Genomic DNA, 60,948 nt, shown 5'->3' with positions numbered 1-60,948 from the left:
TGTAATTTCAATGACACTCCCCTTAAATTTAATATAATATCAGAGTTTGAACTATGTAATTGAATATATATTAGGTTACTAGTAACTAATTATCGAGGGATAACCATATGATTATATTTTAAAAAGAGTACTTTAGGAAGAGTGTTAATAACTTAAATTTCACATCAAGAATAAATAAAAATTAAAAAATAAAAATAAGTGATTATTTTACGGTATTGATTTTATTAATTATTTTAATATATAAAAAAATTAATTATTTATTTAAATTTAAATTAAAACAAATTAATATATAATTTAACTAACACTCTTCTAAATTTAACAGCGTTAATCTTTTAGTTAATTGAAAACACATCAATTATATGACTAAGATTAGACCACCTCATCATCATCTGTTTATCTTCGGCAACTTCTTATATAGAGCTTTAGGCTTTTGACTGGGCAGACCTAGTAAGGCAAGTAGCTAGAAAACGCCCCTATAAAGTTAAAAGAGATGATGATCATTGATTGTCTACTTCTGCTTAATTCGAAAACTTCAAGGATCCAAAAAATAGACTTGTTTGTGTGTTACCAAGAATGTTTCGGAGAGATGTATATGGTTAACTTCGAAACCTTGAGTGAAAAGCTTGCTGAAACAAGCTTCAGGATAAAGAAGTGGTGGAAGGAGAAAGAAGAAAGAAGTCTTTGTTTCAGGCTTTCAGCTGCGAGCAATGAACCAAGGACAAAATGATCTTACGCCGCAGGCCTTTTAAGATAAGAGATGGGAGAGAGAAAGAACATGGGGTGTTTGGGTCCCATAGAGTGTGAGGGACAAAAGAAAGAGAAATGTGGGCCCCACACACCGCCCATGCGCACGCTGTCTTACCAAAACTGAACCCATCATCGACCCGATACCTTGACCTAACCCTAAACCAACAACACTACAAGCAAAAAGCTAAAAAAGGGAGACTACCCAAATTTCATTCTCTCTCTCTCTCTCTCACCTTTGCCTTCTCTTCTCAATTATCTTCATCGGAAGAGATTAATTCAAACAGCCTGTCAAAGATCAAACTCTCCACTCACATCAAGGCTAAAGACAAGAAGCATGGGCTTGATTCAACTCTTTCAGCTCAAATTTTGGTGGCTGCTGCTTAAAAGTCACTCTTTTTCCGTTGTCTGCTGAAGGTCAGTAGCTTTCGATCTATCGACACCCCCCACCCACAAAAAAAAAAAAAAGCAAGCAAACAGACAGAATCCAAGGATCTCTCTCTCAATTTAGTTGGTCTTCTGTATAATAGAGCTAATTAGGGTAAATTACAAGAAACAAAGAAATGGATCCTGTTGCAGCACATGGTCGTCCTCTTCCACCTCCTTTCCACACCAGAGATCTTCATTTACATCCTTACCATCAATTTCAACACCACCAACAGCAGAATTCTGACGAAGAACAAAGTGGTAACGGGAGCTTAAGCCGTGGTCAAAAGCGAGAGCACGACGAGATCACTACCACCACCGCCCCAGCCACTAACACTAACACTGCTGAAGGAAAAGAACTAGTTCGTGCAGCAGCTGGTGGAGATGAAGAGATCACAAGAAGACCCCGAGGAAGACCTTCCGGGTCCAAGAACAAGCCAAAACCACCGATCATAATCACCAGAGATAGCGCCAATGCCCTTCGATCCCATGTCATGGAAATCGCCAACGGCTGCGATATTATGGAGAGTTTATCAACTTTTGCTAGGCGGAGGCTAAGAGGGGTTTGCATTTTGAGTGGAACTGGAACGGTAACTAACGTCACACTTAGGCAGCCGGCGTCACCTGGAGCAGTGGTAACTTTACATGGAAGATTCGAGATTTTATCGCTTTCAGGGTCGTTCTTGCCACCTCCAGCGCCACCAGCTGCGTCGGGCTTGACCATATATTTAGCCGGTGGTCAAGGGCAAGTGATTGGAGGTGGTGTGGTGGGTCCTCTTCTTGCATCTGGGCCGGTGGTGATTATGGCTGCTTCTTTTGCTAATGCGGCATATGAGAGGCTGCCGTTGGAGGAGGATGACGGGCAGGAGCCAGTGCCCGGAAGTGGGCCTCTAGGCTCACCTGGAATTGTAGGCCAACCGCAGCAACAAACACAGCAGCAGCACGAGCAACAACTAATGCAAGATCCAAACCCATCCCTTTTTCAAGGGTTGCCACCCAATCTACTAAATTCAGTGCAACTGCCAGCTGAGGCCTACTGGGGCACTGCACGCCCTCCTTATTAGTAACGGAAAAGAAAATGCGTTTTTCTTCTTCTTTTTTCACGTTTTTTTTCGTCTTTTGTTTCTTCGTTTCTAAATTATCAATCCTGATTATTCTTCTTCTTCCTTAGTTAGGGTATGTTCAAGATGTTGATGATCGTGGTATTAATCTGCCTTTGATTGAAGAAGGGTGTACAAATTTATGATTTCTTTTTTTCTTTTTTTGTGGGTTTGGTTTTTTTTATTAGAGTTCCTTTGATTTTTTTTTTTTTTTTTTGATAAGCAAGAGTTCCTTTAATTTAGCTTAAAGATGAAGCATTAGCAGCAGAAGATGGCCCTTCAATTCTTTCGCTACTCATTCTCAGTTTCACTTCTGATAACTTGCCTGATAATTAATCATTCTTTCTTTTCTGAAAAAACGAAAACAAAAGATTTGCCAAAGTCTGAGTTTCAGATTCCATTACGCGATCCAAACCCCTACATATTCTTTTAAGAATAAATTCAAGGAGGAAAAATTGAAGTTTTGGATTCATAGTTTTCGAGGATTTTATATTTTTTGAGTCGGGAAATCTAATTATTTTATGTACATGTATGCTTCTTATATTTTTTTCCCCTTTCCAGTGCATATGATTAACCAGCTACTGTGTTTCCTCCACAAGATTCATCTTTCATTACATTCAAATCTCACCTTCCCTCCAAACACTGCTGTACATAAATTGGTCCGTATTACGATGGTAAAATTCTTACATTATCAAGGCTATAATGACTGCGGAAAGAAGGATGGATGGTTTGGATTGAAGTTAGCGAGTATTTGAGGGTTGGTGGGGAGGAAGTGGCAAATCATATCATCACTTGAAGAAAGTAAGAATAGTAATGTGAAGATAAGGGCTTAGGGTTCTCTGTCTGTTTGTTTGCTTGCTTGCTTTTATTTTTGAATTCTGACTGGTTAGGGTTTTATTAAACATTATGGAAGCCGCTGCAGAGATGAACATTGGGTACTGGATTACACGTGCGCTGCTCTGTAAAAGCTCCTTTTCGAGGCAAACTTACGCTTCCATATGTATATGTAGGCTACAACAACCAGGACAAACAGACCTCAGACTTTGTCACAGTCACATACACCATAGAATACAAGTAAAAGGATGGGACTGAATCATCAACTAAGGTAAGCAAAATTTTTTTCTTTTTAATATACCTAAATTAAAAAAGAAAAAACCAATGTCTTGAGCATCCCCTTGAAACCCTAGCCGTTTTGTTTGCACCGAAACTTTACCAGTATCAACTTGTCCTCCCTTCATTGAAATTCTATTTTCGGATTCTCGTAGGTTGGTTATGCCCTTTTCTTTTCTTTCTTCATATTTTCCAGAGTTGTTTCTCTGCAACAGTAGCAGCAGCAGCACAGCGCTTCATTACTAGTAAATTTTCTTGGAGACACTAATTTATTTATATTTTTTCTTGTCTGTTGTATCTTCTTGGTCACTGTTGAGATTAGATTCGATTTGATTTACATCTTCATGTCGTCTTCTTTCTTAGTATATTTTCCACTTCTTGATACTTTGAGATATTGATTATTAACATTAAACTTTTTTATGATGTGGGGAAAGTTTTTTTTTTTTTCATTTTATAATAATTATTAAATCCATTCTCAATACTTTCCTTTCCCACCAAACGGTCAAGTTCTAATTTTTGGTGTGCGTTTTTTCTTCCATTTCTTAACTAATTTTAATAAGAGATTAATAACATTTTTTTGGAAAAAAAAAACTATAAATTCTTTATTTCTTTGTCTTGGTGTAGAAATGAAAATGCTGTAAATATTAATTATATTTTTAAAGTTATTAGCTTGATTATTATTTTTCTCTTATTACACCTGAAATTAAGCTTCTTTTTTTTTACCCTATATATATAGTGTGTCCAAAGTTTAAATGAAGGAATATAATAGTAATATGTCACCTAGATTTTATACAAGTTAGAGGGTGATAATTAGGTGGACCATAGATGTTGTACTTTGAGAAAATGCTATTCTGGCTTTTCAAGATTAACGCATCTTGATTCTTTGAACTTCTCTTCAATGATTAAATGGAAGTATAAAATATTAGGACTCCACTCTTATTATGTCTGCCTTTGTCTTTCTTTTCTGATTGCTATCTAATGAGAATGAGCTACCAAAATGATGTCTTTGTGCCATGGTAATCCCCACCTCGAAGTTGTTCTCTGCATCATATCAAACTTTGAAAAAAGAAAAAAGGGAAAACTGTGTTTCCTTCATCATTGTTGTTGGTTGCTCCGTGCTGAGAAGGAGGATGTCCCCCTTTTCTTCCTAGGATTTTATTATGGACCTTTTTCTCATCACTTCTTTGGATAACCCATGAATTAATTAATAATGTCACGTTGTGCAATTCATCAGCTTCTAAGTCATCCATTTTTGCTCCACATATCACCGCCTACTTTATTATTATTGCTGATGTAAATTTCCTCCGAACAATGTCCAATGTCCGGTACTTGTATTTGATTTGTGCCCATCTCAATTTCTGCAATTGAACTCTGCCCTATTATTGACACCCAGTAGTTGTAGATTTAATTTTATTTTTGGGGAGGACAGAAATGTATGTTTTTCATTTTGATATGGGGATGAAGAGATTTGTAATTGAGAAAGATATCTCTTTAATGAATTATCTCAATATATATGAGATGATAAGTCCACAATGGCAACATTCTGGTTTTTATTTTATTTTTTTTTTCTTTTGGAATATTCATATATGAAGTTTAATTTCTTCCACCTCTCGCCTTGCAGGAAGAAACATCTGACGGGAGTTTTCTTTTTGGGCCGAAACTGATCAAATATTTCATAGACTAGGTTTTGCCATGTTGAATTGATAACTATGTTTTGAAAATTTTTTAAAATAGAGGAAATTAAAGAAAAAAAGAAATAAAAATTAATATGTTGTAAGTCAGGTGGGAGGAAGCTTTCACAACGTGTGCAAACAAGTATCATTTTCCTGGTTTCGTGTTGAGCCATTCGACAATACTTTCGATGAAAATCAAAATGAAATACATAAATATTAAATGATGCAAACAAGTATCATTTTCATGGTTTCGTGTTGAGCTATTCGACAATACTTTCGATGTAAATTAAAATGAAATATATAATATTAAATGATATTATAGGATTTTGTTTTATGCATTGATCACTTTCTATTTGAGACTTATTATTATTATTATTATTATTATTATTATTATTATTATTATTATTATTATTATTATTATTATTATCACAAAACTCTGAAAGCACAATAGGCAATCAATACTTTTAAATCAAGAATATTAGAGTGAGTTGCCATCTTGTCTCGTCACAACATTCTTAGAAGTCCGTTGGTTTTGAAGCAAGTATAGCCGAGGTGGCTGATATGCATAACACAGTAAAGCATTCTGGATTGGGTTGGAGTTTTAAAAATGATAACGCATTTGTTTTGAGTTCCCAAATATCGAGCCTTGTCTCACCGTATTAAGAGCCCATGGACTCCCGTAAAAGTGTGAATTCATCTTCCCAAGAGCCGACCAAGAACATCCACTAAATGTTCGGCTTGGCTAGATTAATTTTGATGAATAGATTTGAAGATATTACTATTACCTTCTTTTTGGGAGAGGGAGGGAAATGAGCCTTGTGTTCCCCATCCATTTTCCTCACGGATCAATGTACAAAGCTGCTGAAGTTCAGCTTAATTCCCACCTAAGCCAAGACGTAATTTTGAATTCAACTAGTTCCTCCAGCTACAAAACCAGCTCCCAGAATTTCCTTCACTACCTCTCTCTTTTTCTTCTTGTTATCAAGAAAAAAAAATATTGATATGCTAGCTCAACATAGAAACTAAAATAACAGATTACATAACAGGACCTCGCCTCTTTGCACAAAACTTGCCAGCAGGATTATGACTTGAACATCATGCCTCTCATTCAGCATGATGAATCAAGTATGGCTCTTGATGAATCCAAACAGAATCGTAAAGCAAGATTCCTTGGCATGAGCACTATTACGATTGACTGACGCAGGAATTACTACTACAGTCAGCACTCTATCCGTAACCTCCGCATTTCAGCTCTGAAGGAAGGGCTTGAATTTAAAGTTCGGCGAGCAAGACTTCTTATGTCCTCTCGAGAACAGTCCCGTGAGATACGAACTAGCTCCCACAGTGCACCTCCACCAATCAGGTCCTTTGCATTTACTTCTGAAATTATGAAATCCGGTGTTTCAAGAGACAAGTTCAAAGGAATTTTTCTCAACAGAAAAGAGGATGTTGCACTTACCATGCTGTGCCAAGTGGCACAGGGCAAGCTCAATGTGGCGTCTGATTGGTGAAGCTTCACTATTAGCATTTTGTACAATCCACGGAAGTGCACCATCTTCTATGAGGAGGGATCTACCACCCTTCGTTCCTGTGGAGGGTAACCCTGAAGTCGATGTCTTAAGAGATTTATTCTAATGACTTTCAAATAACAACTGCAAACTAAACCTACCACCCTCAAATCAACCAAGCCTTTACCTATGTGCCAACTATATACAACTGCATGCTCTGGAGTATGGACCATGCTACATATTAAAGCAACCCAATCCGAAAAACCAGCAGCAGGAGAGATAGAGAGGGAAAGAGTGCAGAGAACCAATAGAAGGGAAATAACAGTGAAGTGCTACTTCATTTTCATAATCACGTAAAAAGCATTTCCATCATTGATTACTGCACACAACTTCATTGGCATACTAATTTCCACTATAGTGCTGTTATGCTATGTGGGAAAGCAGAACGGACAAAAGTTGATTCAGCCAAGATGCGAGACACACGGATTGAAAAAAATCAGACAGAGCACTAACCTTGCATGGATGCTCGTGACTCGCATTTTGCAAAGTTTGCAATCCCACGTGCAACTTGGGAGAGAACATCAGGATGTCCACATCTCACCATTCCTAGTAAGGCCTTTATCCCACCTTCAGACCTCAACTTCATTTGTAGCTTATCTGCAGGGCACAGAAGATACATGGGATATCAAAATAAAAAATAAATAAATAAATAAAAAAGAGCATGAAAATCAATGGAAACATAGCATGGATCAAGTTTAAGACCTAGAATTAGACCTGGCCAACAAGCCAAACTTGACTGGAACCTGCAGTTTTGGTTCAAGGTTCAGGGGAATCAGAACCACAGGGCCCTCCAGTTTGATCAAATCCAACATTTTTTTTTTAATTTTTTAAGAAACAAAAATTTTGGTTTTGGCCTGAAACTGAACTGTAAACATTGTTTTCCCTGTTGATGACAATTTTAATATGTACATGGTTAGAAACTAGCATATGGCACCATAAATAATAACAATGAACCAATAGCTGGACAATGGTTCAGAAATACAAAGTTTATAGCACTTTCATTTCCACATTCCTGTTTGATGAAGTCACAATAATTCTTTCCACTCTACATCACATCAAAGTGAGGCTCCTTGTATGGTTAGAAAAACCAACAGGAATGATCAAAAGGAATAAAATAACATTAAACGAAGACGATGAAGAAAAGGATGCACAGTACCATTTCCACACAGATTTGCAATAGCTCCAGCTACCATGCGAAGAGTTTGAGGATCCTCAGCATCAGCTGCTGTCATAGATAATAAACTGATCCCCCCTTGAGTCATAATAAGCTCTTGATTAGCTTCTGCCAAAACATTTTAGAAATATCAATAGAGTTAGAAAAGAAGCAATGATGCAACTCTTGAGAAACCTCCACAAACTAAAGAACACACCCCCAGCACTCTTTAAGAAGAGAGAAAAATAAAAATAATAATTACCATTCATCGCAAGATTGGCAATTGCACCTGCCGCAACTCTGCGAACAGTATCATCCTCATAGCTTCTAAGAAGCATCAGCAAGGAAGTAAGACCACCAGCTTCAACAATCTTTTCCTGATTTGCTTCTGGTTCACACAGAGAATATTAAGTAATAAATTACATCACATTTGAGCTATTGTACAAACAAGAAAAACAAACCAATATAACCAATAATTACAATGACCATATTAAATTTTATGTAAAATGGTTATAATCAAGGAATGACATCAGCATTCTAAAGCAAGGCCTTTGTCAGAAGAATGATAATATGGTCTAAAATTTGCAAGCATGGAAGAAGGAAAGGAATGTAAATTGAACAGAAATCACAAAACAATTTTTTAAGTGGAGTTTGGAAAAGGGATTACTAACCTTCGGCTGCTAGGTTAGCTACCACTTTTACTGCATGAATTTGTGTATTGGCATCTTCAGACTCGAGCAATGACAAAATCTTTTGCAATCCAACTGTCATATTTGTTGATCATAAAAACTACAAGAAACATGGGGAGTAAAATTTTGATATTATTTGGGGCAAAAAAATTTTTTTACCTTGTTCAAAAAGTGTGGCCATTGGTGCCTTTTGCCCATTTGCAGAGTCTTTAAACTGAGAATGCCTCATTTGAGATACAAAAGAATCTAAACCAGCAAAAGCATTTCCAGATCCACCTCTGTCAAGATGTCGTCTTGTCTACCGACAACAACCAAAGCGCACAGTTAATATTTGAAATTTTGATACTTTTGCTTGCATTCAAGGACTAAAAAGAGATAAATATTCTAAGTCTCATAACAAAACACGCATACCAAAAATTTAAACTAAATGCACATTCAAAAGTTCAAACACTCCATTTTGAAGTAAAAATAAATAATGAATATAAAATCAACCGTAAGCGAAAAGAGCTGCTCAACATATTCTAAACCAATACCTGATCAGCTTCAACAGTTAATTGCAATAACTGACTTTGTAGAATCAAAATATCTTCTTCCAGTTTCTTATTTTTATGAGTCTCATCTTCCAGCATTCTGTGAACCTTTACAATCTCCGCATCTCCACCTGCCTGATGCATGAAATAACCCATTGTATGTCACAAATCCAAAGCTGAACTTTTCTTTTATTTCTAGTTGGTTTGAGAAATGGGTGGAGAAAGGTGGTGTTAGAAGAAAACAGAATACAAAACTTGGAAATTGGCAGAAGGCCAGACAGGAGATCATACTAATACAGCACCCTCCATAATCTACAAAAATCCATACCATAGATTGCATAAAATTCTCTAACTGACTCTTAAGCTTCTTGACCTCTTCTTCGGCTGTGTTTCTTAGCTGAGTTTCATTTTGAAGCAACTTTTTTATCTCAGAAACTTCTTCAGAAGTAGAAGTACCCAGCACCTGGAAAATAGTTAGGAAATGGAAAAAAAGTTGTGGCCATATTGAAAACATTTAATCAGTCAATGATCAGAAGGCCAAACAAAATATGTCAATAAGTGCAGATACATAATGGAGAGATGTTAACTGTAACACTAGGAAACCAGAACTTCACTGTGGTGAGACGGCTTAATTTTAGGCAAAATCACTTCTATTCTAAAATAAAAGTTATGCACAAGCAAAATGCACTAGAAAGTTTAGGAAATGTATGAGATCACATCTCTCATATCATAAAAGTGTCCTGAATCCAGATAGTCATCAACCACCCAAAAAAAAGGGGGGGCTTCCCAAATGTAAGGGATATAACACGATAAACGAGCTACAAAATAGTACCTCTCCATTGCATTTTTCATTGAGGAAGCTATCACGATCATGCTTTTTCTGATTGGCCACCATCTTTTCCTCCAGCTTCTTTACTGATTCCATATATTCCATCTGGCACTTTAGCCTCTCCTTCTGCAAATAGTAATACCAATCATAAAGTTTGGAAAGAAAAGGACTATGCTAGAATCACAAAGGTTCCAACTGGATCTCAGATAAGGTAATAAAAAGGAAGCTTTTGATTAAATAGCCTCCTTGCTAATGCATTTCTTTTTAGTTATCGCTTTCATTTCTAATATTCTTTTTTAAATATCTGAATTTAATATAAACCCCAGAGCAAAAGGTATAGAATCATTTTGGTACTACATAAACAAAAGAGTACCAGCAACAACCAATTATGGCTAGCTATTACCATTTTGATGACAAATTAATAAGCACACATGCGGATAAACAATTCGAATTTTCACAATATAAACTGTGCTCTTGTTTACAGTAAATATGGATAGAGCATAACTAACCTGTAAGGCTTCTGCAAAGCTCCTTTCAACCTCAGTAATACGATTTTCTGCTTCTTGATTTATTCTTTCAACTTCATCATCAAAAGCTTTTTGCTGCCTTTCATTCTCCACAATAAGCTTGTCCACTTGTATTTCAAGCTTTCTAGATAAACTTTTGTAATCAAACTCTTCCTTTATTTTCAACATGTTCTCCACCTTCATAGCCTAACGACAGATGAAGTAAACAATCACAACTTAGTCTTTGATACAAAATGTGATGCCTAACAAATATTTCCACGTACATTCATCATTAGAATACAAGGTCATCAATTAAAAAACTATAAAGTAACAGGGCGCACCCTTTGTCCAAACAATACAGTGCTTGTAGTCTCTCCTCGGTGGCGTGGTGAAGGGCCAATGGTTACAATTAATGAAGTTCTTGCTGTGCCTGCAATATGATGAAATGTGAAACACGATATATACTACAAAATAGGTCTTGTCTCCAGTGACAGACAAAGGGAATCATATGTGATAAAGCAAAATATTATGAAGACCAGGAATAAGAAATTGCTAGCTCAATCTGTTTTCAGCATTAGCACATATTTTGATATTTGAACTGACATGCTCTGATTCAGTTTCAGTCTGATCATGTTGAAGCCTAAGAATATATTGACTTGCAAGAACATGAGAGGCATCTCACCTCCAAATGAATCTTTGAGCAACCGAGTAAGTTTTGAATCACGAACTGGCACATGAGCACTATTCTCTGCAAGTGCATTTATGCACTTCCCTAATGCACTAAGTGAGAGATTGATAGACTTAGCTTCTTCTAACATATGCCCCTCACTTCCTGCCAAAAGAAAAAAGGAACGAAGAGAAGTCCACAGAACTTGTAAATAGGAAAACTTTGATCAACAAAACCACATCATGCCATCATAAATGTCTAAGCTTGGAGAGAGAAATGTATAAGAAAATTCATATTCTAAAGAGATGCATATTTGGGCCCCATAAGAGATCCATTTTAAAGTGTCATAAATTCTGATATACACCTGACTTGTGAACACGTTCTGACCCTGCCAAATCTATCAGAACCAGCTTGCTCTTCCGAACAAGTGGCTTCACAGGTTTGACCAAGTGAGAGGAATTATCAACTTCACTAGAGAAAGCATCTTCTCCTCCTCCAACCGACCTTTTAACATGAACCTGCACTATCAGATTTAAGCATACATCAAACAGGCTACCACAGAAAGTTGACACGTAAGCATTTGAAAAAAGAGAGAACGAACTCCTCACCATTAGAATAGCATGACTACGAGAAGATTCGGCATTCAATTTTGTATTCGCAGCAATTCTATGAGCGTCTCCTAATCTCAGCAGCTCGACAAAACTTTGCTGGTCCCTGATTTCTACAATAGTTGCCCCAGGCAGCGAAACATCACCAGTTTTTGAATCCTCCACTATGGTAATATTATCATTACCTGGATCAAGGAGGTCCTGGATCGTCTCCATATAAAGCTACAGTATACATATTTGTTGAGAACACATTAGGCTTTCTGGTACTAAAAGGGAAGGAGAAAGAAGGAAAGGGGGTGTGGGGTGTTTTGGTTTGTTATTAACAAGGTTAAACCAAACACCTATAACATGATCATCTTTTATATTTTAAGGAGGGAATAAAATACATACAACAAAACAATCATGTTTTACATAATTATAGGGTAACAACCTGCAAATATGAGACTGAGACAGAATCCTATATGGTAAATGGAGATAAAAACTAGCTAATAGATGTATCGGTTTTACTTGACAATGTCATGCAAGAAAGAATAATTAATTTCCCCATGTCACCAATTGTTGCACTACCCATAAATCATGGAATAAGATATTCAGCATTAAAAATTATTTTAAAAAAGGAGTATTCAAGAGACAGCAGAAGTAAAGAACCCAGCAAAAGAAGTAGAAGTACAATTTAATATTATAAGAAATATTAAGATCCAAACAGAACGTTCATGTTCATGTAAGCTACCTTTTGGACTGCAGGGCGGTGGATTCGTGTTCAATACATGTCATCTAATAACATTTTAGATTGCTGGATTCATTAAACAGAATAATAAATATCCTTGTCAACTTCTAGACATAAGTGGAACTTGTCCAAGCTCAAATATATGAAACTGGCTTCTATGTTAATTAAACAATGTTACGAAGGGCAGAAAAAGATTATAATGGCAATTAATATTAGACTTCCTCATCAAAGATCAAAGAAACTATTCTTTCTTTTCCCCCTATTCCTCATCATCTTTTCTGCAGATAAACTAATTAATATTATCATTAGCTGGATCAAGGAGGTCCTGGATGGTCTCCAGATAAAGCTACAGTACACATATATGTTAAGAAGAACATTAGGTTATTCCAGAACTAACGACTAACAAGTTCTTTTTTTGTTTATTTTTGAAAGGGAAGAGGGAGGAGGCGTTGTTATTAACAAGGTTAAACCAAACACTTATAACATAATCATCTTTTATATGTTGAGTGGGGGGAAGAGTACGCATGATAAAATAAATCTTTTACATAATTATAGGGTAACAACCTGCAAATATGAGACTGAGAGAGAATCCGTATCCAGAGAAACATCTGCTAAAATGTCCTCCATTGCACGAACCATGATCCCACGAGCTGATGTATCATCACCGCCCAGGTGTCCAACAGTAAAAGTTTTGCCAGTACCAGTCTGACCATATGCCATCACAGTCCCATTGTAACCCTCCAGAACACTCTAAAAAGTATTAAAAAAAAAAGAGAGTAAATTCTTGCACAGAAACTTTTAAGAACAACATGGGGCATGACATTAATATTAGTTAGCAACAAGTAATAAAGGATACTAAAATTTTAACTAATATATAATGCTTAGGGACAACATAATTGCTAATCGAACACTAAAAAAAAGGCTAAAAATAAAGATGCTCTTACTAAGAAAATAAGAACTATACCCAAAAAACGAACCTCCACAACAGGCTTAGCAACAACTTCATAGACACGCTTCTGCGATGCAAATTCAGTAAGCACCTCATCAAACTCGTAAGTGTCAGAGTCCCAATTGTTTTTTCGTATTTTCAATCTTTTAAGCTGAAACAGAGGGAAAACATAAAACGATTAAAGGCACCGCAACTAGAACCAAGCTATATAGCCTAGGACGGGGCTCAAAGGAAAATGCAAAATAGAACTATCAAAAATTAGAAGTTGCAAGTACAGACTACAAAATGGCAATTAGTGAGATTGACATCACCTCTGGCTGCAATTCCACACAATCAGCAAAATCAGCATCTGCCACCAACTCTTCCGCATTTCGGGGCCGCAACCTTACTGCCACTCGAACTCTTCCAGGTACTATCCCAAACCATTGAATCAGTATAAGAACCAGAATAAATTAAAATAATACAAGCCTCTAGGTAATCACATTATCGAAATAAACAAGAATGATAATACAGGTACTGAACAAGCTTCTAGATCGCATAGTTCACCGTATCGAATTAGGCATGAACTGATTCATCATTACAAGAACAGCACATTGTGTTTGAGAAAAAAAAAATTGAGACAAATATTAGAGGGGAAGTGAACCTCCATCATCTCCGGCAGCAGCGGCAGCGTTTTGACCGTACGAACTGCGGCGAAGGACGGCACCTGAGGACTGCGACGGATGGAGCCTGGATTTAAAAGACGATGATTTTGTATATGAAGCAAGAGGCTTTGGTGCTCCCTTTGAAGTGCCATTTCTATAAGCACTCGAGGCCATTACTCTCTCTTCTTCTTCTTCTTCTTCTTCTTCTCTAAGAGGGTAAAAAAACAAAACAAGTTACAGAGAGAATGAGGAAGAGTGCTATAGATTAGGAAGCGTGTCTGCGTTTCGGTGAATTCGAAGTTCAAACAAAAGTGATGATGGAGACGGGGCCCCACAGATGTTGAGGGTCTTACCAGAGACAAAGACCGTCGCAGCTGGTTTATGGGCCCAGGCTTTCCTGTCTTTTTCCTTTTTTTTTTTTACTTTGTATTTTTTATGCAACGGAGGCTTAATAAATTATGTAAAAATTAATAAATTACGCAATGAGAGAAATTTTCTACCATAAAAATAATTAACATTAAATTTACTCTTTTCATCCCATTCTAAATTTAAGGTTTTTTATAAATATTAAAAAATAATTAAATAATCTTATTTTTTATAAAAAAAAATTAATAATTGATTAAAATATTTTTATAAAAAAAATATTTCTTTAATTTTTTTAAATAATAAATAAAATAAGACAAAAAAAATATTTTCTAAGACAATATATTTGAAAATGGGCGCATCCTATCTTAAAACTGACAAAAAAAAAAAAAAAGACCGATCAGGCTCTCAGGTAACAACCCAAGTATTGGGTATATTTGCTGCTAACACAAACGACAAGGTCATTGAATATGAACGACATACCATTCAAAGCATATTATTGGCTAGAAAATGACGCGGCGGTTTACAATTTATGAATTTAACATGTCATTTGTCGCTTAGGAACCTTGGCAATTCTCTTGACAAGCTAAAGTTCACCATTTGTAGGAGGAAAGAATCAAGAATCTTACTGAGTTTTCAGTATTGAAAAGGGCAAGAAAACACAAGCTTCTCCATGCAAGAATGAAAGCTGTATAAAAAGTGATATACAACACATGCTTTGTGTGTTGAGCTTGAGCATGCCTATCCCATCGCAAACATATGAGCTTTCGGCATGGGGTGCATTTAATTCAGCTCAATGGGTCGAACACATTGCGAAGAAGGAGGAGCTTCGGTTCTGAAGTTTCAGGCTTTCTACAAACCCTGATATCGATATGGCCCAGTTAAGACTGGGCTGCCCACCTTACAAGTTCGAATCCTTACCCATCATGTTCTATATTCTATAATCTATTTTTTGAAAATTGGTTGAGCCGTCTGTTTGCATTTCTATTGGGCCTCAACTCCCACTCCAACTGCTCCATTTCAAACAGATGGGCAGCCCATCTCTCTGGGTAGCCGATTCTTATCTTGAAAGTAGCCTTGGCGAAAGTCTGGTTTAAAATCAAAATCAGATTGATTTAGTTCAAAATTATTTTTTTTAAATAATTCAAATTTATTAGTTAAAATTAAATTAATTTTAAATTAAATCAAAATTGACTAGTTTGATTTTTAGTTAAAATTAATTTAAAAAATAAAAAATTTTATTTATTAAATTTCAACAAAATCAAATCAAAATTACAGATGATGCGATTCAATTTAACTGAAGTCGCTATTCCAATGCTGAGCTCTCTTCCAAGTTGCAATTTAGATTGAACCATTTTGCGTAATCGATTGTTGTGTTGTATGCCCCAATTTTGGAGTTTATTTATTCAATAGATAAATTATATACACAGCACTTTAATTTAGGGTTATGTAATAATAAAATATTTAAATTTTAATTTATAATATAAAATTTTTTGATATTTAATTTAACTAACATAAGACTCTTTAATCTTTAATTTGAGTTACATAAAACTCCCTTATTATATTTTCTTTCTATTTATCTGACCCTTATCAAGGAAAATTTTAATTATTTTTTCTCCGCTCACAGTTTTAGCTATCTAAATTATACAAATTGGCATTTAATAACTTAGAACTTTTAAATCCGAAACTAACATTTAATGAAAATAAATAAATATATATTAATTTGATAAATGGTACGCCAACATAAATATCTTAGAAATTAGCTACTGAAGATTAATTATAGTAATTTTATGTTAGTTAAACTAAAGATCAAGAGGTTTTATATTATAAATTAAAATCTAAATACCCTATTATTATATACTTCTAAATTGAGGTACCATTTATAAAATTTACCCTTTAATTTATTCATTGCATCTGATAATAATTTCACCTAACTTTTTCTTTTTTTGACCTTAAGTGGTGAATTACATATATAACATCATTTAAATATGCCACTTTTATTCTTGAAGATTTAAATATGCAAATTAAATCAACCTATATAGTAGATGGAGATTAAAACTAGCAATTAGATAGATTGGTTTTACCAAACAATTTCATGCAAGGAAGAATAAGTAATTTTCCCTTGTGACTGGTTGTTACACTACCCATAAATATTCGAATGTATTTAGCATTAAAAAAAGAAAGAGTACTCAAAAGAAAGCAAAGTAAAGTTTCCCAAAGAAAGAATGTAGAAGTACAATTTAATATTATAAGAAATTGTAAGATCCAAACTGAACGTTCATGTTCTTGTACGCTACTGCAGAGACAGTGGATTCGTGTTCAATACATGTCATCTTTGAGGATAATAACATTTTAGATTGCTGGATTTATTAAACAGATCATAATAATCAACTTATGGACAAACAAGTGGATCTTGTCCAAGCTCAAATTTATGAAACTACCTTCTAGAGGTTAATAAAACAACGGTATGAAAGGCAGAAAAAGATTATAATCGCAATTAATAGAAGACTTCCTCATCAAAGATCAAAGAAACTCGTCTCTCTTTTCTTCCTATTCCTCATCATCTTCTCTGCAGGTAAAGTAATTAATTAACCTTTATATAGAGAGAGGTAAAAATGGTCATATTATAGTACGTGGTTGTTGTTGATGAGAGCCGCCAGCAGATGGTCATGGGATTTAGAGGACCTTTTTTGAAGCTGAAATAACAAAGCTTGGTTCTCTTGGTGGAGAAGAAAAGCCTTCTTTCTTAGCTTCTCATTCTCTTCTATGATGCTTTTGTTCTTCATGTAAAGTTTCAAGTTCCTGATTTCCATCTTTTTCTTTGCTTCTTTTAATGATCTTCTCCTCCTGCTACATCACAGTGTCAGACAACGTTTAACTTTGAGATAATTAATATTAAGGATATGTATATATATATATATATATATAGATAGAGGTGTAGTACTGAAGAAACTAACTAACCTAACCTGCTTATTATTAACCGGCGACGTGGAAGGTTGCTTCCCCTTGATGACTTTCGATTGCTAAAAGCAATATATAAGGGATTGCATGAGCTTAGTTTTGAAGAGTTGGTGCACATTTGTGTTTCCCCTAAAGTTTACGCTTCTTATCGAGAGAGAGAGAGAAAGAGAGAGAGAGAAGGCAAAGAAAAGGGGGTTGATCTTTAGCGGTAAAAAAAGGAACCTATTGGGTTTTGCTATGGCCTTTTGGATTGGGGCTGCAGAGTTGAAGCAATTTGCATAGAATCCATGAGAAAAAAATGCGAGTTATATATAGATGGGACAATGTGTTTGTATCTGCATATGAAAAGAAAAGAAAAGAAAAGAAAAAATAGAGGAGAGGAAGAGGTTTTTCATGCGGTGGCAAAAGGACTCATCATTACAATGACCAGCAATAGATGAAAGAACGCTGGAAGATGAAGGAAGAAAAGGGCTTCTCTCTTATTTTTCTTTGGCGTTCTTGATTACTGTTTCAGAAAGTCTAAAAGACTAAACAATAGGCAGCTGGCTGGAGGTAGCTAAGCTAGGAGGCTTATTGGTTTGGCACACAGAATAGGACCTTACAAACAAAAACCTTACAACATTTTAAGTCGCTTTTTTGAATTTTAGAAGTTTCCTTTCCCTTTCAGTTGTCCAAGTCATTAGCATCTTCTAGTCACCTTAAAGATCCTAATTTGCAAATACAAAGAAAACGTTTAGTCGTATCTCACATGTGCTATAATCATGCATATTTGATCCATAAGTGTGTAGGCATTATCAATTAACTTTATAAGGTTTCAAACTGCGGTTGGTGCATTCACTTCCGAGTTCACATAAAGGTGGAGAATTAAAATTCAGTATTCACACCTGCATTTTATAAAATAAAAAATAAAAAAAAATAATAATCTTGACATCCCATTTAAAACATCATATTACACACCTTAATTCTTATAAAATGAAATTAAAATATTTTTAATATTCCTAAATTAAAGAGTGTAAACTCTAATCACACTGATATGAAAATTTATTGATTAAAATCTGAAAACTATCTTAATTCTATTTTATATGAGTTAAAATTTATCATGAGACATTTACAGGAGTTAAGGTGTATTATCTAATATTTAAAAAGTTTAGGGTACCACAAAATTTTTTTTAATAAGATTTAGGAGTGAACATATAAGTTTTGCCTTAATATAATTTTAATTTTTTTTTATTATAGTAAGATGGCATCACAAATTAATTTATATATATTATATTGATTATTTATTTTATTTTAAGTAAAAATAAAATATTTACATCATGTACTTCAATTTAACTTGTAATTTTTGACCATATAAAAGGAATGGCTTAAACAATAAAATAACGTGTGTGTGTCTGTATATAATATTCATTATTCTTGAAAGTTACTTATTAAATTAAGCTTATATTAAATAAAAGAAAAATTGAAAACACGTATCCCCTATGGGGTAATAAATTAAGAATTAGTTTTGTATGAAAATGGGCAAGCTCACCATATTTGACAAGAAAGCCACTGCAAGAATCAACATAGCATCATCCATAATTAATTAGATTTAGTGGACCTAGCAAGTCAATACATATATGCGTATAGGGCTACAAGTACCATGATAGTGTGCTTCAATAAATCAAAAATTTCAAACTTAATATGGGATTTGTTCAACTTAATTATATATTAACTAACTAACAATTTGGTGTTAATTAACAAATAGTTAATTAGAGATTTAATTACAATTAATATGTATACAACTGGTCAAAAAAGCTAATATTATGAACCCCCACATAGGAGGTAAACACATTCTTTCCAATAGTCTTGCTTTTTGACGAGAAAAAGTTGTTGCGTCTAAATCTTTCCATTTTGAATTTTTGTTAATTAAATTGTTGAATTCTTCCATTATATTAGGCGTAATCATTTGCATTAGCATGAAAATATGTACAAACAAAGTGGTTTTTTTTCTTAATTATTATGTTGCAGACTAGATTACCTTGTTAATCTGTAATTTTGTTAAACAAGATGGTGCTACTTGCTTAGCACTTCCATATGTAGTGGATTAACTACTAATTTTGTTAATCAAGGATTAATTTTAGATCAAACTGGAGGAATTTTTTTTACGCTAGACATTAATTATAAAATTTGTCCATGCTAACATCCTAATTAATTAGTAACCCTAAACCTAGCAAAGCATATCACGTAAAAATCACGTGTAGGATAATGTGGGGCGCTAGCTAGGAAAAGGGAAAAAGAGAGGAGATTCAAGGGAAGAAGCAAGTGAAGGGAAAATGAGTAGAAAGGAGAGGAGTCAACGTGGTTAGGTTAGGTTCATGTTATGTCCCTTTTCTTGGTGTAATTGAGTACCAATGCAATGGCCTCATCTTCCTCATCACCATTATCGCTCTTTCTGTCTCCCTCTTAAGATAGTATTTTATCAATATCATCATGATGATGGTATAGACTATAGCGGTTTTCTTTGGTCCAACCCTGTCTGAGCCACTTCACAAACTCCTCAATTGCTAGTTGGATTATGGGCTACTTAAGCCTGCCTGCCAACCCACAATCAATTTGCCCTTTTTTAACAAATGGAGAAATTTTATTTAATTTTTCTTTTTTTTTAAAAAAGAATAAAGAAAGAAAATAGCAGTCTGCATTTATAATTAGATTACCACTCTCGCACCAGAAATAAGAAATAATTAATTTTGTTTTCACATAATCGGGGATTTGCTTTGACCTCTTGAATTCCATCATTTTATATATTGATAAGCTATTATGCTCTAAAATCCAAGACACTTTTTTTAATATTAAAGAGAATCAAGAATCAACAAAATATTAATTATTTTATATTTTATTTTTATTACTTTTTATATAAGTTAAACTTCCTGCCTTTCAAATTTTTTAATAAAAATTTATTTAAAAATTAATAAAAAAATTTAAAATTAATTAAATTATATAATCATTTTTATTATTTTAAAATATCACTTTTTATATATTTAATAGATTCAAATGTTATCTTTATTTAGTAATATTAATATTATTCTCTAAAATAATATTAATAATAAAAAAAATAAGTGGTAAAAAAAATAAAAATAAATTATATGTGTATGCTATATAAAATAAATATATATTAATATATTATAAGTTAAAGTAATTAAATAATTAATTTAATAAAATTAAATTGATTATGAAAATCACCTAACAAGCTCTCTTTTAAAATTCCCCATCCAACACCATAAGAATGACTACCTGCCTCATATTAGATTATCATATTTTTATCGACAAAACCTTTAGTGGTAAAATTAAATGCAATTGAGATTTTAAGACTAAAAAATCGTGAACTCGAGTTCCACCGTTTTTTTTTTTTTTTTAAATTATAATTTTCTTTTCAAATGCGAACAGCTCATACAATATTATATACGAATAATACATAGGAGTACATTATGAATGTTGAGGCTTAATATCTGACCATTCCGTCTTTGATTATTTGATGGGGCGTTGGACCAATAGCCTTCACCCATCTCCTCTGTAGGTAAGTAGCCGGTCATCAACGAAGTAAGACTCGAAACAAAATTTTCGATATTGATCTAATTTTATTTAGAATTTAATTACTCATCATACAACTTTGGTTTATTTTGTTCAACTATGGTACTGAAATTTGGAATTCAGGGGCAAAATAATGATATGCTCTATCAATCTGTTATCCAATATAACCAAATTACGCTTTTCTGACATCAAGGACTACTGCCTACTCTCGTAAAAGCAAAGTGGCTCAACAACAGCGTAGACACCAATGCCTTCCTAGAAGAATCACGTCCTTTTTTCACCAACGGTAGTTAAAAAAGAGCACTAGCCAGTCGGAGCAATCTTGTTAGTTTTTGGGAAAAAGGGAAAGAAATTCATGGGATACGGTAGGACAATAATAAGTACTAAAAAAACAGTGGTACACAGAAAATGAACGGGTGGAAAATAACAGAGCAGGGACCCTTGAATGAGTGGAGGGTTAGTGTTGGAGGCACGTACCTAAGGATTGGATGCCAGTTCAAACACTTCCACAGTTACACTATGCACTATTCATCCACCGTGCAGGTTAATTACATCCCGAATTCACGACACCAGTAATAGACGTACAATAATGTGTATGAAACTCTCAGCAGGGTGGGAGACAGCAATGGTTTAGGTTCCATTGAGAGCTTACCCGCCCATTGTATCTACAATACCAATGCCCTAGTTGCAAGGGAAACAAATACTTGCCAATTTAATTCCCCTAGCTCCCCGCTCAGCAGAACACTGGTGTGACTTGATTGGTTGACCTTTGAACTGAAAATAGAAGGCTCCAAATGAGGCAAAATCAAATGAAAAACTACATTCAATCTCTGGACCGTTTCAGGACAAAAGGTTTCTAATTACCCAAAGAAAACTATCTTACATTCCTAAATAATCATCCGCTACAGCATGTACATCCTTAGATCTATCCCCCTCCTAACATAAGGCTGCTTGCTTTGCTGACTTCCAAATTTTGCTGCAACTGTTTCCCAAAAAGAAGGCAGTTGTATATACACTAGAAGTAAATAGTACAAGGAAGAGAACATAACAGTTTTCCCCCAATCTTTTGAGGTGGTGATTGTGGTGGAGAAGATGCGAAAAGAGGATACCTAACGTTATTTTTACATCTTGTATTAACAGACCTGTTATTGAAGAGAATCTTCCTGTGTATCTTCATCTTCATCCATGGCATAGTGTTTTTGATCCTCATCAGGTTGGTCACTACCCTCGGTTTCATCATCTGAAATTGATTTACCTTTGGCACATTCTCGGTCATGATCATCACTGTCGGTGCAACCCTCACTATCAGAGTTTGAGGTAGAACCCTGTTTTTCCCTCCCTCCATCACAATCATTATCCATGGCACCAAACTGCTCCTTCATTTCAGGAGCAACAATTCCAATCATCTCACTTAATGCAATAATTCCACTCATCTTAGTTGTTGCCAAATGTTGATGACTGTGTCTGCCAGCTGCAGCTGCAGAAGTTGGTGTACTTTGACTCTCGGCCACCAGACCATTAGAGTCATGAAGCCCTGCACCAACTCTCTCATCATCGTCTCCACTTGTAGGAGATTCATTCTCACCATGGACAGAAGGAGCAGTGCTGTGAGCCCAGCTCCCAGCAACTTCAGAAGCTAAAAGATCAGCTGTTCTGATTGTGCCTCCTGGTTCTGTATCATCCATGGCTTTCTGATTCTCAAGGGGATTATCTGATTGTGAGGTATGTAAAGCAACCTGAGAAGTTGTTGGAACACGCTCATCACTATCATGTACATGGATTTCATCATCAAGTTGCATAGTGTCCCCAGCTAATGAGCCACACTTGTTCATATCAACATCCCGATCACCATCTATTCCAGGGCTTTCTGTTTCCAGAACTCGCTCCGTTCCAATTGCATTTCCTTCCAGGACAGGTGCCGTACCAACACCATCAATCTCAGAACCAAAGCCACCATTAGCATGACGATTGGCACTTGTGAATTCTTCCTCCTGCATATTTTCACCTTCTCCTTGACTTCTGATATCACACTCATGCTTTTCAGTGACACTTGCTTCACCTGAAGAAACAGCCTGATTTCTATCAAATCTCTGAGCTGAACTAGCAGAGCCAGCCTTTGCACCACTGTTGCTTTGATACCCATTCATTTCTTTTTCTCTGACAAAGGAGCCGTTCATGTTCTCAACAGGTAGATTCAGGTCAATATCCACAGATGTGTTCTCATAATTTTCCTCATCTTCCAAAGTCTTCTGCATTGCCTTCAATTGTTCTTGCTGCTTGGCAAACAGTACTGATATTTCTTCAGTTGTGGAATAAAATGCCCGTAGCTGTGTCTCCCTGCATTGCAGCCAAATGTCACAACATAAACTGCCATTACTCACATCACACTACAACATACTCAAAGTGCACAATTTAATTTTCTCATACACAACCAAATGTGTAATGGCTTCCTAACTATTGATCATATTGCTAATGAAGAAAAGAGGCAAAAATCACATTGAGCAATGGATAATGTGATACTTATACAGATTGAGTCTACAACTATTGAATTAAATATAAAGATGTCAGTCGCATCTCTAGTTCTTGACTCCTAGCAGTGACTACTAATGAGAACCTTTTGACCAATATAGAATGTATTATGCTAATAAAAAGTTGTACAAATTTGAGAACTGTAAGAAAATTTACATTCCAAACAAGTTGGGAAAGGATATTTATATTCGAGCTTCTCAGTACAATACGAAAAGATTTAAAAATGTGAGGCACGGTGGAACAAGGGATAAAAGAAAAAGGGGGTCCAAAAAGAGTCTCCACTCCAACTGCTTTCCTGGAATGAATTTGAAACACTGTTTCCGTCCAAATACTGTATACAAATATATTAATTTTCCAAATATTGCATTCATAATAGTGAAATTTAAGAAATTTGGAATTTAAAATTCATGTTCAAAATAATTGAATGTGATTGAGGAACATGGAAAAACAATCCACAATATTTACTGATACAAGCAAACTCCAACATATAGGCCAGCTGGAACCATGTATAAAATAAATATGTTTTTCAATAAAAGAAATATTGATTAAAAAATAAAGTTTAACAAAGTAGCAGGTAGAAATAGAAAGTAACTGCTCAAGCAAAGCCCTGCGACTTGCAGTGGCCTACTCACAAACAAAATCATTACTCTTATCCGCATAAGTCATGCATTGGATGCAGAAATGGTTTATAGTCAGCATAATACATACTTTAGTAGCTAATATCAAAAATATCAAAGACAGAATTAACAATTATATTCAAATATATACACATGCACAACTGAACTCTTACCTAAGCATTATTCTTTCCCTAGCACCTTTTAGCCTCCGTCTCTCAAATTCAAGATCCCGCACTGTGGCATTTATCTCAAGTTCAAGGGCAGAAACTTTAGCCCATGCTTCTTCTCGCGCTGCCTGCTACCGACAGCAAAGGAAACCTCAGCTTAAAAATAAATTAACTTTAGTAAGATGCCAACAATAACTTATTTGTGAGATGATGATATGAATGACTGTTTTTGGTAGAATTCAGTAGCAAACATAAACGTCAATCATTGCTTAATTTGAATACATTGCCACATCAACACTAATTCCATCCCTTCCCCCATTCCCTCTCTCTTAATAATTATAGTATCACAATGGTAGAAATAGCCTATGTACCTCAACATAGGATGGAAAAACCACACATCAAACCATTATATTAGTGAAAGGTAAACTTACAACTGCGAATGATGTGAAGTACCAAAACTAACATCATACAGACTTTTGGAACTGAAACAGAAAATGTACTCGCCCTTAGGAAGGGGTTGAGAGTCACAGATGATGTCATACATGGAAACACTTCAGACATCCATAAGAAATCATTATTGAAATTTTAAGAAATTGAAGAGAATTCTCATATATACCTTTTCCCTGTCAAGCTCTTTCCTCAATTGTTTCATTTCTTGCTCAAGTTCTTCAACCCTCTGCTCATAGAACACAATTGCAAAACAAATATCAGGAGCATCTATTCAAGAAATGATACAGAGCAAAGCAGAACAAGGAAAACAATCAGATAGGACAACATCAAAACAAACATTAAAAGCATTGTTACTTTTCTTCCACTTGCAGAGGCCAGTTGCTCTTCAACGACTTGAGCTTCTAGCTGGCGAACTTTATTATCAGAGATAACCAACTTTTGCCTAGCTTCCTCCTATCCAAGACAAAATAAAGCAGTACAGAAATATTAAAGCATACTGATAAATCATGGAAACCATTGGAAGGTACACTGATCTTACCAATTTGGGCCTCAAGGTTTCGACTTGTGAACACCATTTCTTCTCCCTTTCCTGAATGCAAATGCAGAAAATTCCACATATTAAAGCTTTCAATAAAACACATGCATTGAATCAATATATTTAGAATTATTAAATTTTTTTTCCAACCTGAAGCTTATTAATTTCCTCTTGCAGTTCTCTCTCACGTTGAGAGGCAGCATCAGACTGTCGTTTAATTTCCTCCTGTGCCTCAGACTGAACTCTCTGCAATGCTGCCTTTAAATCAGCAACAGCCTTTTGTCGTTCTTCTCTTCTCTGATCTCGCTCTTCTTCTAATTGTGTCTCGAGTTCAGATATAGATACCTTGTGACTAAAAACAGAAATTCCAGCCATTGCCATGTTTCAAACTATTCTCTAACAAAATTTGCAAACATCTAACAAAACATGATCCAATTCCATCTTGGAAAGAATGACCTGTTCATCACAACTTTTACTTATTTTATGCATTTTAAGAGTAGGAATTTTAGATAACCAATTTTAGGTTTTGTAGGGGTTATTCAGTAACTTTCTATGTGATTTCTCCAAAGGCACATATTGTTTTATTCTTGAATTTGAATTGTTAGAACCCAAGGTATTTTATAAACATTCCTCACCTCTTAATTATTTCATTTGCTTCAATGCATGACTGCCTGGAAGCAGCAAGTCTTTCATTAAGGTCTTCCAAGGCATGCTTTTGCTCAGCTGATATTCTGTTAACTTCCACCATCTCTTTCTGTTTAACATCTAACATATTTTGCAACTCCTTGAGTTGATCAAGGTATGATTTTGTGACAGACTCCTTCATCCCTTTCAACTCCTGCAGAACCAAACAGCAATTAAGCTGAGATAGCACTGGGTAATTATTGATCATTCAAGAATGAACATGTATACACGCCAAACATCAGAGGATGCCTCAATGTCATGTAAATGAACAAATAAATGCCAAATATGAAACTTAGATATCCAAATGAAATCTTGAGAATCACAATTCACAAGTGTTTCAATTCATGGAAAACAGTACCATGTTATTTGAAATAGGGTCACAGGAAGGGACTGAGGCACTCCTTTAGCATTTAGCATGAACTGGCAACTCTGAAATATGGACACAGGAAGCCTTCAACATACATCCTCTTGGTTGCACAGTCGTGATATTTACCATTTACATCATATTTAAAAAAAAAAGGGATTTAAGCTTAACTCATTAGTAAAACTACTGAACAGGAGAAAGACATTACTTGAATTATCATCTCAAACCACTTTTCCCACTCAAGAACACAGCTTACACACCAACCAAATAAAGCGGTACATAAAGTTTTCCTTTCAGAAAGAAAATCCTTCCACCTCTCACAGATTAAATCACCATCATCTTTCAAGTAAACTCAAACATATCCAAGAAGGCTGAGCTTTCAGAAAAGCATACACTATCATGATGTTCAATAGTTGCTCGATGTTCATTGCGCAATGTATCAATCGCAAGGACTTGACTTTCCAACTGCTTCCTCAATTCCTGAATATGGTAAATATTTTTTAGACAATTTCCATCACCAATTTTAGTAGTTAAAAATTCATTTTAAAAAAAAATGTCTATCTCATCAATCAGTATAAAAATTGATTCAAATTAATTGTACCGTGTTTGAACGTTGAAGGCTTCGAAAATCATCAAGAGATATAGGACCCTCAGGAGCACCAATCCCTATACCTTTTAGTCTTTTGTTTTCTGAAACAATCTCCTCTGCACATAAAATAAAATAAATAAAACCTAAAATTTTTTAACAAAACATGAAAATGAATTTGTAACTTGTGAGACAAACAGCACATGATGATGGTCTGCAACAATCCAATGCTTGGATCAGATCATGGTTCCCAAACCAAGAGAATGAGAATTCATCTGTAAGTTATTCCTTCTGATGTCCCAAAAATTTATTAGACCGTCACAGCAGGTGTTCAGAACACAGGTTTATATCCAACTTGATAAATGCAAAGCAAGAAATAAGATTGTATAGCAGGATATCATTATTTATATTATAAAGAATACCAGTGATGAATAACCTGATTTTCTCTTTGCCACTGCACCTTCCATCAAGGGAGTAGACCTAAGAACTTCTCGATATACAAATGCAAATGCAAGTTCTGTAACCACATAAAAGAATAAAATTAAATAAAACAACATATAATAGAAAAACTAAACTATTTAAGTTTCCATGAATTTTATATAAAGCCATGCCCCTAAGAACTGTCAAAAATGGGTCATTAGAGCACTAAAAACTTGTTGGCTTCTCCTGAATAAACAGTTAAACACACAAACATCGAAAGAGACAAAGCTTTCCAGATTCAACTCAAATTTAATAAAAGCTAAATGAGAAAGGAACATGCTTATTCTCTCAATTTGCTGTTTTGCATCCCATTCTGTTAATTCATTGCAAACCTTATGATAACCATATGAAGCCAGGGCATGAAAGGGCTTAATTAACAAAGATGGAGGACAAATTGCTTAAAACCAGTTTATATAAAATTACTATTCATAATGGTTTTTGGGACTTCTATGCATCATCAACAGGGAATGAGAATCAGATAACAAAAGAACAGCATTACATAAAAAAAAAAAAAAAAAAATTACAATAAACTATAAATTAAACTTCAAGGTTCTTTTTTAGATGGGTGGACAGGAAAAGCAGAAGCATTATACAAAGAAAAATGGACTCCAAAAATTCCTGCACATGTGGGACATGGAGTTCCTTGATAAGGTACCAAATAAGCCATGTTTTTGTTGTGATGGGGGAAGAATTTATTACCAGACAATAAAGAGGAGGGAAATAAAAAAAAATAAAAAGGAATTACAACCAATAATTAGAAAATGAAATGAAATAATGAATTGAGGCATGAACTGCAGAAAGGAGAAACATTTTTAGGAGACTTTTTTATGTAGTTCCTAAAAGGATGTGGGAGAAGCAAGAAAATGTTACCATGCTGAGGAGGAGCAGCAAATGATATAATATCTCCATGCTTGAGTTTCAACTCAGGGTTACTCTTATTCAATTTCTTCCAATTAAGAAATGTTCCATTTGTACTGCAAAAAGCTAAAAGATTTCAGAAGTCTGAAAGTCTGAAAACAGAAAAAATGAGAGATTAGGATCAAAGTGTGAAAGTGTTGGGAATCCCACTTGGGAAATCTATAAAATGAAAGAGCAAAATATAAATGATTGGGTTACAACATTAAAATAGCTAGTCATTTTGATGAGTAAAGCAAATCAATTACTTATATAACCCTATATTAAAATGAATTAAAAATATAATTTGCTCAATGTTCTCTCCAAAATTTTACAGAAAGAAATGAAAAACCTTGTATCTTTCAAGAAGACAGATGTATGAAAGTTAGATGGATGCTCCACATCTTCAACAGTGAGATTTTTCCGATATATTTTGCAGTGTTTTCCACTGACTGCAGTTGACTCAATTTGAAAACGCATATCCTCCACCAATCTGCCAATGCAATGCTCATCCCCAGTCAAAAGCATATTGATACCCTGTTATGATCATTTCATCAGTTTTAATTCAAAAAACCACAATAACGTCATGTACTTTATGTGCCTCAAGTTTAGAAAAGCTTGTTCAGCTAACTATAAAAATTCTATAGAAAAATATTCTTTAAGCTATAATATTCTATCTTTTTTTCTTTTTCTTTCATGGTAAGTTTATGATTAATGATTAATCCTCTCTTTATGTTAGATGGTTGGCATGCAATTGTATTTGCATGGAAAGTTTCATAAAAGTTCTTATTTCTTATAAACTTTAGAGTTTCATTATAGGACACGTTATTTAGGCTAATTGTAGTAGGATATAAAATGGGCCATAAATCTGTACTATTATGCTAAATAATTTTGATTTACCAAAATGACAACAGAAACAAACATTATTCACATAGAGCTTAGTACAATAAACTAGTCCTAGCAAACATAGTCATCAAAAAAAAATATCTATTATTTTACACACAAGGAATCGTGCATTTGCAATAGCAATCTTTGTTGTTATCCTCCCGATTTAGACAAGGGATTAATCACAAATTCAAGGCCATCTCGTGTCATTTTCAGGAACCGTATCCCCAATTTGACCTCCTCAAAGAACAAATCAATAGATGCGAGGCTCATTCCAACAAAAAGAATAAAAATTACCATTCCAATAAGAACGTCCCAAAGTTTCAAGACTGCGTTAAAAAAAAAAAAAAATTTACTCCTCATGGTGTAATTTAACATAATCGAATCAGACTTGGCAGCTAACGAAAACAAAAGGAAGGAACAAATTGAAAATGCGAAGCAATGGCTTCTGAAAAAAACAAAACCAAATAAAAAAATCATAGAAAATTGTTTGCGCTTAACAAAAGCATACAGAAGGGACAAAATCCCCAGTATCACTATGCAAAAGCATAATTCAACCAAATTTCTCGAAATCACAGTTGAAAGCAACCCATATGAAAGGAAATTTCACAAAACTAAGATTTTCGAATGGCAAAATTACGAATATGCAATCAAAGAAAATATACGCACTCAAAAGGGGAAGGGAAAAAAAAAAGGAGGAAGATCAGGTGGATTATAGTTTTAATGAGAAAGGTACCTGGTGGCGCTTGCGGGCATTGTTGGAAATAGCAGTGAGAACACCCCAAACATTGGGGTCCGGGTTAGTGAGAGGTTGAGAAGATATGTTAGAGGCCACTGAGAGGATGAACTCCTTTGGGCTCAACGGCTTTGGCGACATACCATCGGGATTTGGACGAGGTGTAGGATGCGAGGTGCTTGACTGCGAGACTGGACTTGGACTCGGCTTGTTTGCTTGGTTCTCGTCTTCTATAGCCATGGAGGAGAGAAGAGAGAATGCGTAAGAAAATGGCGGGGATTTTGAAACCCTATTGACTAGAGCCACTTATATTGCGTGCGATGGGAAAGTGAGTCGGAGGAACCAGGGAGGCTTCCAGGGGAAGATTTGTGCTGCGGTCTCTCCGGTTACTTTCATGCAATGTACTAATGTGTACAATAGCGATCCAGTTAGTGGGCCACGACTGCTGGTTGGTGTTTTGGGCCAACATCAAACTAGACCTACTGAGATGCAAAGTGTGCTCATCAGTAATCAGTCATCGTCCATCTACGGATGGCAACACATTAAGTTTTTGAGATGCACAATCCCTTCAAATCCTAATAAAGCAAAATTTAATAATATATAATCAGATTTTAAAATGTATTTAAATTTATGAATAATATATGAGTTGAATTAAGTTTTAAATATTGGGTATAAATAATTAATTAAATATAAAATATGTATTTTAAAAATAATATTTATAAATTTGTAAATATTATAATTTAAATAAATAAAATTTAAATATTTTATAGAATTATTAAATTTTTAAAATATAAATTATTAATAATAAAATATTTTAATATAAATTATTAATTAAAATATATAAAATTAAATGAGTTCATGTATTTTTTTTAAATAATAATAATAATCGAATTTAAGACGAATTAATATAGTTAAAAATAAATTTTAATAATGTTTAAAATGAGGTTCGTGCATTTAGAATATTAATCGGGTTTGGTACGCCAATGATTAATCCAACACTTGGTGAATAGAAACACTCATTCCTACATAGAAGGGAAGAGCAACTAAGCTAGAATAAAGTTTAATAGTTATCTCTAAACTTAAAAATTTAATATAAAATCTTTAAAATTTTACACAACAAAATTTTTTTAACTCTCAATAGTTAATTTATATAATTTAGAGTTGAAATGCCGTAGACAATTCTCTCTTCTTTATATAATAATGGTAAAATGGGTTATGATTTTTTTTTTTCACAGATCAACCGTGAAAAAAACTCATCTATATAAAGTAATAAAGCATTAAATGTATAAAATTTGATTAGAAGAAATTTACCTCCGAGCAACAATTGTCCACTTATCACCACTCTACATTATCTATATCAATGTGTTATTTATAAACCGATTAAAAATTTAAGAAATTGTATGTCATATTTTTAAATTAGAAACATCTTTACTATACCTCTAAAATTTAGAGATAATCTTTAAAATTTATCCCAACTAAGCCATGTTAACCAAATCACATTCAAAGGTAGGTTAACAGGATCCCTCAAGATAAGTCAGGACCTGGAGTAACTAGCTGCTGATAAAACATAGTTCTATTATACTCTAAAGGCTAGCAACTACTGAACTTACGGCACAAAAACACCAAAGCCACATGATAATGTTCCCCAGTCAATCTTTAAGTAGAAAATCGCTATAGACATGTACAATTGAGCTCTTATATCATACCATAAACGTTTAATAACTTCAAATAATGTGTCATAAAACAAGAAAACCAACTTCAAATGATACATAATTTTTAAAAAAAATAAAAAACTTCAAATGTTGCATTTCTAGATTTACCAAAATGTTGCTTTACATTAAACTACAGGTAGCATCAGCAGTCTCACTTTCTCTATGCATTCAATCCAATCCCAAAATTAATGTAAAAAACATGCCAACATGTCATCACAATGCTACCCAAACAGACATTCTGAGATGCAACTAGCCAGCAAGTGGATTAGCATGTATCGTCACTCTATTGATCCTTATCTCTGCAAGAGGTCGATCACCTGGTCCTGTTTGAGTCTGCATAAAACCAAATGCCATTGGAAAGTCATTATTTGATAAGAAAATGTAAGGCTGAAATTATGTCAATGGAAAATAGTGGACATTTTTCCATAAATCTAAAAAAGTATAATCATAGATCACCAGTCCTATACAAGTAATCAGACAATGAGACCACACAGATATTCACTCTTCTATGCCTCATCAGTGATTGTACCTCCAAACAGAATAGAAAAGACAATTGGCAAAAACTAGAACAACCTACCTTCTCCATGAGATCAAGCACTTCAAAGCCATGAATTACTCTGCCAAATACAGTGTATAACCCGTTGAGATGGGGTTGCTTTGCATAAGTCATAAAAAACTGGCTTCCATTAGTGTTAGGTCCACTGTTGGCCATTGACAGTGTACCCCTTGCATTATGCTGGAAAGAAGAGAAATATGGCATTAGCATTATCAGTGTTGCACTAACGGCATTTGAAGATGTCCTACTCTATATTGATGAGTTTTGCCATTAGTAACAATCCAGTATACATTAGAAAGAATGCCTTCTTAGAAAGCAATCAGCATCCAGCTTCTTGCATTTCAGGTCCTGGCATCAATTGAAATTTTTGAGCAGCCTTAATTGGCAATTAGTTTAAACATAATTAAGGCAAGCTAAGCCTCATCCAACAATAAAAGTAAGGAGAATGGTCAGTTAGGCCTAGCAGGGTTTATAAAACAGAACAAAAGTGAAGGGGAACAAATGTGAGTTGCCATCAATATGCAAACCCCTCCGCCCCCCCTCCCTCTCTCTCTCTCTCTCTCTCTCTCCCCTCCTTTTCCAAGCCATCAATAAAGGGAGAAGGGGGCCAGAGTGCAAGCACAGAGACACACAGCACAGGCAAACGGTTCTGCCCAAATCAAGGATGACATCAAAATGCAGAAATAAGTTGAGATTAGAAATGCATGGCCAAATCTTAAGAGTTTTACCCTGCTCAAGACATTCAGTGTAGATACCTTAAGAGACTCTCTGATCTCGTCATTGAACTTCTTGCCCCATATACTGGTCCCCCCTTTGCCTGTACTGGTTGGATCTCCACCTTGAATCATAAAACCTTTAATATTTCGGTGAAATATGGTTCCATCATAATAACCACTAGCACATAGTGCCAAAAAATTCTGCATCCAACCAAGCATGAGAGGGAATGGGATTAGTAGATTCATTTGTATAAGGTATAAATAGAGAATTACTGCTGGAGGCCGACAGAAAAAAAAAAAAAAAAAAAGATGGTGCATTTGAACCACAAAAACCTATCAAAATAGAGCAGAACAAGAAGCTATGGATAGTACAGCGATTTGTGAACTTACGGAAATAACTTAAGATTGTTTCTGTTCCACAATCCTCCTTTGACTGAAAATATTTAACTATGTGCAATCAAACAGAAAAGAGACGAATTTTCAAGAGGGAAGAAAGGAAATAGACAATTTCACTTGAAGGGTGTTAGTCCTTAACCCTATGTTTGGATCCTTAATTATGCAAGGGAATTGGAGAGAAATTAAACAAGAGAAATAAAGAGAAAAGAAAAGAAAAGAATATTAGTTAGATAGATTATTAGAATTGGAGAGAAATGCAATTTCTCCCTTAAAAGAAAATAGAAGAAATAACTATTATATCATTGTCTTTTTTATGCCTATTATGCTGTAGAAGGATATTTTAGAATATTATTATAAATTTCTCTCCAATTCCCATCAATTCCCACCAATTTGGAAAGAAATGATGTGGGTTAATTACAAAGTAGAGGTGCGTTTCTCCTCAATCTTCTTATTTCCCTTCCTTTCTCCCTTTCACTTGATGTCCAAACAAGGGAATGGAGAGAAATCAAATTTCTTTTCTTTTCTCTTCCCTCTATTTCCCTCAACCCAAACAAAGCATAACAGTAAAGGCATCACATATTCAATAAACAATTAAAAATATTCTTTTCCCCAATAACAGTTCGGGTGAGCTAAAACCAACTTCTTTAAAAAAAAGTCCACCTGAACAATGAAACATGCTAGGGTTCCAAATGAAAAGGGGAACTTATAGTACTGAGATAAGTACTTCCAATGAAATTCTAACTTAAAATCCTAATTAAGCTAGATTTCGTGAGAGTACCGTGACTGAACTGAACTACCACATTACTTTGCCAATAGAAACAAGGACTATTAAGGAAGGGTACAAACTACTAACCTCGGCCGTTTTGGGGACCTCGTCGCAGGCGATCTCGCACTTAATATCACCGAGATTAGTGTGCAGTGTAACCGACTGTTTACAAAGCAAAGAAACGAAAGAATGGGCAAGCTCTTTTGTTAAAAAAGTACGTAGTAAAGGTGTTTGATGAAATCACACAAAGGAAACTAACCATTTGGTCGCGTGTATTAGCACAGAACCAGGAGACGAAGAGAAGCTCGAATTATTCGCTTATGTTCTTCGTAAAGGATTATGAGTCCCGGAGGCAGCCCCCCTTGACAATCTTTCACCTTTGTTTTTATCGAGGGAAATGGATGGACAGGAGAAGGGAAAAAAACAATTTCTCCCCTTATTTAGATATTAAATTAAACTAGCAAAACAGCAATGCTGGATATTTTATAATTTTTATTTTTTAATTTAATTTTTAATTATATTTTAAATAAAATAAATTATTATTAAATTAATTTTTAATTAAAAATTTTCTCTTATTTAATTTAATTTAAATAAATTTTTACCTATTATAATAATAAATTTTTAATTAATTTATATTATAATTTATTAAAATATCTATTTAATTCTTTTTATATATTTATTAAGAATAATTTTCATAATTATTTTATTTAAAATCTAATTAAAATAATTTATTTAAAAATTAATATAATATAATTAATACTAATATTAGTTATTTATTAATTATACTATAAAAATATCCAAAAAAATAATAAAAATCAAATATTAACATAAATTTCTTATTTTTTATTATCATGAAAATAAAATTTTATTTCATTTTTTCATAATTTATTATATATATATAACATTCAATATATAATTAAAAATATATTTTTATTAAATATGTGTTAAAGTAAAATAAAATTAAGGTAAATTAAAATTTATTAAATATATAAAAAAAGAAAGATGGTAAATTATTTAACTCTATGTGATAGGAGGATAAAATATTTAACTCTCGTGATAATTTTTATAGTATAATTCTAAATTATTTTATTAATTTTAAGATGTATAATTCTCAAATTTTTATAATTAAATGAAATAATAAAAAAATTAAAAATATTTAAATGAGAAATTTATAAATTTTTGAAATATATCTGTTATTTTTAATTAGTTAGCCATAAAAATTATGATAATATTAAAAAAATTTAAAAGAAATGTGTTACGTATACATTCCTACTTTATTTATATAAATAAAGTAGGAATATATTTAAAAAATTAAATTATATAATAATTATATATTACAACTTTAAGGAAATACAACAAAATAGTCATCAATAAATTTAATTAAAAATTATTAATTAGTATAAATATAATAGATTTAAAATCTTACATTATTTTGAATTTATTTTATAAAAATATAGACTAATTCTTTATCAGAAAGTAAAAATACAACACATATAAAATTAATATATATTTTTATTAAGTAAAATTAATAAATTAATTTAATTAATTCTCAATTTTTCATTTATCTAATTAAATTGAACTTATTAAGTATTTATAATAATAAAAATAATAACAATAACAATAATAATAACTATTTATTATAGTATTAAAGTGTAATAATTAAATAATTTATAACTTATATATGCATGATTAAGAATTAATAACTTAATCATAATTTAAAAAAATTATATAATTAATTAATAAAAAATAAAACTTCAAGTGGGTGCAAACGTGTATATATATATATTAGTTCAATTAATTTTTAATTTTTCCTTTATTTAATTAAATTGAATATTTTAGATATTTATAGTAATAATAATAACAATAATAATAATAATAATAGCTATTTATTATAATATTAAAGTGTAATAATTAAATCATTTGTAATTTATATACGTATAATTAAAAAATTAATAACTTAATTATAATTTAAAAAATTATATAATTAATTAATAAAAAATAAAACTGTCAAGTGGGGCAGGTGTGCGTGTGTGTATATAGATATATAATTTTTCTAAATAATAATAAAATAATATAATATAATTAATAAGAATATTAGTTATTTATTAATTATACTATAAAGAATATAAAAAATAATAAAAATTAAATATTAATATAAATTTATTATTTTTTATTACTATGAAAATAAAATTTTATTTCATTTTTTCATAATTTATTATATATATATATATATATATAACATTCAATATATAATTAAAAATATATTTTTATTAAATATGTGTTAAAACAAAATAAAACCAATGTAAATTAAAATTTATTAAATATATAAAAAAGAGAGAGAGGACAAATTATTTAACTCATATGATAAGAGAACAAAATATTTAACTCCATGTGATAATTTTTATAGTATAAATTTAAATTATTTTATTAATTTTAAGATGTATAATTCTTAAATTTTTCAATTAAATGAAATAATAAAAAATTTAAGAATCGTTAAATGAAAATTTTATAAATTTTTAAAATATATCTACTATTTTTAATTAGTTAGCCATAAAAATTATGGTAATAATAGTAGTAAAGATATTTAGAAGGAAATTAAAATTAAATAAAAAATAAAATTAAATACTTAATATAAAAAATAATAATTACTTACATTAATTATTATAATTATAAAATATAATAATTTTTATATAGTAAATGATACGTGGCAGCACTTAAATTTGGAATGCCACATGGTAATAGGAGGAGAAAATCTACTTTCTTTTTATATATAGAGAGAGATATAGATATATAGTAATATAATTTGTATATATGATAATGCAATAAATTTAATTTAATATTGTCATTTGACATAAATGTATTAGTTTTAGAATCTTGTGTGGTAATTCAGGAGAAAATTTGACTGCTTTAAATGTTGTCACATGGTATAAATATGAATGTTTTGAAATCCTATATGGTAGCACTAGGAGAAAATTTATCTGCTTTATATATATATATATATATAGATGTGGGGGAAAAAATAATATAAAAGAAATTTCATTTTTTAAATAAATTTAATTGATTTAAAATATTTCTTTTTAAATCGAAATGAAATAAGAAAAAAAATGTGTGAAAAAAAATTTTATTTATATTATAATTATAAAAATACTTAAATATCTTTATATATATATATAAAATAAAATATGATAATTATTTTTTATTATATTTTTATATTTTAATAATTTATCTAATAATATGAATAAAATTAATTTTTTTTCTTTTCTTTTAATTTCTCTAATATATTTTCAATTCTTCCTGTAACCCTCCGTCCTCCCAGGCCCAGCTTGTTCATTTTTTAGATTTCAAATTTTCATCTTTTAGGTGCATATTTTTCAAATCTATCATCTTCAGTTGGATGAATCGAGAAATTTCACAAATATTTCAATATTTCAAATTTTTTCTTTCATATAAATATAATTATAAATAAAATAAATAATACATTTAAAAATTATAAAGTTTTTTGTCCATTATATTATCTTTATTTTTATGTAAATTATATATTTAACGTTAATTATCTAATCTTTTATAGATGATGATCATATTCCTGTTAGTAGCCATACACAATTTGACCACAAATACATACGGTTCCCAGAGCCCATGGCCTTCATCACGATCGCAGTGCTGTGCTCTCGAGATTAACCACAATATTTTCTGAACTATAATATCAATGATCTTGACTGGTTCAATTTAAAAAAAAAAAAAAGAACATCAACGTATCCAATTGCTGGCCTTCACTTTGTTCGTGTGCGTTTATCAATTGTGTACGTATTGTATAAAACAAATCGATTGAGCTTTGTCCTAGGAATTTTTGCACGTGTCCCTCTAACAAAATCATGGCATTGTCAACACCTGAAAGATAGTTTCAGCTTCCAAAACAACCCATTTAAAGTCTATTAGGAAATCAGAGGACTGCTGTGCGACATCTGCCCCTCTGGAGAAGAAGATGAAGCATTACATAGGCAATGTCTATTTCGGTGATAATGTTAAGTCATTCGATTTTGATCAAAACCCAATATTGTAATCAAAATTTGGAGAAGTAAATGGATATGATAAAATAAGTCAAGAAGGAAAGGCAAGAGAAGGGATATAGTAAATTAGTCATACATATTGAAACCCTTGAAATGATAAACATATGCAAGCACCCGAAAATTTGAAAAAAAAATGTACAAAATACAAGCTTTAACCAATTTGCATTATCCATCCTCAATGAACTCTCTGTGAACATGCATGCATGTTGTGCTGCAGTATTTGTAATTATACCTATGAAATGGAACTTTACCAGCCAATGATGCGTTACAACAGGAGCAGTTTATATCAGTTGCTAGTCCACTTTTGGGTTGTTCCATGTTAGCAACAGTGGCTGTGCCACTGCCTTGGGCATTTTGAGCTGCAGCCATTCTGCTCTCTGCAGCAGCAGCTCTCTTTTCCCTTTCAGCTGCCTGTGCTCTCTTCAATTCCTCCTAGATCATAATAACAGGAACACAGAAAGGGGAAATTTATTTAATAATCTATTCCAAAAATTATTTAGGAGTGTATTTGGGCGAGGAAGAGAACCCAAAAAATTTGCTACACATAAAAAATGAGAAAACAAATGGAAGGAAGAAAACAAATGCTGTTTGACTCTAATATAGCACTTGCAAGTCTAAAAATAGCATGAAACAGGTACTCCTAGTCAACAGTCATTCTTATTCTGAATGCATGACCAAAATGAACCCATAGTTTGCTTTTAAATAATAATTAAAAGGAAAAGGATACTAACCTCAGATAGTTGTGATCCTCCAATAGTCAGCGGTCCCTTGATAGCTGAACGTGGCCTCACTTGATTCTCCACAGCTGCCATAGAGTTCTGGGATGTGGCAGCCTGCAATTAAATTACATGAGTATTGAAACAAAAGGCACAAAACCAACTAATGACAACAGCTTAAAAACTTCCGTAAATGCTAAAAACAACAAATATAATGACATGCCTGAGCCTTTTCTTTTGCTTTTCGCAGTTTCTTCAATTCTTTTGCTCTTGCTTTCCTCTTGGCATCTTTCTCTGCCTGAGCATCCATAAAGATAAATCAACAATTAACTAATTACACTATACCCAGATGAATTTGAATAAAACCACCATCCTCAACTCAGAAGCAACCTGACTAACACCTCCTGTTTTGTTTGTTCCAAAATACTCCCATGCAATATTTATAACTCATCTCAAACCTTCCCCCCTTCATAAATATTAATTTTTAATGATTTAATATTTCCCATTTTTAATACAAAAAGGATTATTTAGTACATTCATTAAACTTTTGTTTTTGCCTTTACAGAATGTATCCTAAAAGTGGGAAATGAACTCTTAATTTGCAACAGAGGATTAACAATGTTACTGCTGGGACAATTCTGATAGATATCATCTCAATTACAATATCTACATGAAAGAAAAATTTAAATGAATAAATAATTGCATAGAGAACTATCAAAAGGTGCAGAAAAATGAAAACTTTAAAGAAACAAATAGTTGTACTACCTGCTTCTCAGCTTGAGATTCTTCCATTTCCTTTGTCAATGCACTAGGTACTTTAGCAGCATGCCAATCCCACCTATCAAGATTTGAGGCCATAAAGCGCCTGAAATTGTTCCTGACTTCCTTCTCAGTTGCCAGCATATAGGGGGTCCGCCCCCTTTCATCCTTAACACAAGGATCTAAACCCTGTTCTAGGAGTTCCAAGACTTTATTAGCATCACCAGCGTGTGCCGCTTTGTGCAAAGGTGTTGCTACACCAATCACCGCACTTTCTGTTTCAGTTGATATAAACAGATCATCAGAGTCTTTGAGCCTTGAAGAAGCTTCAGTAGTTTCTCCACAATTAGTGCAGTCCTTCAAATCCTCTTTTCTGGAATCCAGGCTGCCATCGGGAGTGGAGGTCTCAATTGATACAAAATCCTCTTTGGCGACTGATGGAAAGTCCTTCTCATCCACTTCATAGGCAACTTGTGTCAATTGGTTATATATGCGCTGGGCTTCTTTGAAAGTGGGCCTTCGAACATTCAATGGTACATTTCGAATAAAACAATGCTGATCACTAAAATATGCTTTATCTCCATCAAAGAAGAGGTGGCGATTGCTTGAGGGAGCATATATGAAAACACAGGTGGAAGCATCAAAATAAGGCTTCCAAGAAGAAAGTAGTTCTTGAACATCCTATAGTTGTCAGTGAATATAATTAAACTTCCATGAAATTTGCATTAAAAAAAAAAAATAGAAACCTTATTGTGATGTCATGGCAATAAACATGCCAGCAATAAACTTTGAGTTAATGCACAAATTAAAATACCATAAAGTTTAATGGCATAACTCTTCATATTGGGACAACTCAGTGGTCTAAGATTAAATTCTAAAGCGCATTTAATTCATCAAAACAACATTTTAGGGGTTTCATTATACAGACATTTTTCTTGTTAAAATAGGTCATTGAAATTAAAAGACAAATTACTTTTAACATACCAATGTCAGAAGGGCAATGGAGTAACAAGTAAAAGCAATAAAGCTCAAATGATTCTAAAGATATAGCAGCAAAGAGACCATTTGATACCTTCTTTAAAGCAAGTTCATTATGCCGTCGAAGTGAAGCTCCAGCAGAATGTGCAGCCCTGCCACTTGCATCTTTTGATGACTGCTTCTTACCAGCTTTGGCCCTTACAACATATCTAAATCAAAAGAAGTTTAAGATTTCAGGAACATATACATGGATTTTCCATTAGTCTGTAAGTAGAAATTCTATTAAGCACACGTTATTCTGTTCCTTGAAAGAAAGTTAAAATAACAACTCTCACAGTACATTTGGTTAAGGTTTTTTCTCACCCTAGTCCGACAGACAATGATAAAGAACAAAAGATAAAACCAAATGGTAGAATACATGTAAAGTGAATAGAAGGGAAGTAAAAATATATTGACCTGTGGAATGTTTTGTGAACCACAACTGCATTACCATCAAAGACACAGCCAGCGAAGTGTCCCCCACTTGCAAGCAATAAAATCCTCAAACACGTCTTATCCCTGGGCTCATGAATCAGAAAATTCAATCTTTCAATCACTTCACTCTCTTTAAGGCATCGCATATACCCACCACAGTCAAAAGAAACTTCTTTCTCGTTCTCATAAGAAACGCTTTCAAACTCATTCAAAACCATACACTTCCAAAGTGAAACTCTCTCTCCTGTATGAAGACGCATAAACAGCTTCCGCTTGGTACTTTCATTTGATCCCTTTTGAATATCATCAAGAGGGAAGGATCCTTTCTCATTTTCATCTTCTGATCCTGATATACTTGATATATCATAATCTCTGAAAGAATCAGATGTTAAGTCATCTAAATCTTCCTCGTTCACAATATCCTTCCCTGCAATGCTTAGCTTAACCTGTAATAACTTATAATGAGGAATTTACGAAACATGAAATTAAAACAAAAATATAAGGACAATGGAGAAAGACAAGAAAAAGACAGATAAAAACAATGGCAACCATTTTCAACATTGAGGAAAGTCTCAACTCAGGAGATGAATATTGAAGCATCAGTACAAACCAAATTTATAACAGAATAATATTCTTGCAGTCAGAATCTGTTTTGTGTAGTTACTTTTCTAATCTCAATTCTCGGGCTACAGAGTAGCCCTCCCCCATACCAATAGCTTGAAGCAGAGTCCCCAAATGAACAATTTTGCATTCTCCATTGGTAAATACCATTGGGTATTAGTAACATTTATTGATAAACTAAGTATTTGAAAATACTAGCACGTTTAAGTTTCTGAATGTCCCCTCGAAATCAAACTACGCAGGCCAATCTAAAGCAGTGCATAAGCAATTGAAACTGAAGTAAGAAAATAATTGAAATTCAATGAACGATACAGATTTTGAAAATGAAACCATTGAAAAGATAGGGAATATAAGCCAGCTATGGCGGCATTCCATTAAATCATCAATTTTGAAAGTAAATTTAGCACTATCGAAGGTAATGGGAAATTTCAATTTAGAAAATGTATTAGAGAATCAACAGACGCAATGATAGGAGATACTTACGTTAATTCGATGAATATCGGATTTGAAATGGGAGCGCTGCTCCTGAAGCGACTCGAATTCGGCCTTGCAGATGTTACAAGTCCATCTAAGCATTGCGGCGCCATTTCTAGAACTCTTCTCTTCCCTATCATCGGTCTCCTCTAGGGTTCCGATGATAGTGGGATTCTCATATTTCTCAGAGGTCTCGGATACTAAACCTGCGGAGGAAGACAGTAAGCGGCAGGCGTCTAAGAAGTTGGCTGGGACGTCAAATATGGAACGATACCGTTTCTCCTGCAGAACTGAGGTTGCGTTTGTGGTCGCGGAGGCGATGACAGGAGGACGTTCGGCCGCCATGGAAGCAGTACTCTCTTCAACTCTTGTGCTGGGTTCCACAATCTGCTGGATTTTGACACTTTGACTCCATTGAAACGACGTCGAGTAGCCCTTTAATTCGAATTTTGTGCAATCATTCTACTTATGAAACTATTATATATAATTTCATTTCATTGTATAATTTTTTTTTCTTTAATTTATTCATGTAAAGTGATAAATAATAATTAATAAATTAATTAATATAAAAATCATTATTTCCTGTTAATAATTCTTATAGTAAAAATCAAATTGATAGATAAAATTAGATTTTAATAAATATCAATAACAATGATTCAAATTTCACTAAGATTAAATTAATTATATTTTTTAATATTATTTAATCATTTGCTTATTTATTTTGCAGTGCTTTTACTTAGATGAAATTTAATTGAAACATGATTGTAATATATTTTATATAAAAATAATTCTTTATATAATGTAAATTATTGTATTAATATTACATTAAAATATATAATTTACATTTTTTACTTTCAAAAGTAATTGAATAATAATTGATCCAACTGACCCCATAATAAAATGAGATGAGTATAAAAGCCCATTAAATTCATACCCATGTAAAGAGAAAATAATAAAATTATGATTTTATTTTTCACTTTTTAAAAAAATATATAAATAAAATTCGAAACTTGTCATTTCTTTAATTTAGTAAAAGTTAAGTCTCACAGTTTAATATCCTTTAATTAATTATGTATATATCTCGATATAAATATTTAAATAAAAATTTTTTATAAATCATTAGCAATTACTATAAACTCTTGTCAAATAAATCGATCCATTTAAGGCCTTATATTTTGAAAAACCTAATTTAGAAGCCCCCTAATTCACGGTGTGTATTCTCCGTTAATAGAACTCCATAAATTCCAGTGAAAACCACAACTGCATCAATACTACACATAATTGCAGTAATTAACCCTTCCCCAAAAGTAAACACATTGCAACCAAAGAGATGAGAAGCAACAACCAAGCCACAATCAATACTAACACTTTAATAACTGTCCTCTTGTTAAACACTTCTAAGGCACATTTTTTTTTCCTTTTTCTCCAGTTTCATCAAATCCACCCCCTTCCTAACTGCACATAATTCATCAAAAAATCCCCCTGCCCTTTGCATCTTCCGCAGCTGCATATTTTCAATTTCCACCAACTTTTTCTCCTTCAAAAGTTCAATTATCACTTCCTTAGTCCATTTAGAGACTTGCAATCAAGCCATCCAAACAGCCCACCACCCTTGTTATTCACATTCTGCAACAACAAAATAGAAACAAAATTCACTTTCATAGAAGTCCAACTCCAGACCATTATGGAAAATATGTTATGAAAATGTTACTCTTGCCTTATAATTGTCGACCCCCAATAAATTTTTTGGATAAAAACTTAGTTGAGTTGAGTATGTAACAACCAGGAAAAAAAAAATGATGAGACTTTGGCTTGTGACAGTGGATTTCCACTGTCACTGCCAAAGTTTTTATTAAAAAAAAAAAAAAAAAGTTCAAAAACGGGAGGACCCCCCCCACCCCCAATTTTCCCTTTTCTCCTCTCCTTCCCTCTCTTCTTCTTCTTCCTTCTCTGGTGACCGGCCGACGACCTCCCAAGCAGCTCCCCATCTGGCCAGCGACCCTCCGGCGATGGCCAGAACCACTAGAAACGGCAGCAAGAGAGGGAGAAGAGAGAGAAAACACGCGCACAGTGGGCAGCGACTTTCCAGCGCGTTTCCGGCTTCATCCGACGTCCGATCGAGGCGATTTAGGTGGCGTTGGAAAGCTTGTTCCGAGAGCTTTCTTTTGATGCCAATTTTGCAGCAAAAGGAGGTCGAATGAGTGAGATATGGAGGAGAGAAGTTTCGGGTTTTTCAAGCTTTTTCGTCAGATCTACGACGATCCGAGACCACCTATGGACTGAGGAAGAGGAGAGTAACATGGCGGTGTGATCAGATCTGACAAATGTCGTCGGCGATCGGCCACCGTGCGCGGTGGTTCCGACGGTGGCTCCGATGGGCTATGGAGATGATTCAACTTCCAGAGGCTTCCTCATAAACTTTTGAAATTTTTGAGATACAGATAAACTTCGGGTAAAACAATTTTTATTATTTCTCTGTCTGTGGAGCATAAATACAGTGTTTCTTAAACAGGAAAAATTAGAGAAAAATTCTAAGAAAAATATATGATGAAAGTAAAATTATTTGGAGATATTCTATGGTATTTGTTGAATTTTTTAGTGATTGTAGAATATTTTTGAAAAATATAGATGGAATTTAGTTAGATTTTTTGCATATGGGCATATAAGATTATTTGAAATTAAGATAATTAAATTTTATATAATTAGTTGAAACTTGAGGATGGAGGTTTAAATATGTGAATATTTAATTAGGTTGAATTAAGAATATGTTAGATGTTGGAAACTTATGGAATCGAGTAAAATTCTTGAATAAAATATTCATGGGTGATTAAAAAATTATAATTCATTTTGCAATAGCTTTATAATATTATTAAGGACCGCGGGACAAAATTTTAGAATTTTTAGAGCTTGTTTGAGTAGATTTTTGAAAAATATCAATTATAGGGACTAAAACGTAATTTTTAAGATTTTTTAGTATTGTCTGATTTGGAGGGCCCAGGAGGGGCCATGTGATATTGATGAGATGTGGTTGTGGAAATTGAGAATTTAGAAGTGTTATTTGAGCCTTTTTGCAGGTTGGGTAGGTTCCAGGTATAGGGGAAACTCTGCCGGATTTCCGGCATGAATTAGGCTGTCTATTGCCTCTTTAGAGTATTAAAATGATATAGTACTAATAAATTTATAATTTAATTATTAGGTGATCGATGTCAGCTATTTTTCTGCATCCAGCAGCCACAATAGTCATCGGTGTACTGTGAGTAAAATATTAATTTTAATTGTAATTTCGATATTATTATATGTTTAAGCATGCCCATGCATCACTTATATGTATGTATCTATGTAGTTAAACTCTAGGCACGTTTTATGTTGCATTCACAACTGTTAAAGTGCCATGGATGTTGTTGTGGTAATTTGGAGTAGTGTGCGTGCGTTAGCGTGCGTGTGATGTGGTGTGGACTATGTATAAGACGGGTAGACACGACTTGAGATCTTCGCTGGGACCCGATCTTTCGGGGGTAGTCACGGCTTGAGTTCTTCGCTGGGACCCCGATTTGGTTTATTAAGCGAAAGTCCAGCTTGAGTTCTTCGCTGGCACCAGGTTGGATTTAAGAGAGCTGTATAGGGGATCAGCTCCCATATATTATGATTGATATTACTGGGTGTGTGAGTGTTCTAAATTACCTTTTTGATGTTATGATGTGTAATTATTGTTGATGTTGCATTTCACTCTACAGGGTGCATTAGCTTTAGATAGTTATAGAGATTATGGTTAAAATTGATATTTTACTCTCTTAGTCGAACGCTCACTCTTGTTCAATATTTTTTCAGGCCACAGGAGGAGTTATTTTACAGAGCAACCTGTTTTCTTCCTCGCAGGTTTAACGTCGATTATTTAATTGTTTTACTATCTTTTCTAAATTTAAAATCTAGAACTCTGCATGTGTTAGTAATAGTGTGGACCTTGTTAGAAATTGTGTTAATTTAAATTTTTGAGATTTATAAATGAAGATTTGTATGGTATTTAAACAATTTGTAAATGAGGTAACAGGGTTGAGCTGGGCTCCCCTGATTTTAGTTTTCTGAAAATTTCTGGGCTAAGTTGGCCCGAAATAAAATTATAACAGTTTGATTTAAATTATCTTATATGCATATTGGGCCTAAATTGTGGGCCTGGTTATGGATTTGAAGAATAATTAGGCTTACTACGGGCCTCGGGGGCTTTAAGCTGGCCCAGGTCCTAGTGCCGGTCCGGCCCATAGGTTGGGTTGTGACAGAGTACCTTATAATTGGCACATCATTAAAATCTCTTGCTATGGTTCAATTTCTTCCATGACGTCCAAATCCTTGCTTCAATATGACAATAACACTTCACATGCAAATTTCACTCATTTATTTTGTATTCCTGAAATTTAGTCGAATTGCTGTCAACAGTGTAGATGAAGATGCCGAAGTCATATCAAACTTCAAATGCAAAGCAGAATTCTTTGGATATATAGGGATTCAGAACTTCAAGAACCACAGAGAGAAAGTATGTGTGTGTATGTGTGAGATTGAAGTACGGGTTATGCAATAGAATGGTCGTCAACCGTACGGCGTTCATCACGTGTAGATCACGTGATGGACATTAGGTTTTTTTTGCCTCAAATTTACACCTTTTTGGGCTTATTTTCTAATTTCTTACAACACAAGAACTTAAATGGATCAACCTAATTGATATAGGCTTATTTGACTTTATGGTAATTGCTAAGGACTTGTAAAGGCTTTTTGCCAAATATTTAATTTAACAATAATTAAACTTTTTCTCATGAGTTTTAGCTTATATTAGATACTTTCATTTTTCTCGTTTTAATTTTTGAGAGTGGCTATGTAGAATTCGAACTCATATGAGGATGGACTTCTCAATCGTTGATTAAATTTTTGCATATAAATTCGTATACTCAATATATAGACTTTAATTAGTTTTACACATATTTCAATATAAATATTTAATATAATAATAATTAAACTCGTTCTCATATTAGCTGTAACTTACATTAGATACAATTTATTTTTTCCTTTTTCATTTTTTCCGAGCATTGAAGTTTGAATACAAAAGTTACGTTAGAAATGAGGCAGTTCAATACATGTTTAAAATTAAATATAATGAATTTTTAAAAATTTGTATTTTATTAAACAAAAATGCTACACGACTCAAATTGAGCCAGCTCAAAATGGCATATTGGTAATTACATTGAAATTTATTACCGTTTTACCCTTTTAAGATATAAGCCATTTAGAGTGACTGTGAGCCATTTAGCTTATTTATAAGCCATTTAGCTCATTTATAAGCCACTTAACTATAAAGTCTGTTCATTTAATATCTACTTACCTACAATATTTATAAGCCACTTAACTACAACATTTTTCAATGTGAAATTAATACATTTGCAGCTGTTGGAACTCTAAAAATTGAAAGCTTCCATGAAAACTCTTTATGACTATACCTACTTCATGACTTATGGAGATGAATAACCTTCCTTCTTCCATTCATCTAACGTTCATATCCTACTGTACTCTCAAAATATGAGGGTCACAAGCAATAGAAGAAAAGAAAAATTTTATGTTGTCTTCCATGGTCTTCATCCTGCTATTTACACCTCATGGCAAGAATGCGCCCCACATGTTATTGGTGTAAGCAGGAGCTTGTACAAATCATATGACACAATGGAGGAGGCCTTGCATGCATTCAATCATGCTAACAATCTGCCTATGAATTCATATCGTGGTGGTGATGGAATGTCTCTTGTTGCTTCATCTGGAATCTCAACAACTTTGGGTAATGAAGAGCCATGTCAACAATATCTTTCGACAATCAATATGGAGTCAAAGAAATCCTTAATGTTTGGAAAGGAAGACCCACGTGAAGAATCTCCTTCAATAAGTAATGTCTGATTAAGAAATATGGAGTCCAAAAATTGGATTATAGTGCTTTTTCTACGGATTTGTTGGGATCATTTTGGGGTTTTATTCGGATGTTACTTGATGTAGTTTATAGTATGGAAAAAATGAAGTGATTACCCTTTTGATGTGTTATCTTAAAGCCTAATGTATATATTAGTAGATTTAAATTATGAAATTGTTTTGGTGGATTAAAGATTTTGTCATGATATTTTTCTCATTTTCTAGAAATATTTAATTGTGGTATGACTTCCTTAAATTTAAAATATCTGCAAAAATTTTGCAAATTGTGTTTCTTTATTTTTTTTTACAATCAAAATGATTTGAATTACAATGCCAAAGAAGCATAGGAGATTATAAGACAATTCAAAATTGCTTGCATAAAATGAAGCAAGTTACAAGGAAAACAATTGTAAAAAAAAAATATGATAGCCACGTTTGAAGGATCACCTTACTAATCTTTCTTGTTGAATCATGGAGGGCTATAGCTTTTAGATTTTAAGGTCTTAGTTTTATATTTACATATAACATTTAGAGTTTCAAATCTTTATCTTTATAAAACATAATCATTTTTCGTGTTTGAGCAAAATAAGACATTATTTAACACAACATGGAACATAGCTCTTCATTAACAAAAAAGTTAACACAAAAACAACACAAATGAAATATGATAATAGAGAAACATGACAAGGGAATAAGATAAACAAGATAACAAGCTAATTTTTGAAACATAACCATAGATAACAAAACATATCCACGAAACATAGAATTAGAAAACAAATCCTTTCCATAGCTTCACACAAGACGCCAACTTGACACGTTCTTCATTCAGCATGAGGTAATGACTCAACACCGGTAATGATTGAGCAGATGCTGAGGTATCAGAGATGATAATAACATTGTTGTCATTGTTTGTTGAATTTCCATTTGTTTGAGGCAACTGAAGGAAGATATCATAAGACTTCAAGAGTGGTGGCTCATCCAATAAGGTAGCAGTGATGTATTCCTTACCCATATCAAGAACCAATCTTTTCAGTAGCTGATTCACTTTGGTTTTAGCTCTTCCAACTGTTGCTTAGTGCTATTGTACATTGTTTCAGCGTTCTGGGAGATGCGAGCAAGTTAATGGACCTCCTAATCCTTCTCTGTGGTGTTGTATCCATGGGAAAGAATTGAGCTAATGAATGTAATTAGATTGATACCACTAAACTCAGTTAATCTCCATATATATATGTTGAACGTGGAGACTTTTACACTGGGAATGAATGTTTCATTGTTTAACGTGAGACTTAATAAGACATGTTGGTGGCTGGAGTAAAGTAGCTCTCACATAGGGTTCTTAGCTTAGTTTAACGTGCATGCATGATAGACATGCAATGGACATTCATTGTGGTGGATATACTGATTCTATTTTAATGATTATGCTTATGAGAAACAGATCACGAAAAATTATTTTGTTGATTGTGTTGGCTTATTCATTCTATGGTTATGAGATTGTTTTATCTATTTTTTGTCCAGTGTCCTTAGGTTGTTTGTCATCCACTTGTTTGCTTTTCTCATCCTGTCAGCTTGTTGGTGTGTACTTGCTTCTTCAAATTTGGTCGAGTCTCTGTTATTATTGGTTGCATTTGGTGTGCTTTATTGGGTTGTTTTAAAATTATGGTGGTTTACCAGTTATGGTTGTTGTTTTATGTGCCTTTTATGCTAGGCTTTAGTTCAATATTCTTCTACAATCTTTTCTTCAAGTGATATTTATAACCACTTTCAAATTAGATAAAGAAATGCTTGATAAAATGCGATAAGCAGATGGTGCTCTTAGTGCTTTATAGCAAACAAGTAGAAAAATTATAGTTTTTCAATTATTATGCTTTACTAACATAAGCAAGGATTATCTGGTTATAAAAGAAAAGGAAGAACATTAGAAGTGACAACAATGGTTATTTATAATGTTTGACATTGACATTAAAAAACAAAGGAAAAGCGAGCATATTGTCTTATGAAAGATAGTTTAAAACCCATCACATCCAACTAAAATAACCCTATTGTCCCTTAGCCAAACAAAGAAAACACACAAGGCGAAATAAGGGCTTTTGACAAAAATGTGTAATCGAAAACAAAATAATACCAAAAAAGGTGCGTTTGAAGATAATTACCAAAAGGGGTGAGTTACTGAAATTTGGACGAGATGAGTGCGGGCGCTAATTATAATAAGCGTTTTTAAGGTTGGACGCTATTTATAATAGCTTCAGCATCAAAATTTTTAAAGGAAAGTGGGCGCTAGCTTTCATTTAAATAAAAAAAAAAAAATTAAAAAAAAATTTAAAGGTGGGACGCTACCTATAGAACCGTCAAACATTTTTTTTTTAATTTTTAATTATTTTATTTTATATTTTTAATAAAATATAAATATTATTTTAATAAATAAAATTATAAAATATAATATTATATATTATAATATTTTATTATAAATATTATTTTTTAATTTAAAATTAAATTAAAATTTAATGAAATAAATAATTAAAATTAAAAAAATAAATAATTAAAAAGATTTAAGAAAAGTTAGACGTTTAGCATCCAACTTTTCTTTTTTTAATTATTTTATTTTATATTTTAAATAAATTAAAAATATTATTTTAATAAATAAAATTATAATAATTAATATTATACGCTCTGTTGGAATTGAGAAACCGTTGAATGATAATAGGGAGCGTAGAATGATAATAGGGAGAGAGTAGAGATAAGAGATGAGTTATGGTGGTTCTATCTCCAAAAGCAAGGGAATTGCGTTATTCAATCCGATTAATATCTTTGATTTAATGCTATGGGAAATATGCAAATATAGAGATATTATACACTATAAGTTATGACATATAATATGTTTGTTATAAGATAAGAGATATTGATTTTTAATGTTAAGTTATACTATAAGTTATATTTATTTTTTTTTTAACTTGAAATATGATATAAATTTGATATATATTAATTTGAGTGAAGTAAATAGCATTTCAAAAATGAAATTAAATATTATAACAATAAATATTGATATTAAAGTAATTATCATATTAAAATTGGTTTGAAATTTAATAGTGGCGGTGGAGTGATAATGATGGAGGTGCTAGATTAGTGTGGGTAGGGTGACGGTTAAACTAGTTATATTTATATTTTTTCAATATATAAAATATTGAAATATGATATAAATTTCAATATATAAATTATATATATCAATTTAAGAATATATATTAAATTATTTAATAGTGGTGGAGGAGTGATAGCGGCGGTGGTGGAGTGGTGTTGTTGAAGTAGTGGTGGTAGTGTGATAGTGGCAGCAACGGAGGTGGTGGTGGTGGTGATAGGGTATTGGTGGTGGTGGTGGTGATAGAGTGGTAGTAATGGTGCAGTGATAGTTGTGGTGTGATAGTGGTGGTGGTGGTGGTGGTGGTGGTAGTGGTGAAGTGATGGTGGTAGTGGTGGTGATGGTGGTGGTAGAGCGATAGTGGCGGTGGCGATGGTGGAGTGATAGTGGTGGTGGTAGAGTGGTAGTGGTGGTGGAGTGATAGTGGTGGTATAATGATAATGGTGGTGGTGATGGAGTGGTGGTGGTGGTGGTGGTGGTGTTAGTGTGATAGTGGTGGCAACAGAGGTGGTGGTGGTGGTGGTGGTGATGGAGTGGTGGTAGAGTGATAGTAGTAGTGGTGGTGGTAGTAGTAGAGTGATGGTGGTGGTAGTAGTAGAGTGATAGTGGTGGTAGTGGTGGTAGTAGTGGTAGAGTGGTGGTGGTGGTGGTGGTGGTGGTGGTGGTGGTGGTGGTGGTAGAGTGGCAGTGGTGGTGGTGGCAGTGGTGGTGGTGGCAGTGGTGGTGGTGGTGGTAGTGTGATAGTGGTGGGAACAGAGGTGGTGGTGGTGGTGGTGGTGATGGAGTGGTGGTAGAGTGATAGTAGTAGTGGTGGTGGTAGTAGTAGAGTGATGGTGGTGGTAGTAGTAGAGTGATAGTGGTGGTAGTAGTGTTAGAGTGGTGGTGGTGGTGGTGGTGGTGGTGGTGGTGGTAGAGTGATAGTGGTGGTGGTGGCAGTGGTGGAGTGATAGTGGTGGTGGTGGGTGGTGGTGGTGGTGGTCATGGGATAGTGGTGGGACCCTAGGTGGTTGTGGGGGTGTTGGTGCTGGAGTGGGGGTTTCGTGATCGGAGTAGTGGTGGTGGTAGTAGCGAGTGATAGTGGTGGTAGTAGTGGTAAAGTGGTGGTGGTGGTGGTGGTGGTGGCGGTGGTGGGTGATAGTGGTGGTGGTGGTGGTGGTGGTGGTGGTGGCACCACCACCCCACCACCACTACCCCACCACTCCAATGGTGGTGGTGGAGTGGTGGGGGTAGTGGTGGTAGGGGTTGTGGTGGTGGTGCCACCACCACCACACCCTATCACTACCACCTCCACCAATACCACCACCACCAATACCCTATCACCACCCCTACTACTCCATCGCCACCACTACCCCCACCACTCCACCACCACCATTACCCTATCACTACCACCTCCACCAATACCACCACCACCAATACCCTATCACCACCCCTACTACTCCATCGCCACCACTACCCCCACCACTCCACCACCACCATTACCCTATCACTACCACCTCCACCAATACCACCACCACCAAAACCCTATCACCACCCCTACTACTCCATAGCCACCACAAACACCACCACTCCACCACCACCATCACCCTATCACTACCACCTCCACCAATACCACCACCACCAATACCCTATCACCACCCCTACTACTCCATCGCCACCACCACCCCCACCACTCCACCACCACTGCCACCACTATTACACCACCACCACGACTCCAACATCACCACTCCACCAGCACCACCACCACCATTACACCACTGCAATCAATTTTAATATCAATTTTAATATTCTATTTATTTTAGTTAAATTTATATTTTAATTTTATATAATATAACTTTACTTAAAATAGTATAACATAGCATATTATATAACTTATAGCATATAACTCCAACACCACCACCACTTCCACTATCACTCCACTACCACCAGCACCACCACCACAACCCCCACCACTCCACCAGCACCACCACTACCCCCACCACTCCACCACCACCATCACCCTATCACTACCACCTCCACCAATACCACCACCACCAACACCCTATCACCACCCCTACTACTCCATCACCACCACCACCCCCACCACTCCACCACCACTGCCACCGCTATTACACCACCACCACCACCACGACCACCACCACCACTCCAACATCACCACTCCACCAGCACCACCACCACCCCTACCACCACCACCATTACACCACTGCTATCAATTTTAATATTCTATTTATTTTAGTTAAATTTATATTTTAATTTTATATAATATAACTTTACTTAAAATAGTATAACATAGCATATTATATAACTTATAGCATATAACTCCAACACCACCACCACTTCCACTATCACTCCACTACCACCAAAGCACCACCACCACAACCCCCACCACTCCACCAGCACCACCACTACCCCCACCACTCCACCACCACCATCACCCTATCACTACCACCTCCACCAATACCACCACCACCAACACCCTATCACCACCCCTACTACTCCATCACCACCCCCACCCCACCACTCCACCACCACCGCCACCGCTATTACACCACCACCACCACCACCACCACCACCACTCCAACATCACCACTCCACCAAAGACCACCACCACCCCTACCACCACCCCCATTACACCACGCTATCAATTTTAATATTCTATTTATTTTACTTAAATTTATATTTTAATTTTATATAATATAACTTTACTTAAAATAGTATAACATAGCATATTATATAACTTATAGCATATAACTCTAACACCACCACCACCACTACCACCATCACACCATCACCACCACCACTACTATACTTTAATATATAGAGTTATTATTATAAAAATTAATATAAAATTTAATATGGTAATTACTTAAATTTTAAATTTCAAATTTATATAAAAGTAATTTTGTTACAAACATAATATTAACATTTAATTAAAAAATGACATAATTAAATGCATAATTGGGCGGAGCATTCGAATTTATGTGTATTGGTTCGATCTGAATTGAACACAAGTTTTTTTTTTTCTTCAGAAACCAAACCGACCCATATTGATTCAAAAAAAAATTGCCCTTAACGCCAACATTTACTTAGTGTGAGCCATTCATATTCAACAAGAAGGGGTTATTAATTCCATTGCATATTTCCAATGACAATGTTGGACATATCTGTTTGACCAATAAAGATCTTTGAGCCGTCAAAAGTAATTGCCATCTCCAATTTTCAATGGCATGCTCATCCCTTTCCCATGCTCATTATTCAAGTATCACCCTAAAACATATCTACCACCCAAAAACACATCTGATTCACATATCTATCCGTAATTGTTAGCTGACAAACGAGTATCATACCCTCCTCTCTCAAATCTTTATCCTATCAATCGAAGCAATAATGTCAGACACATTTGAGGTTCGTATAACTGAGGATGTAATCAAATTCGAATCCATGGTAAGTGAAACCTTCATCTATCATCTGTTATGTATGATTCACGTACCTCTTTCATCTATCATCTATCATCTGTTTTGTGTTTGTGTTCTTCCAAGTTAATCCCGTCAAGGTTTTTAAGAGAGAATGGAACAATTTCAGCGACATTTCATTTGCACACCATCAAATGAAACACAGGAAGTGCTAGTCAAAGCAGGACTAGGAGTATCTATAATTGACAAGGGATTATCAGAATTCATGGATTACCACAAAGTAGAACTGAACTACAAATTGATCTTCACTTTCAATCCTCCATATGAATTTAAAGTGGTCATAATCAATTCTGGTGGTAGAGAGATTTACTACCCTAAGAGGACGCAAGAGCATAACATAGGGCTAACCAATGTTTATCAAAATACAATGCATGCAAATCTAAATACAGGTGAGAAATTTCAATTTTTTTCTTACCAAATTATATGCTATTCATAAGAATGAATTGTTACGCAATTGTTTAATTATTTGTACTGCCATGTAGATGTTCATGAGAATGAATTGATACGCAATTGCTTAAATGATTTATACTACCGTGTAGATCATTTGGTATCACAGAACCATGTCAATCCTTCTCAATGGTCATTTAAATTTGTTTGCAAGAATTACGATTGGAAATATAAAGTGGTATGCTTTACTATCATTTGTAGTACATTAATTTTCTGTATACACAATTTCAATTGGATTTTTTTTTATTACTTCTAATGGTGTCAACTTTATTTGGAAAGGATATCCCTGCACTTGAAGCTGTGCAATTTATTGGACGAGACAGAACCACAATCATTGTGTGGAAGTTGCCTAAACCTGGATGAAGATTAGATCATCCCATGCCATTTAAACTTGGGTATGTTTGTGCAGAGGAGACATCCAAAGCGTGGAAAGAAGCCAAAGCGAAAGCAAGAATTGCAAAGGGATGGGTTCGGTTTGTTAGATTCTATGGACTAGAGAAAGGCGATGAGTGCACCTTCATCCAATCGATTATGGAAAAATCAAGCTTCTTCATTTCTCATCATCCGCATGGGTCATTATATTTAAATTGTTACTATTTCAAATTTTAATGGTTCATTTGATTGATATTGTTTTAAACGTGCATTGATATCCAGTGCCAATGGTTTTTTTCTTTCGGATTATTATTGAGCAGTTTAAGCGTGTTATTTTGTTAAAAACAATGAAATATCCTTTTTAATTTTGTTGATATGGTAGCTCTCTATTAATTAAAAGGAAATGTTTTTTGGCGCAAAAAAAAATGTCACAAATGGCACAAATGGATGTAAATTGTCTAACTCACCCTCCACATGAATGGAGGGAATATTGGGAGGGAAAATGGTAAACAAATCTTGGCGCCATTGTTTTACCAAGCGCTACGATATTGCAAGGTATTAGTGTTGTAAAAATCATGTTTGAAGTGCCAGAAATATTATTGTATCATTTGTGATAGGGGAAGAAAATCAAATGCTAATAAGTCATAAAAAATGATTGAATTATATTATTAACACCACTTCACTACTATTAGAATAATCACCAATACGACCATCAATAATTAAATCAACACCACTGCTATAATCACCATGTGTACAATATTGTCACCATTATCATCATTAAATCATTGTTTTTAATTTAAATATAGAGGAAGATAGTCAAAGATATTTAGAGAATGATAGAAATAAAAAGAGTTATAGGCAGAGATATTAAGATTATCACATATATAAAAATAAATAAAGGGAGAGAGAGATAAACATGTGGAGAGAGAGATATAGAAATATATAAATCAATATATGTGTTTATTTTTTAATAACTCTTGTGTGTGTATATATATTTTTCATACAAAAAATTATCGGATGAGGGCTAATAGCCCGACTGGCACTGGCGCATGCTTCCCAGCATGGTTAAGGGTTCGAACCCTCCCAGTGTCAGATTCTTTCTTTTTTTTTCCTTTTAAAACACACCTTAACAAGATAAATATAGAGTGAGATAGTCAAAGATATTTAGAGAATGATAGAAATAAAAAGAGTTATAGGCAGAGATATTAAGATTATCACATATATAAAGATAAATAAAGGGAGAGAGAGATAAACATGTGGAGAGAGAGATATAGAAATATATAAATCAATATATGTGTTTATTTTTTAATAACTCTTGTGTGTATATATATTTTTCATACAAAAAATTATCGGATGAGGGCTAATAGCCCGACTGGCACTGGCGCATGCTTCCCAGCATGGTTAAGGGTTCGAACCCTCCCAGTGTCAGATTCTTTTTTTTTTTCCCCTTTAAAACACACCTTAACAAGATAAAGTCATTTCCATTGAAGAAATTATTGGATGAGGGCTAATAGCCCGATTGGCACTGGTGCATGCTTCCCAGCATGGTCAAGGGTTCGAACCCTCCCTGTGTCATATTTTTTTTCCTTTTTAATATCACTATTCCCACTACATTTTCGTTTATTAAATGGGCAATTAATATCCAGATGAGTGTTGAGAGGGTTTGTTGACTGCCATTAAGTTCCCTTCAAACAATAATAAACGTTCAAAGATCTACCTAACGTAGAGATTGAGAGAGAGAATCGAAAATGGTGAGATCTTTCCTTTCAAACATTAATAAACGGTCGACGTCCTCGTTCATTTTTAACTGAAAGAGAAAGAATCCTCTCTTAAGAGCACCATGGGAGAAAAGGATAGGTTCTATTTCATTGTTGAACGCAACACTAGCAGGATCGTAAGCTCTTTATATCCTTTTATCTAATTTTTTTTTCTTTAGTCAATATAAAATAGAAATAAGTGATAATTTACTGATGCTGATATGATATTTGTTTCTCATCCATTTTTTTCGACATATACAGAGGATTCCAAATCATGTTACTCATCTGCTGGGCGATTTAAATTTTGATACCATAACACTTTTTGTCAAAGGTTTGGAAGGTCACTCATGGCAGGTTGCGGTTGTAGTGGATGAGAAAGATGGGAATTTATATTTTACAGATGGTGTTGATGAACTTATCAAATACTACAAGTTGAAACAGAAGTTCTGTATCATATTTTCTGTCATCAGTACACAGCAGGTTGAGATGTTAATGTTCGATAAAAAAGGAGTTGAGATTGATTATGGATTTCCACCATTTAGGAAGTAATTCAAATATCTTGGATGATGATGATGTAATAGGTGAATGTGCTGACTTTCGCATTATGAGTTTTTTTTTTTTTTATTTCTTTCATGCAACCAATAAAATAATAAGAACTTGCTTTGTTTTTCTCTTTATTATTATTAAATTCCATGTTTTTTATAGAGCACAACAGTAATCCTGATGCAGAACCCCTTCCTACTCAGTCAAACTTTGTGTCTGTGATGAACACCGCTGATTGGAAATACAAAGTGGTAAACTAGCCATTTACGAATTATGTTGAAAACTTTATTGATTATGTAAATTATTTTTCAAATAGTTATTGACATGTATAAAATGTATCTTGTGTTATTTACTAGAATATTCCAATTGAATTTGCGAAGACGTTTCTTGGCTTGAATGGGAGGTTGGTTCACATACAAGTACAGTGTGCGTAAACAATTTCAAGTTCAGTATGTGACTCTGTTTAGTCAAGAGGGAGTCTTGAAGAAAGCAAGGTTTGAAAAAGGATGGCGTGCATTTGTGCAGGAAAACCAATTGGGAAAGGATGATGAGGTGGAATTCACTTTGTGATGGTGATGACTATAGGATTGAGTTTCAAAGCGAAATTACAAGAAATTTGAGCGTGCTCTGATTTGGATAGGGTCCTTTTTGGTGTTGTCTTATGTATATAGTATGCTAAGTTTATGTTTCATGAGACAATATGCTATGCTATCCTCTATGTGTGTCGAATGTTTTGCCATAATTTTTATCCTTACCAAGTTTGGAAGCTGGATTTTTTTTTGCAAGACTATTTTCATTGGCTTGGGACTGCTATTGTATATGAATTGCGCATGTTACCAAGCCTTTGCTTTTCAAACTCAAGTTATTGCATATCGCAATATATTAAAATTCGATGGAATGCTTTTCCTCATTTGTGAAAATTAAGTCCTTATAAGAATACATAGGATGTTATATATAAATAACAAAGAGCTAAACATTTGTTCCAATTATGCATCTTCTAATTGAGAATTGGTGTATATGCATTAACTATTGAGTAAGAGGAAAGCACTCCAGCTTGATCTCTAGCACCCCCCTCTCGACATTTTGTAGCTTGAGGCTTATTTATTGTTTTACCGTCCCATCTACTAAGGTGATAAAGATAGATACAATGCTTTACAATAAAGAGTTTCTTAGAAAGAAGATGAAGATAGATACAAATAAGGGTTTGTTCAATAAAACAATAGTATACTTCTTTAAACTTTTTCAAAAAGGTAATTGGAACTCACATAATATTAATTATGGTGGGTAGCTCAAGGAAAGCATGGGAACTCTCATCCTATTTACTCAAGTAGTTGTTAGATAGAAGAGAGATAATGAAAATTCAAATTATACTCTATCTCTTCACTTCTCTTCCATTCAAAATTTTAATAAGGATAGTTATGTCATTTTATAAGCATTTGTGCTATTTGTGCCACAACATTTGTGCCATTTAGCACTGTCCTTTTTTTTAATGGCTTTATAGTGTGTCCTCTTAGTCAATTTGTCTTTTGGATTTATTTTCCTTTCTTAGATTAAAAATAAAGAAATGGAAAGAAAATAAATTAATTAGGGCGTGCATGTGGTAATTTGTCCATACGACATGGTTTCAAGCAAGAGACACAATATTAGAGCCAAAGTCATCGCATGTGCCGAGGAAAGAAACCAAGAAAATTATTTCAAACAAATAAAAAGTGAACATGACTTGAATGATTCTGTTTACATTTTTATATGTAGATGGGGTGCATGTCTTTACTAGTCTTCTCTATTGAAATAAATCTCCCTATATCATTTTTAATTCATAAATTTTGTTAAAAGAGGTTCTTAAAAATTTAAAATTAAAAAAATAAATTGAGTTTAATTCACTCTAAAAGTCTCAAGGAGTTATATTTAGAATATGAATATCTGAAGATAAAATTTATAGACAAACACATTTATAAGTAATTCAATCTGATATCATATTTAAGAAAATAAATTAAATCTAATTATATCTTAAAAGTTAACTTAAGATGATAAAATTTTTTCAAAATCTTATATATAATATAAATATTTTATTTTAAATTAATGAGAAATAATATTTAATTATTATTATGTGTTATCATAAATAATAAACACTTAATTATTAAAATATTAATTGGAACTCACATAATATTAATTATGGTGGGTAGCTCAAGGAAAGCATGGGAACTCTCATCCTATTTACTCAAGTAGTTGTTAGATAGAAGAGAGATAATGAAAATTCAAATTATACTCTGTCTCTTGACATCTCTTCCATTCAAAATTTTAATAAGGATAGTTATGTCATTTTATAAGCATTTGTGCTATTTGTGCCACAACATTTGTGCCATTTAGCAATCTTTGGACCATGGCTATGATTATAATCCAGAAATGTAATCTCAACTTAACAAGAAAAATGATCTTACGAGTTATAATAAATTATATAATATGCTACGTCTTGCTTACATAAGAAGCAGAAGCAGACTAAAATTAGCTAACTAATTTTGATAAGTTATAAACGCAACTCTGACTATTTCATAAGATAAGTTGTAATAAAATTTAAAAAAATTGCTATTACATTGATGATACTATTCTAATTTCTTAACCAGTTCCATTGTAATGCTTAGTAGTATAATGGGTTCCTTAATGCCTAAGACTATGATGGCTTGTTATATTTAGACTGACAATCGTATTAATTACAGCATCAGCAACATTTCCTTGTGTTTGGCTGCCTGGTGTTTGGCTATTATGCGGCGCAACCTTGTCATGTAAAAGGACACAAGTTACATGAAATATCTAAAAAAATGAAATAAATAACATTAGTCTTGATTTAAAAAATATATATATATACCGCCAAGAATATTCGAGTTAATATTGTTTCTTGGTGACCTCTCACTTTGCCCCTTCCATCGCTTTCTATTCCTACCAGAATTTGCTCGTTGAGTGATCTCCCTTACTGATCTGTGCCTGTTTATTCGTGGCTGTCCACGACTACGAGTCACATGTGGATTAAGAATAACTCTTTCATTTTCTTCGTTTTCATCAACATTGTTAGTGTCAATAGTAACCTGTGAATTACTGTTAGGAGCAATCATTCCATCATTCCACTCAATAAATCCGCTTCAATTCAGCCAACCGTTGTTTCACAAATTTGATCTTATTGTCATCGTAAGCCAAATCGGATGCTTATTGAAATAACCTCTCCATCTCCATGTATTTCTCTATCTCCTCTGTCATTTGTGGGTACCAGAAGTGTTAAAAATTTTTAATATGGACACGATTAACATCTTTTCTCCATCGC

At 33.7% G+C, this 60,948-nt stretch overlaps 5 protein-coding genes and 2 long non-coding RNA genes across 11 annotated transcripts; 2 read left to right on the top strand and 5 right to left on the bottom strand.

Annotated features, from left to right (window-relative positions):
- Positions 1 to 532: 532 nt before the first annotated feature.
- LOC110673889 (AT-hook motif nuclear-localized protein 22) lies at positions 533 to 2,398 on the top strand. Its single transcript, XM_021837115.2, has one exon. The coding sequence runs from the start codon at positions 1,308 to 1,310 to the stop codon at positions 2,232 to 2,234; it is 927 nt and encodes a 308-aa protein (XP_021692807.2). The 5' UTR covers positions 533 to 1,307; the 3' UTR covers positions 2,235 to 2,398.
- A 3,406-nt stretch (positions 2,399 to 5,804) lies between these two features.
- On the bottom strand, positions 5,805 to 14,218 carry LOC110673913 (kinesin-like protein KIN-UB). 4 transcript variants are annotated; one of them, XM_021837154.2, is made up of 19 exons: positions 13,923 to 14,216; positions 13,591 to 13,691; positions 13,308 to 13,430; positions 12,895 to 13,080; positions 11,604 to 11,825; positions 11,360 to 11,513; positions 11,011 to 11,160; positions 10,670 to 10,758; positions 10,332 to 10,535; positions 9,826 to 9,948; positions 9,322 to 9,456; positions 8,997 to 9,128; positions 8,623 to 8,761; positions 8,446 to 8,538; positions 8,037 to 8,162; positions 7,778 to 7,903; positions 7,075 to 7,218; positions 6,513 to 6,656; positions 5,805 to 6,433 (listed from the first exon to the last, which is right to left on the bottom strand). In XM_021837154.2, the coding sequence occupies exons 1-19, from the start codon at positions 14,095 to 14,097 to the stop codon at positions 6,273 to 6,275; spliced, it is 2,727 nt and encodes a 908-aa protein (XP_021692846.2). In that variant the 5' UTR covers positions 14,098 to 14,216; the 3' UTR covers positions 5,805 to 6,272. The 4 variants fall into 4 exon arrangements, with proteins under 4 accessions (XP_021692846.2, XP_021692850.2, XP_021692849.2 ...); XM_021837158.2 differs by having other exon boundaries at positions 6,513 to 6,641; XM_021837157.2 differs by lacking the exons at positions 5,805 to 6,433; positions 6,513 to 6,656 and adding an exon at positions 7,324 to 7,364 and having other exon boundaries at positions 13,923 to 14,218.
- A 2,278-nt stretch (positions 14,219 to 16,496) lies between these two features.
- Positions 16,497 to 17,936, bottom strand: LOC131170778 (uncharacterized). Its single transcript, XR_009141550.1, has 2 exons — positions 17,253 to 17,936; positions 16,497 to 17,136 (listed from the first exon to the last, which is right to left on the bottom strand). It is a non-coding gene; the product is annotated as an uncharacterized LOC131170778 (long non-coding RNA).
- A 3,673-nt stretch (positions 17,937 to 21,609) lies between these two features.
- On the bottom strand, positions 21,610 to 30,111 carry LOC110673899 (uncharacterized). Of its 2 annotated transcripts, none has more exons than XM_021837128.2 (13): positions 29,742 to 30,111; positions 28,473 to 28,657; positions 28,097 to 28,200; positions 27,183 to 27,263; positions 26,762 to 26,865; positions 26,554 to 26,640; positions 25,748 to 25,950; positions 25,263 to 25,464; positions 25,116 to 25,166; positions 24,932 to 25,030; positions 24,744 to 24,803; positions 24,134 to 24,258; positions 21,610 to 23,151 (listed from the first exon to the last, which is right to left on the bottom strand). In XM_021837128.2, the coding sequence occupies exons 1-13, from the start codon at positions 29,979 to 29,981 to the stop codon at positions 21,960 to 21,962; spliced, it is 2,733 nt and encodes a 910-aa protein (XP_021692820.2). In that variant the 5' UTR covers positions 29,982 to 30,111; the 3' UTR covers positions 21,610 to 21,959. The 2 variants fall into 2 exon arrangements, with proteins under 2 accessions (XP_021692820.2, XP_021692821.2); XM_021837129.2 differs by having other exon boundaries at positions 24,134 to 24,255.
- A 1,333-nt stretch (positions 30,112 to 31,444) lies between these two features.
- LOC110673922 (peptidyl-prolyl cis-trans isomerase CYP18-1) lies at positions 31,445 to 34,322 on the bottom strand. The gene is made up of 5 exons (XM_058142568.1): positions 34,147 to 34,322; positions 33,975 to 34,049; positions 32,765 to 32,926; positions 32,031 to 32,189; positions 31,445 to 31,786 (listed from the first exon to the last, which is right to left on the bottom strand). The coding sequence occupies exons 1-5, from the start codon at positions 34,147 to 34,149 to the stop codon at positions 31,703 to 31,705; spliced, it is 483 nt and encodes a 160-aa protein (XP_057998551.1). The 5' UTR covers positions 34,150 to 34,322; the 3' UTR covers positions 31,445 to 31,702.
- Positions 34,323 to 38,011: 3,689 nt separating this feature from the next.
- On the bottom strand, positions 38,012 to 42,421 carry LOC110673915 (uncharacterized). The gene is made up of 7 exons (XM_021837160.2): positions 41,986 to 42,421; positions 40,864 to 41,327; positions 40,502 to 40,616; positions 39,436 to 40,110; positions 38,894 to 38,968; positions 38,686 to 38,787; positions 38,012 to 38,386 (listed from the first exon to the last, which is right to left on the bottom strand). The coding sequence occupies exons 1-7, from the start codon at positions 42,319 to 42,321 to the stop codon at positions 38,120 to 38,122; spliced, it is 2,034 nt and encodes a 677-aa protein (XP_021692852.2). The 5' UTR covers positions 42,322 to 42,421; the 3' UTR covers positions 38,012 to 38,119.
- A 1,895-nt stretch (positions 42,422 to 44,316) lies between these two features.
- LOC131170767 (uncharacterized) lies at positions 44,317 to 46,062 on the top strand. The gene is made up of 3 exons (XR_009141539.1): positions 44,317 to 44,428; positions 45,173 to 45,229; positions 45,805 to 46,062. It is a non-coding gene; the product is annotated as an uncharacterized LOC131170767 (long non-coding RNA).
- Positions 46,063 to 60,948: the final 14,886 nt, after the last annotated feature.

Source organism: Hevea brasiliensis, chromosome 2, assembly GCF_030052815.1.
Source record: "Hevea brasiliensis isolate MT/VB/25A 57/8 chromosome 2, ASM3005281v1, whole genome shotgun sequence".
NCBI lineage: Eukaryota > Viridiplantae > Streptophyta > Magnoliopsida > Malpighiales > Euphorbiaceae > Hevea > Hevea brasiliensis.
Note: the sequence above shows the minus strand (reverse complement) of the source record. Positions and strands in the feature narration are given on the sequence as shown.

Excerpts from the sequence above, each read along its gene's own strand:
- LOC110673889 (XM_021837115.2), top strand. The coding sequence starts at position 1,308 with ATGGATCCTGTTGCAGCACATGGTCGTCCTCTTCCACCTCCTTTCCAC.
- LOC110673913 (XM_021837154.2), bottom strand. The coding sequence starts at position 14,097 with ATGGCCTCGAGTGCTTATAGAAATGGCACTTCAAAGGGAGCACCAAAG. Across the intron at positions 10,536-10,669 it reads CTGTATTGTTTGGACAAAGG|GCTATGAAGGTGGAGAACAT; the intron begins GTGCGCCCTGTT and ends ATCTGTCGTTAG. Across the intron at positions 8,762-8,996 it reads TAACTGTTGAAGCTGATCAG|ACAAGACGACATCTTGACAG; the intron begins GTATTGGTTTAG and ends TGTTGTCGGTAG.
- LOC110673899 (XM_021837128.2), bottom strand. The coding sequence starts at position 29,981 with ATGGCTATAGAAGACGAGAACCAAGCAAACAAGCCGAGTCCAAGTCCA. Across the intron at positions 24,259-24,743 it reads AAGAGCTTGACAGGGAAAAG|CAGGCAGCGCGAGAAGAAGC; the intron begins GTATATATGAGA and ends TGCTGTCGGTAG. Across the intron at positions 23,152-24,133 it reads AGGGAAAGAATAATGCTTAG|GGAGACACAGCTACGGGCAT; the intron begins GTAAGAGTTCAG and ends GCTGCAATGCAG.
- LOC110673922 (XM_058142568.1), bottom strand. Across the intron at positions 32,927-33,974 it reads AGGTCCCCAAAACGGCCGAG|AATTTTTTGGCACTATGTGC; the intron begins GTTAGTAGTTTG and ends GGTTGGATGCAG. Across the intron at positions 32,190-32,764 it reads AGATCAGAGAGTCTCTTAAG|CATAATGCAAGGGGTACACT; the intron begins GTATCTACACTG and ends TCTTCTTTCCAG.
- LOC110673915 (XM_021837160.2), bottom strand. The coding sequence starts at position 42,321 with ATGGCGGCCGAACGTCCTCCTGTCATCGCCTCCGCGACCACAAACGCA. Across the intron at positions 38,969-39,435 it reads AATCTCAAGCTGAGAAGCAG|GCAGAGAAAGATGCCAAGAG; the intron begins GTAGTACAACTA and ends ATGGATGCTCAG. Across the intron at positions 38,788-38,893 it reads AAGCAAAAGAAAAGGCTCAG|GCTGCCACATCCCAGAACTC; the intron begins GCATGTCATTAT and ends ATTTAATTGCAG.